The following is a 72089-nucleotide window of genomic DNA, read 5'->3' on the forward strand; positions in this document are numbered from 1 at the left end:
TCCTCCTCCTCTCTTGGTGCACCGCTAACGACACCTCACCCACTTCCGGTGGTCACTGCCTTGGTCTGAGCATTTTGAAATGGTTTAGAATAGGTGGGTTCGGGATTAGGGACGGTGTTACTTGGAAGACTCCCCGAGGTTCATTGATTAATGTTTGCAGATAACTCACCAAACTTAGCCTCAAGATTCTGAAATGCAACATGTTGTCCCTTCATAAACGTCTCATGCTGCAAAAGAGTGGATTTGGTGTTGGCATCATTTTGTAAAAGATGATTTAACAATTGAGATTGGTTAGCCAACATCTCCTCGATCTTGGAAGTACTATTTGGTACAGGAGCAGGTTCGGGGGCGGGTTCTTGGAATAGATTCTGGCGTTGCTGATAACCGGAGTTACATGCCGGCCAACTAGAGTTAGAATTATTGTTTCGCCACCCTGAGTTGAAGGAACGGATTTGATTAGCAAGAAAATCTACCTCCTCCTGAGAATCAACGGGACAATCGGCTGTCAAATGATTTCCACGACATATCTCGCACCTACGAGCTTGCAACTTAAGCTCTTAGAGCTTCCTCTTCAGTGCCTGCACATCTGCCAACACACTCGCATTCTGATCAATATGATGCACTCCATGTGATGCTAAAATGGTTGCGGCCTTGGTAGCTGAGACGGACCTTCTACTCAGTGTATGCGGATCCCCTAATGCTATGCTCTTGAACATTTCATCAGCCTCCTCTATGGTGAGTTTATCGAGCATGTTTCCTCCAGCAGCGATATTAAACCGTTGTTGGGTTTCGAGAGTAAGACCGTTATAGAGTTTCTCAACCACAGCCCAATCGTTTAGGACATGTTGAGGACAACGGTTTATGAGAGTTTGGAAACGCTCCCACGCAGAATAGTAGGACTCATCAGGGTCCATATGAAATGAACGGAGTTGCTCGCGTAGACGCCCGGCTTTCGATGGAGGGAAATACTTCCTAAGGAACTTGGATTGCAAGTCGGCCCATGTGGCGATTGAGGCGTTTGGTAGAGATTCGAACCATGACGCAGCACGACCAGAAAGTGAGAATGGGAATAACTTAAGATGAATGACGTCAGACGAGATATTATTAATATTAAATGTTTCGCAGATCCGCACAAATCAGGACAGGTGTCCCGGAGCATCTTCGTCATCCAAGCCATGGAACTTAGCAGTATTGGTGATAGAATTCATGATGTGAGAGGGAATTTGCCAGTTTTGGGTATTAGTCGCAGCAGGTCGGAAAATTGCAGATCGGGCTCCCACGATGCCATCGTTGGCTCTAGCATGAACGGTTTGTCTCTGCGGTGCAATGGCGTCGCCCATATCTATTCTAGGAGTAGAGACGTGTACCTCGATGTCTGGTGAATCGCTCTCGCTATCAGCAGGCTCTTTAAGTCGCTCGTGAAACTCTCTCTCAGGCTCTTTTGATGCAGAGAATAAAGGTGGGCCTTGAGAACGGGTATTATGCATAAACTAAAAGAAAAAAATTATTTAATTAATTTTTTTAAATTTTTTTTTAGGGAAAACTAAACCTAAAGGCACAAATAGCAAGTAAAGGCACCTAAAGGAAAAAATAACAACTAAAAAGCAAATAAATAAATAAACATATCGGATAATCAACTCGGTCTAAACAAAGAATTTGCCAGTGTCCACGGCAACGGCGCCAAAAACTTGATGTGTGAAAAACGTATATAATATTAATAACCAAGTTTCACCGAATTCACCTAAACAACCACACACAATCGGCAAGTGTACCGGTCGCAATGTAGCTAGCAAGTAAGAACGGATATCGAACCTAGGACAATATGGGTAAACTCTAAATATTAAATCTAATGATTACTAACCTAGACTTTCTTTTGATTTTTAGAATTCTTTTTTTATATTACTTAAATTAATAATATTTAACTAATTATAAATTAAACTAAAAATGAAACTTTATAAAAATCGGGCTGAATCAAATGCGAGAAAACAACTACCTAGGTAATGGAATCCTAATAGTTAAGTTAATAGTTAACGAACTTGACTTGGTTGATGTAAGGCCCCGTCACCGGTGCCCTACATTGGACGTTGGATTTATTCATAAACGCAGTTCTAAATATCATAGTTAATTAAAACTTTCACGGAATTACATTAAAAGTAAACCATTCATTACAAACGTTCATAACTTGTCTATTTAAAACGTAACATAACATGAAATATCAAACATCATAACAGGTCTTCAGATGTCAGCCTCTTCCAATCCTGCCATGTGTCTCCCTCAAGCTAGCTGTTGCAATCTATTCACTTGCGTGCATACTAAAAGTCAGCTACGCTGAGTGAGTTCTAAATAATCAAGCAACATACAATTAGTTCACATACATGTATACATGCCCGAAGGTATGTACACCTTTCATACTTAACCTGATCACATTACCTACATGAATACATTCATACGTTCATTCTTCATACTTTCTTTACCTTCATGGTACATACATAACTATCCTTACATCTTAACAAGCCTTCCGCCCTATAACCTCACAGATATTGTAAGGGTCTGGTCCATAACATCACATATATTATATGGGTCTGGTCCCCAACATCACAGATATTATTAGGGTCTGGTCCCTATCCTCACAGATATTATTAGGGTCTGGTCCCTATCCTCACAGATATTATTAGGGTCTGGTCCCTTTATACCGTGCAACCATACCATACCTTTCTTTATATTATTATATACTTTCAATCTTTCTATAGCATTCATATATCATTCATACATCATACATAAGATAATCACATATCATACACTTACCACTTAAGGTATGTGTATTAACTAATCACATCGAGTATGCACACAGCCCCTAAAACATAACAAGGAAATGAGGCTAGAAACTCACCTGAATGCGATTACGTTCACCGTTTACGGTTATTCCTTTCTTTAGTTGTGCACGACTAACTGTATAACAATTACACGTATCAATTAACTATCACTACCCATGTCGCGTTTCTAGTTTAATTGTAACCCTCGAAGAACAAGGGTCCGGGGGCAGCGCCCCTGGCAACGGGGTCTAGGGGCGGCAGCCCCTAGCAGGGTCCAAGAGGCAGAGCCCCTGGCTGGGGTCGAGCTGCCAGGTCAGCTTGGAATTCTAATTTATTATTTTATTTGCTAATTCATAAAATTCAAGGGCATCTTTGTAATTATTCCATTTTATTCTAAGTCCAGGGACCTTTCTGTCATTCTTTCAAAGTTTAATTCGTTATCCAGTTCCTTAACAAATGGGGCTCATTCGTTACTTCTTGATGAATGGACTTTATAACGAATTGAACCTTTATAACGAACTGGTCTTTATAAGATTGAACCTTTATAACGAACCGGCCCTTATAATGAAATGGGGTTCATTCGACAGTTCTCCATTAACGAATTACTTAGCGAATGGCTTAATGAACTGCTTCTAATTCGTTATCTCTTCTTAACGAATGGACATAACCAATTGCTTGATAATTCATTATATCTCCGCTAGCGAACTAGGGTTAGGTCAGAGAATGTCAGAAACATTCTCTGACATGCGTTAACCTCGTATCCACATTTCCGGCGCCGCCTTTACGGCGTCGGAAAAGCGAGATCTCACTCGTTTTCCACCGTTTTTCACTGCTTTTCGTTCTGTTCGATCCAGATCTGAGCTAGGGTGACCCCTACGCTCATATTTTGATCGGTTTATACTAGATTCCATCCGGATCTCGTGACTTTAACGGTTTAGGGTGTCGACTCGTCGTTTCGCGACTAGATCTAGCGGGTTCGGGTCCATACAATAACATACTATCATTACCTTGGTTCATAATCGATTCTTCTTCTTGGTTTCGGTTTAGAGAAATAGATATGAGAGAGATAGCTTAAGTGTGTGTTTTGGGTGGTGTATGGAATGGATGAGAATGAATGAATCAATAGTTAATTATGGTATTAATATCATGGGTCATGGGCTTAAGCCCATGGTCTTTCTCCTTTCCTTATTAACCCAAGTCCATTACTCATATTACTTAGCCCAACACAAGCCCGACTCATAATAACTCATATATTATTTAATTAACCGAAACAAGAAAACGGGAAGTTACAGTTGAAAAACAATATCTTAAAAATATGACACTAAAGTACGCTAGATCGCCTCTCGGCCTCACCGACGACACCCTAGAACTCTACTGACATGTGATGCTCAATTTATTAAAGGTTGGATCACCTCCCGGTCTCACCTTACCTAATAATACTATGGTACCCCATAATCCAAATCACCTCCCGGTTTCTTCGAATACAATATATATTAATATAATGGGGTATTAATAATTAACTTGAACATGACTTGTATCACGATAATCTAAGGGACCTAGGATAACTCACTCTCGTGCAATTATTATCTAAACCCGCAAAAGACAAAGACGACACAACACTAAATTGCATCCTGGCCTCTCTAGTGAAAGAACAATAAAATCTAATAAACTTTTACAAATTATTCATACGGTTATTTCGACCATAAACCGCAAACAAGTTGAAAACACAAAGTAGACAACCTAATCATGCGTCTAACAATCACCAAAAACTATTAAACACAAGTGAAATAATTATTAAAATAATAAACTAGATTCAATTACTCAACAATACCATGAACAAACCAATTAAAAACTTTACCATAATACCAAATCAACCAACGTCAAATTATAGTTCGTCAAACCGTTAATATAACATAGTACTCAACCAAAACCTAGGTAGTGTAAAGTATTTAGCCACTCATAATAAAGTTTGAAACAAAGATTATATATATATATATATATATATATATATTATTAAAGTTCATCATATTATTAAAAAAATAAAGTTGACATGCCTTCTTTTCTTGTTTTCTTCGGATTCTTCACAGCAGGCACACCTCAAAAGTAAATGTTATAATAATAATAATATTCTTTCTTCCTTCTTGCCTTCACGAGCTATGCACAGGAGCCTCACACCAAGAAACAAAATATATTATATTTTTCTCTTGTCTGTGTGTCTTGTCTCCTCTTATGAGACACCAACAATTATAATATATTCTCCATTTGACTTTCGTGATTTTGTTTTTGTATTCTGCTTCCACACCAGCCGCTCTCTCCCTTTTACTCCTATATTCTTTTCCGCCGTTCTGTTTATTAATATCTTGTACTCCCTCAGTCGCATTTTAAATGTCATGGGACCCAAAACACACAAATTAAAAAATGTTTGATCATTTTATTTTATGAGCTGTAAAATGACAATAATGTCCTTTAAGTTATTATGGCTAAAATTCATATTTCTTCCTTGACAATAATGTCCTGTAAGGGCACAATTGGAAATTGAATTTATATGTATAGAAATGACATTTAAATTGGGACAACCAAAAATGAAAAAATGGACATTTAAAATGGGACGGGGGGAGTATTAGGTTTTTTTTTCTTTCTTTGTATTTTCTTGTGGGTCCACCAATCATCAGCTCATTTGAAATATTTCAATGAGCTCTCCTGCACTTTGTAAAGATTTATCACATATTAATAAAAATCATAAGTAATTTGAGCATGGTTAACATGAAATTGTATCCTTTAATAAGCATGTGAACATGAAACTCCACAAAATATGTGGCAATTTATTCCACCAATTATTACTTTGATGTCATTGTGGTCTCAAGTTTTGCATAAATACTTTAATTTAGCTCGTTTAAAAAAATTAACCTTTAAAATCCAATTATTAGACAAATAGAAATATATTCAATAAAAACCGGGCTCAAAATACTTGAAAATGTAGGAAATATTTATATAATAACATGTATGTTTTAGACCATATCAACATATTTACACGAAGTACTTGCCTTTTCATTTTCAAAAACTTTGTCTTTACTTGAATTATCCTTAGTCTTACAACTTGAAGATGAACAACTTGATATGTTTACATCAACACGCCTTTTCAAATTAACACAATTATCAACAAAAGTTTCATCTTAACAGTTTCACAATCACTATCTGGAATAACATCAACAGTTTCATTCAAAATAACGTGACACTTTCACAAATTACATCATCATCCGAGGATGAACACAATGTATTTTGGTTGGAAATAATATTGTTATTATTACATATAGAGTTAATGATTTTAAATTCACATTAGAAACAAAAGGTGAATTTGACATTCTTTTCTTGTCACAACTCATGTCCTTTTCCACCAAACCACTTTCTTCTACATAACCTGGTGAACAAAATGCATCACCGTTTGAATCAACAGGTACATGCATTGGATCAATTGTTTTTTAGACAGAAGGAACAAATATCTTGGTTTTGGTACATGACCAATTCCATATACCATTCATCCACGTGAGAGGTATTGAAACTAAAGTGAGGTAGTGATGTGTAATTGTCATTAAAAGGTGGTGGAATTGTCACATATTTGTATCTCAAACCTGTTTTTTGTTTCACACCCATCTATGCTCCAATGATGTCATTCAACTTATCATACGCCATCTCAAATTTTTCTACAGTAATTGAAAGACCAGGAATCGGATCATAATACGTCTCATATACGTGTAGATATAATATGATACGGATCGAAAACGTTGTGTTTACTATACTATGCTAAATGGCGGAAACACATAGCAAAGGAACTAAACACATGTCAACTCACTATAATTATCACTATATTCATATAAAAATTTGTGACATTCATGACAAAACGAGGTACACTATATTCATTACGTAACAAGTAAACGATAAATCGGTTAATTCGTAGTGCTTAAACGAGTAACCGACCGATACTAATTATGACCCGTATACATACTGAGGGGTCATATACGAGTTATATATATGTTATAGAGGCTAACATATTGATATTTAGGCCTTAGTACGTTTAAAACTCTTTAAACGAAAAAGGTTTCGTTTATTGATACGCTATAAGCTTAAACGCAATCGTTAATATCAAAACAAGCATTGTAGCATCCGTTAAGCCGAAAAAGATTTATAAAACACTTATATGACATGTTCTAAGCGACCCGTGAAAATATTTTCGATTTTTACAGACATATAGTATGTTTTTATAATTTTACACAAAACTAGCCGAAAAACACTCGTTTTCGCGCTGTTTGACGCACCCGATAAGTTTTTCGCGTCAAAAACTGAACCCGAACTAAATTTGGACTGGGCTTTTCGTGTTTGGGCCTTTAAAATCAGATTAATGGGTCAAATTGGGCCCAAGGGGGGCCAACCTTTCTTGCGGCCGCCAAAGTGGAAAAGCTCCCATGTTTACATTTTTTTTTTATATAAATAAGATAGGAGATATTTGGGAGATATTTACAACAAAAAATCTGGATCCTTCCTTCTTCAATACAGAACTTCAAAGAAACCCTAGGTATGATTTCATAAAAGCTCGATTTGGTTCGTTTATACTCGTTTAATAGCATAAAAACATGTCTTGGCTAGTAAAAATCAAAGTTAACGGTGTAAAACTCTCAAAAATCATCCAAAAATATACTGTGATGTTAATAAAAGTTTCAAACCAGGAACATATACTTTTTTGGTCAAAAACGCGGATTAGAACATGAATACAACGTTTTTACGGTTAGAAAGTTCGGTTTGAACCCAAAACCGAAACCCTAATTATCAAGGCTGCTACATGGATGATTTATGCTTGGTTTGATGTTATATGATATTTAGATATACTGAGTTTGCAACCCGAGACCCGGAGAATCGTTTAAACTAGCAAAATTCATCGAAAACCGACAAGGTAAACCCGTAACACTCGTTTAGGGGCTGTTTAGTATTAGGTTGTGACGTGCTTGTTGTTAGCTTGTGAAAACTTTCAGGGACATTAGGGATCATATAAATGGGTCCCTGTTCAAATTTGGTAATTTTTCGATAAACGGAGAATATTTGGTGAATTTATTTCCGTTTATGAGCGTTTATTTGGGAAAAATAGCTAAACATGTTGAAAAATTCTGAAACTTGGTTTTGGAGTTTAATATGGGATGGTAAGATCACTGGTAAAGTTTGGGAATCATTGGAAATGCCTAAGTATGGTTTGTGCAATCATGGTTAAACCAAATTTTAACAGCCGAAAAACGCACAAAAAGGCATTTTGTCAAAAGAGTTAGGTTCTGGAAATTTTGCAGGGGCTATGTAATAACATTGAGGCCATTGGTAAAAATTATTGGATTTTTCGGAGGTCGTTTGATATAAACGGGCCATTTATTACACGATTATAACCTATTAAATGAATTTTTATAAATAAATAATTAATCATAAAATTTCTGGAAATATTTTTATAAAATTCTCCATGTCTTAATGTATTTTTACAAAAATTTACATAATTTATATATAAGTACATATTTAGTTATGATTAATCAAAGATTTAAATTATAATTGTTTTAACGAAACCGGCAGTTTTGTGTTTAACGGACTGACTGGTATGTCAAAATGTCAAAAGTGGTCAAATATCATATTTTTGAATGATATTGATAAAAACGAACTTGTTACGAAAATTCCGGACAAATCGGGTGGATTGGGCGCGTTTTGTATAATCAAACCCGTGTGAAAACGGAAACGAAACCTGCGATCAAACCAGACACCGAAACCTTAAAATTCTTTCATAAATCAAATCATTTTATCAATCAATATATTTACTTAAGTTTATGTGATCTTACCTAATCCCGAAACGTATAAACGATCAACTGAGCTAGGCTCGGAAAACGGTGAAACTGAGCCAAATCCAGTTTTAAACATTTCATAGTATACAACGTCACAATCTAAGACTATGGTCATATTCTGGACCTAACAGCTATACCCAGATTATCTATACAGCCCGACTTAGCTTGAACACTGTACTAGTATTAACGATACAATACCGTTTATAGGAATCAGGCTATAAACGAGGCATCTGACTTATTGATACGTAATTTCTGTGCGAACTACAATAAGGTGAGTTTCACGACCCCCACTTTCTAAACTGTTTACGAACTTTTGGGGTGGAAAGCATGTTTATACACGTTATCGATCTGAAAACGATTCGGGACATAATATATATCTGAACAATTATATATGAAAAGTCCCTACAAACATAATGATTGACGACGTGCTGATGAAAGATGATTATTATCGTTGACTGATATATTAAGTGGAGATAATACGAATTTGCAAAACATAATGAAATTACACGTGACAGCAGGTTTATACAAACATGTTATGTAATGTTAAACATAACTAATTTTGGAGATAACGTGGTCTGTGATGATTATGGGGCTATTGTGGGCGGAAAGGGGGCCACAATAGTAATAAACTAAAGTTGAGTATGGCCTATGAGCCAAGTTCTGCTGCAACTTATAAACTAAAGTTGAGTATGGCTTATGAGCCAAGTTCTGCTGCAACTTATAAACAAAAGTTGAGTATGGCTTATGAGCCAAGTTCTGCTGCAACTTATAAACAAAAGTTGAGTATGGCCTGTGAGCCAAGTTCTGCTGCAACTTATTAAACGAACTAACTTGATTATGACATGAATGTTAAGAACATAATGTGATTATGCGTATTGTGGGTGGACGGGGAGCCACAGTATTTGGTGATACGTGATAAATACTATATGTGTATATGTGTCTATATACATGCTACGTGATTAGCCGTAGGAAATACTATGTGTAGAATATATTAATTAATTGCGTGTATACTATATAATGTTTGAGTTTACGTGGAATCATCGTGGGTGGAAGGGGGGACCACAGTGGTTGATGTTAACACGGAACCGTTATGGGCGGAAGGGGGGCCACAGAGGTTGGTTAAACACGAAAATTGGAAACAGGTAGTAAGAACAAACAATCACGATTTTCCTGAAATTTCGAATTTATATTATAAACTTACCTGTGTGCATATGCACACACAAGGATATGGCTGTATATATTCATACAAACGTAAATGCATATTTTTACGTACGCGCGTACATACAAACTATGACTGTGTGGTACGCAGAACTGATTTCGTTAAACTTATGAAACTCACCAACTATTCGTAGTTGACCTATTTTAACATGCTTTTCAGGTAATCAGATATGAGAAGTCATTTCCTGTGCGTTACGTGTCTGATTGGTGATTGATGTCATGGGCATTTGAGTTAGAAGTAAAGTAGAAGAACCGGTTTGATTGTATCACCTAGTTTGTAAAAGATGTTAGAACGATATAATATATTGTAAATTAGTTAGTAATGTTTCTTTATGAACAATGTATTTGATACCACTTGTATCTGTTGCATTTCCGTTTTACGCTTCCGCAATTCGCTTAACGGGGTGTGACAGAAGTTGGTATCAGAGCCATTGGTTATAAAGGATTAGGTTATCCCTTAGGATACCTATAATATAACCGTAGGCTCGATTATCACTGGGAAAGTTAATAATGAGTAACGATAGATACTGATGGATGCCGGGATGAACTCGAAGGGCAAGTGAGTTATTATGGTCCGGAACGTAATAACAGACTTGCTTGTACGAGGGAATTCGGGGTGAAGTCGCGGAACATCCAACCTCTCCTATATTTTTCCTATTTCAAGTGGTTACTGTAGGAAAGAAATCTCATGCTCACGAAATGATGACGTGCCCCGACTGGAGTGAAACCTAATTACCTCCAACCAGCAAACTACTACTTTTGTTAAGTCCGACATGCCTACGAATACAGAATGACCTGACGAAAGAATATATTTTACAATATTAGTTAACAACATTTAGAAGTCAGGTGAAATATACACGTGCATTCCTACTATAACATACTGATTAAACTCGTAGCGAGCAAATATCTACCTACGGGAGAGACCGAACAAAAACAGCTTCCCAATAATGGGATCATATCGGAACAATTGTCGTACGAGTTGTGAATTATTTATAATTGTTATAACGCGTACTTTGATAGATAAGGATAGTACGGTATTGTCGTGTATAGTTTCTGATACTCCATACAAGCATATGGTGGTGCGCTATGCTAATATGGAGGACGATTTGGGCATTTTTAATACAAACATTGACCCCTATTGGGTTAAAATTTCTTGTCATGAGATGACAACTTTTAATATATATACAAACTTTGGTGTTTGTTAGGCTAATTTTATATACTATCCTTAGTATTCAGACTCGAGAACAAACCCGTGTGATACATACGTGTTAATTGAAATACCTGATTACTTGTTATTGTAATTCCTTTTTGTGATTAATTGTGAGATAACTGGTTTTTATATTAGAATGGCCCTGAAGAAAGTAAACATGTTGTCTGAGGCAGATATAGCCGAGATGATCGCTCGACAACTACAAACAGTACTTCCGACAATAGCAGCACAATTCGCTGCTGGTATCCATACAACTATGAATACAAATCAAGTGCCGAACACTAACGCGGTTGTAAATACTAATCCCTCGACAAATACTAATACAACCACAAATGCTCCCCCGAAAAATACTGATACTATCACAACTAATACTCCCCCGTTGAATACCAATATTACTTTCAATAATGATAATCTCCTACCGAACTTGAACAATAGTTGTAACAATCAAAATCCCCCGCAACACGGATATCAACTTAAGAACTTCATGCTATGTAAACCTATGGAATTTAGTGGTACTGAAGGACCAAATGGACTGGTAAAGTGGATCGAAAAGACTGAATCCATCATTAATATCACTAACTGTCCACCAGCTTGTATTGTCAAATTTGCTACTTCTACATTTGTAGACCACGCGCTAATGTGGTGGAATACTGTTGTGCAAATTCAAGGACAAGAGGCAACCAATCGTATGTCTTGGACAGAACTTAAAAATCTTATGATGACACGCTTTTGTCCGATAAACGAAATTCAGAAATTAGAGCAAGAACTTTGGAATCTGGAAATGAAGGGTGCAGATCACTTGGAGCATACCCATCGCTTTAACGAACTGGCTCGTCTAGTCCCATGGTTAGTTACCCCATAATCTAAACGTACTGAACGCTACATTTGGGGTTTAGCCCCCAAGGTCAGGAGTTTGGTTAATTCAACTGGCCCTGTAACTTTCGAAAATGCCGTGTTACAAGCCGGCATTGTAACTTCTGATTTGATTAGAAGTGGTTCATTAAGAATGCCCGGGGAATCATCTGGAACAAAACGAACCAATTATGGAGCGGGAATACAAGAAAGACAACGGAATAAATGCGCGCGCCTTGCAATACAAAATTACGCTATGATCAGTTCCGATGTGAAGCAAAATAAGTATAACGGGCTTTTGCCTAGATGTGGAAAATGTGGTTATCATCATGTTGGTGAATGTCGGACCAATGTGTGTCACAAATGTGGGAAGGTGGGACACTATGCCCGAAATTGTAGAACCGTCATGAATACTATAAATCCACCAACCCAACTCCAGGACTCACAACTACCCCAGCCGCAACCAACACGACAACAACCAGTCTACCAAAACCAACCCATAATAAACCGTAATGCCTGTTATGAGTGTGGTAGTATGGAGCACATCAAGAAAGACTGCCCTAGATTGAACCCAATTGCGATGGAAAGACAAAGGCAAGGACCGACATCGACGTCCAACTCGACTAGGGGTCTAGTATTGTAAATAAACCGGATAGAACAAATGTAGTAACAGGTACGTTCTTAGTAATGCCTAATATACTTTAGTTTATTGATTATGGACACTGATAGACGTTTCGTTCCTACAAGTTATTACCTTGGAAAATATACTGTCTAGTAAAATAACAATTATGTATACTATAGAAACCACCAAAAGTAAGACTATAAATACTAACCATATTACTCGAAAAACTACCCTCTTAACCTAAATAACTAGCTATTCCCTATCAATGCACTCCCGGTGAAAGTGAGGAGTCATTGTGTAATAGTCAGTATGGACTGGTTAATTGAGTTCAAATGAAGGTTATATATAAAAATAAAACTGTTATACTACCTCTTCTAGATAAAGAAGTGATCCGGTACACGGAACAAAACCTAGTACCTCAATGACGAAACACGGATGAGGAAATCTACACTATCCGTACCGAAACTTGAACTTTAAACTTTTATAGTAAACTGAGTGATGAACAAGGAAAAGCCAGGCCAGATGTGCGGATAAACTGAGTAATAGTATATAGATGCAAGCGAAATATATGAAGGAATCATAGGCACATATGTTGTAAAGTGTGCATTATTATAAGTTAACGGGGAATACAAAAGATCCTCGGAGATGCTACAACAATTCGAGATACCCCATTGGAAGTGGGAAACAAACTACAATGGATCTCTTAACACATATTCCAAAAACATCCTGAGAAAGCAATGCCAGCTAAATGATAGTTTCTTGACTAATCCACTCCGAATACTTTCTTCCGAATGGTAACAACTATCCAACTGAAAAAGCCTTAACAAAATTTTACTCTTGGTGAATTGGGTATGAAATTTTAAATCCCTAATTGAACTAAGTACAATCTATAATCCTCTATAAGACAATCAAATCAAATAAACTATTCAAACATTAGAGGAGAGTAAGACCGGTAATTTCAATCCTCGTACATTAACAATCATCGTAATTTTATGCAAACGCCTATATACTATATTATACGAGCAAGAATGTAACTCGCCATTTTTTTTGGAAATTGAAAAATTGGCGACATCCAAAATACAAAATCTGATTCGATTTCGATAACCATAAATAAAGCTCGTAATATTAATAACAAACTGAAGGCCGCCTAAGGCTAATAAGAGGGCTATACTGAGAAATACGAGAAGTTATCAAATTTTGAAAGTTGTTAGTTGAGTTGAGGAAAACGATGAGTTGATTCTAAAATACATGGAACTGTACAGAATTGCCTCGAACCGTAACGTATTAAGCAAAATTATCTCATTCCCATTGTATATATATATATATCGAACCAAAATGAGTGCCTTACTGACCTGGCGGAATTAGTATTATTTGAAAACTTTTATACAGCTAAACTCTATAAAGAGACTCATGGAAATACTGAGTGGGGAAAAATCAAACAGTTGTGACACAATAAAATCTTATTGAATAAAATCCAGTAGAATCCACAACGGGGAATCAAACGTGTTCGGAAACAGAAAAACGAATCCCAAAACAAATGATTATAAAATTTTCCCCAAAAAGAGCATATTTGACACATTAAATTTCGGGGACGAAATTTCTTAACGGGGGGAGAATGTGACATTCATGACAAAACGAGGTACACTATATTCATTACGTAACAAGTAAACGATAAATCGATTAATTCGTAGTGCTTAAACGAGTAACCGACCGATACTAATTATGACCCGTATACATACTGAGGGGTCATATACGAGTTATATATATGTTATAGAGGCTAACATATTGATATTTAGGCCTTAGTACGTTTAAAACTCTTTAAACGAAAAAGGTTTCGTTTATCGATACGCTATAAGCTTAAACGCAATCGTTAATATCAAAACAAGCATTGTAGCATCCGTTAAGCCGAAAAAGATTTATAAAACACTTATATGACATGTTCTAAGCGACCCGTGAAAATATTTTCGATTTTTACAGACATATAGTATGTTTTTATAATTTTACACAAAACTAGCCGAAAAACACTCGTTTTCGCGCTGTTTGACGCACCCGATAAGTTTTTCGCGTCAAAAACTGAACCCGAACTAAATTTGGACTGGGCTTTTCGTGTTTGGGCCTTTAAAATCAGATTAATGGGTCAAATTGGGCCCAAGGGGGGCCAACCTTTCTTGCGGCCGCCAAAGTGGAAAAGCTCCCATGTTTACATTTTTTTTTATATAAATAAGATAGGAGATATTTGGGAGATATTTACAACAAAAAATCTGGATCCTTCCTTCCTCAATACAGAACTTCAAAGAAACCCTAGGTATGATTTCATAAAAGCTCGATTTTGTTTCGTTTATACTCGTTTAATAGCATAAAAACATTTCTTGGCTAGTAAAAATCAAAGTTAACGGTGTAAAACTCTCAAAAATCATCCAAAAATATACTTTGATGTTAATAAAAGTTTCAAACCAGGAACATATACTTTTTTGGTCAAAAACGCGGATTAGAACATGAATACAACGTTTTTACGGTTAGAAAGTTCGGTTTGAACCCAAAACCGAAACCCTAATTATCAAGGCTGCTACATGGATGATTTATGCTTGGTTTGATGTTATATGATATGTAGATATACTGAGTTTGCAACCCGAGACCCGGAGAATCGTTTAAACTAGCAAAATTCATCGAAAACTGACAAGGTAAACCCGTAACACTCGTTTAGGGGCTGTTTAGTATTAGGTTGTGACGTGCTTGTTGTTAGCTTGTGAAAACTTGCAGGGACATTAGGGATCATATAAATGGGTCCCTGTTCAAATTTGGTAATTTTTCGATAAACGGAGAATATTTGGTGAATTTATTTCCGTTTATGAGCGTTTATTTGGGAAAAATAGCTAAACATGTTGAAAAATTCTGAAACTTGGTTTTGGAGTTTAATATGGGATGGTAAGATCATTGGTAAAGTTTGGGAATCATTGGAAATGCCTAAGTATGGTTTGTGCAATCATGGTTAAACCAAATTTTAACAGCCGAAAAATGCACAAAAAGGCATTTTGTCAAAAGAGTTAGGTTCTGGAAATTTTGCAGGGGCTATGTAATAACATTGAGGCCATTGGTAAAAATTATTGGATTTTTCGGAGGTCGTTTGATATAAACGGGCCATTTATTACACGATTATAACCTATTAAATGAATTTTTATAAATAAATAATTAATCATAAAATTTCTGGAAATATTTTTATAAAATTCTCCATGTCTTAATGTATTTTTACAAAAATTTACATAATTTATATATAAGTACATATTTAGTTATGATTAATCAAAGATTTAAATTATAATTGTTTTAACGAAACCGGCAGTTTTGTGTTTAACGGACTGACTGGTATGTCAAAATGTCAAAAGTGGTCAAATATCATATTTTTGAATGATATTGATAAAAACGAACTTGTTACGAAAATTCCGGACAAATCGGGTGGATTGGGCGCGTTTTGTATAATCAAACCCGTGTGAAAACGGAAACGAAACCTGCGATCAAACCAGACACCGACACCTTAAAATTCTTTCATAAATCAAATCATTTTATCAATCAATATATTTACTTAAGTTTATGTGATCTTACCTAATCCCGAAACGTATAAACGATCAACTGAGCTAGGCTCGGAAAACGGTGAAACTGAGCCAAATCCAGTTTTAAACATTTCATAGTATACAACGTCACAATCTAAGACTATGGTCATATTCTGGACCTAACAGCTATACCCAGATTATCTATACAGCCCGACTTAGCTTGAACACTGTACTAGTATTAACGATACAATACCGTTTATAGGAATCAGGCTATAAACGAGGCATCTGACTTATTGATACGTAATTTCTGTGCGAACTACAATAAGGTGAGTTTCACGACCCCCACTTTCTAAACTGTTTTACGAACTTTTGGGGTGGAAAGCATGTTTATACACGTTATCGATCTGAAAACGATTCGGGACATAATATATATCTGAACAATTATATATGAAAAGTCCCTACAAACATAATGATTGACTACGTGCTGATGAAAGATGATTATTATCGTTGACTGATATATTAAGTGGAGATAATACGAATTTGCAAAACATAATGAAATTACACGTGACAGCAGGTTTATACAAACATGTTATGTAATGTTAAACATAACTAATTTTGGAGATAACGTGGTCTGTGATGATTATGGGGCTATTGTGGGCGGAAAGGGGGCCACAATAGTAATAAACTAAAGTTGAGTATGGCCTATGAGCCAAGTTCTGCTGCAACTTATAAACTAAAGTTGAGTATGGCTTATGAGCCAAGTTCTGCTGCAACTTATAAACAAAAGTTGAGTATGGCTTATGAGCCAAGTTCTGCTGCAACTTATAAACAAAAGTTGAGTATGGCCTGTGAGCCAAGTTCTGCTGCAACTTATTAAACGAACTAACTTGATTATGACATGAATGTTAAGAACATAATGTGATTATGCGTATTGTGGGTGGACGGGGAGCCACAGTATTTGGTGATACGTGATAAATACTATATGTGTATATGTGTCTATATACATGCTACGTGATTAGCCGTAGGAAATACTATGTGTATAATATATTAATTAATTGCGTGTATACTATATAATGTTTGAGTTTACGTGGAATCATCGTGGGTGGAAGGGGGGACCACGGTGGTTGATGTTAACACGGAACCGTTATGGGCGGAAGGGGGGCCACAGAGGTTGGTTAAACACGAAAATTGGAAACAGGTAGTAAGAACAAACAATCACGATTTTCCTGAAATTTCGAATTTATATTATAAACTTACATGTGTGCATATGCACACACAAGGATATGGCTGTATATATTCATACAAACGTAAATGCATATTTTTACGTACGCGCGTACATACAAACTATGACTGTGTGGTACGCAGAACTGATTTCGTTAAACTTATGAAACTCACCAACTATTCGTAGTTGACCTATTTTAACATGCTTTTCAGGTAATCAGATATGAGAAGTCATTTCCTGTGCGTTACGTGTCTGATTGGTGATTGATGTCATGGACATTTGAGTTAGAAGTAAAGTAGAAGAACCGGTTTGATTGTATCACCTAGTTTGTAAAAGATGTTAGAACGATATAATATATTGTAAATTAGTTAGTAATGTTTCTTTATGAACAATGTATTTGATACCAGTTGTATCTGTTGCATTTCCGTTTTACGATTCCGCAATTCGCTTAACGGGGTGTGACACAATTTCAGTGCAAGTGATAAGCAATTATGCCAATGATTACAAAGTATTACTAAAATATGACATGTTTAAGCTATTTATACAACCACATATGGCCCATATAAGTTTGTGCAGCGTATAAGACTTATACGATATATAATTCTTATACGTTGGTTTACCAACTTATTCACTCCTTAACATATAGATCTAACAATTTCAGCTTGTTTATAACTACAAGACCTATCATTAGACATTTTGCACTAACAAACTCCCCCTTGGATAATGTTAGGTCCTTGTACCTTCAATCAATACCAATATATATACATATATATGTGTGTGTGTGTGTGTGTGTGTGTTTGTCAAGTTACAACGAGAAGTGCGAGAAATCAATTTAGACCACCCATTTAAATTTTAATCATACATCATTAAAATATGTGAAAAGGGTATTAAAATAATATAAATATATTCCCCCTCCAATTAATATATATATATATATATATATATATATATATATTTAACTAGGTTATAACCCGTGTAATACACGGGTTTGTAATAAAATAAAAGCAAAAAAGAATAGTATAAATAATTACAAAATGTGAAACATTGAAAAAAATACTATTCATAAGTCGCTTAACTTCTTTATTTTTTCTTCTTATTTGTTGCAATTGAAATTTTGGAGTCATTTTAACCATTGATTTAATCATTCTAACTTATGCAAAGACTTTTAACATCAAAATTTGGAAAGAGATCTTCTTGTTTTTCTTATTTTTTGTTGCAATTGAAATTTTGAATGCATTTTAACTTTTAATTTAACCATTCTACATTGAGGCAAAAACTCTTTTATCATTCAAATTTGAAAAGTTCTTTGTTAAGAATTTGTCTAATTCTAAATTTTGACTTTTAACCAATCAACCTTGTGTCTTAATAAACTTCAACATAAGTATTGACTTTATAAAACTAAACATCAATATTTTGTAGTAGTTAACAAACGCTTTAACAAAACTTTTTTTAATCTGAAAACACCAACAAAAATCATGTAAAAAAGACCCAGTTTTACAAAATCATATAATAAAAAATGGAAATCAATAAAAGATCATATTTAAAAATGTCATATATTTAAGTTAATTGCCAAAATGTAAACATTCTAAAAAGTTGTCTAAATGTTCATTGCCAATTGAAATAGTTAGATAAAAAAATAATGTTAATTGCCAATTGAAATAGTTAGAAAAAAAAATATTTAACAACTATAAAACAATTGTTGTATTGATCAAAATTGCATAAAAATCCTAAATGGTACCCTTTGTTAATGAAAGACATGATTATCAGCTCATATTTAGCATTCAAACATCCAAAAATCTAAAGAAAACATGAACAAAGAATTATGAAAAGAGAAGCAAGCATAGTACCACTTGACACCTCAATATAGTTAAGCAAAATAAAGGTCATAGCCCATATCACCACTCATGATGCAACCAAAATTAATAAGATACAACCAAAATACAGTATGCACAGGCCAAATTATAACTCATTGTCTATCATAAAAATGACAGAGTATATATAAGTTTTTTACATATTCTGTTGCCCTTGTAACAATCCAAGAAGCATGTCCGCACACAATAAACAACAAAAATTAATGACAACGGAAAATATAATATGTATGCGAGAAAGCTTAAATCTTTAATTTATGTAGCTATAAATTCATATTCAAATATAATGGAAAGGATTTTAAAAATGGGAACCGAATTTTAAATCCTTAATTGTTGTAACTATGTTATGGTAAATAAATATTAGATTGACTATATTTTGAAATACCGGTAATATGGGTATAATCAATACACATGACATTAGTTACGTATGAATATATAAGACACCATAAATCTCGATATGTTACATAAATCGGAGAATTATGTACGTTAGGTTATGTTTACTGCTAAGTAATTATAAAACCATGGGATATAATAAAAAAATATTACTTATCATTTTTAAGTTCCCAAAACAATCTTTCGTTTTGTAAACAATACTTACCCCAAATGCCCATTTAGGTTTTTCTGATAATGCTTGTTAAAGGGAATGAATGTTTATGTTATAAGTGTGATTTTTTAAAATAATTACAAAAATAAAGTTAGAAAATGCCATGTGGCGATTTGAAGAATTTTGGTGAAAACTAAATGGAGGATTTTGTAAAAAGTCCACTCTTTTATTATATAGGTAAATTCACACAAATTACATTTCCAAGTGATATAATTAATTAAATCACAATAACTAAATTTTTTTTTAAATAAATAATAAATCTATAAAACAATAAATTTATCTTTATATTATTTTCCCTAACTCTTGAGTTAACCATACACAACTATAATTTCTTCCTACAGATCTTTAATTTTCTCCTACATATCTTTAATTTTTAATACACCTCTTTATTTCATTTCCTACACATTTTCGATTTTCCGTACGCATGTTTTTCGTCCTACACATCTTCAAATGTGTCCTACGCATATTCAATTTTTTCCTACATATCTTTAGTTTTCCCATATACATCTTAATTGTTTTACACATATTTCATTTTCTGATGTACAACATATTCTTTCCAACACTCTACAATTTCCGTACACTTTTTTTTCGTCCTACACGTCTTCAATTTTTACCTATGCATATAATTTCTTCCTACACATCTTCAAAATTTTCCTACATATCTTTAATTTTTCATACACATCTTAATTTGTTTTCCTACACATTTTCAATTTTTTCGTACGCATGTTTTTCATCATACACATCTTCAAATGTTTCTTACGAATATTCAATTTCTTCCTACACATCTTTATTTTTTACATACACGTCTTAATTTTTTCCTACACGTTTTATTTTCTCATGCACACCATATTTTTTTTCCTACACGTCTACACTTTTTTTTGTCCTACATATTTCAATTTTTTTCTTACGCATATTATTTTCCACATCTTTAATTTTCCGATACACGCTTTAACTTTTTTTTCCTACACATCTTATATTTTTCATACACATTTTCAATTTCTTCGTACACCAAGAAAAACTATAAATTAAAAAACTTTTTTTTGCGAAAAAAACTTGTTATCTTTCTATTTAAAAGAGCAATCGATGATAAAGATGTCATACTTTAGCTTAAATACCATAGATTTAAAAACTTTTTTATCTAAAAAGATGGTCAAATGTAACTCTTACAACATAATTACAATAAATAATAATTTGTAACACATAAATCTACCTAAACTACCATTTTTATTTATTTAAATAACTCTCAAAATATCATTAGTTACAGTAAATGTTATTATTGTTTCAACCATTGATTAATAAATATAATGGTCCAGATTAATTCTCACACTTCTCACACTAAAAATACTTATGAAATGAATCTAATTATATATATATATATATATATATATATTTGTGTGTGTGTAATATATAACTATCTATATAATTGTCTACCATGAAATCCTACATGTCGCTCCCAGGTCATCCCCACATTCTCTATAGCCACCAGATTGCTTGATTTTTTTAAATGGAGCATTCTCATGCATTTGACCCGAAATCACGGGTATGGGTCTTACCAAACCCAAATAGTATTTAAATGGGTTATAACATCTCATTTATCTGTGAAATCTTTCATAATCAAAAAATATAATTTTCGCGGGTTATGGGTCTCACCAAACCCGGATAACCCTTAAACGGGTTATAACATCTCATTTATTTGTGAAATAACCCCTTAATCATCAAAGAATAATTTCACGGGTTATGGGTCTTACCAAACCCTAATAGCTCTCAAATGGGTTATAAGATCTTATTTATTGGTAAATACTTTCATCCTCAAACCCTAATTTAATTTATCTTCTTTACATGTTCTTCATTGTTGGTCTATCATCTCCATCGCATGTTAACTTTCGATACTACATGTCATCATCAAATACACCAACGTCCCTTTTTTCATTAGACAAATATTTGTGTTCATGTTTATTAATTTAAAAAAATCAATATGTTCGTGTTCGTGTATTTTTTGTTCATTAAAAAACTAAAAATCCTACACATCTCAATTGAAAATAGCTAAACGCAATAAAATATAATAGCAAACTAATATATATGTATTAAATTAAAACAAACTACGTTAAAAAAATAAAATAAATCATCATAAAATAGCAAAACAATTAAAAACAAAAACTTAAATAAACCCCCGTAACACGTGATGATCAAACTAGTAATATAATAATGTGCTTAGAGCATTCCCATTCAATTCACAATCTCTAAATTCAAAATTACACTAAAAAACCTCTATATTTTCTCTCTATTTTTCAATTAAATAATATTTTTATATCTTTATCATTACTTCTCTCTCTCTCTCACACACACACAGACATACACACACACACAATCACTTTCAACAAATATTAAAAAATTATATGGGATGAACATAAGTTTCTCAAATATACAGAAATATCAATGTATTCTATCTCTCATTTACTCATGACACCTTAAACTAGAGGTGCACACAGAACCCGATTAACCGACTTGTACTCGAATATGTAACCGGTTATTAACTGGTCCAGTTATAATCGGATACTACCTGATCCTAACAGCCGGTTAGTAATCGGTTTATATTATTGATTTATAAAACCGGTTAACCGATTTTTTTATTATTTTATTAAAAACCGGGTTTTCTCCGGTTATGTACCGGTTAACCGGTTCGGCCTAACCGATCAAAACCGGTTACTTCCCGACCTGAAAAAACTAGTCTAAAGGGTTAATTCCCGGCAAAAAAAAAACATGTTAACATATTAACCGGTTAATGATTAACCAATTTGTGCACCTCTACTCTAAACCACTATCTAAATTATAAAACCCTCACTCTATCAAATTTGTGATTTGAATGTGAATGCGCTTATGCCCATACACTAATGAGAGCCTGTTAACGCTAATATGAAAGGCCCAATATGACTTTCAGAAGGCCGTGTGCTCCCACAACACAATATATATTTTTTGAGCAAACTAGGGTTTATTGTAACTTCGGCTGCCGTAGGGTAGGATTCTTCAAAAATGGTATTTGCTCTTAACCCTTCTCGTAATTCATTGCACTGTTCTTCATTTAAACTAGATTCACTCTAATTTAATCTTTTTATGCAATTTTATTGTATTCATGATTGAGTTGCTTGAAATCTGTAAATCTGCTGAAAGTCAACAAATTTACTCTTGAATTTTGGTTAGTTTTATTTAGGGATTACATGGGTTTTGAGCTGTAGATCTTGCACAGAGTGTTTTAAGTCAATGATTGCTCGTCTGTATGTTTATTTTTTTTATATGTTTTGTTGTGTGATCTTCACTCATGAGTTATGACACTTGAATATAACATGTATGATTCGGAGTATGAATAAGTATCTTAGTATCTATGCAGTTATACATTGGGGTGTAAATGAGCCAAGCCGAAGCTCTACTAGGATTGATCTTGGCTTCTTTCGAGCTGTTTTTCTGAAGCTTGAGTTTGGCTTGTCTTGATTTTAAACAAGCCTTTTTCTCGGCTCGAGTGTGGTTGTGCATTGTGAAATTAGTACATTAACACTTCAAATAATACACAAGGAGCGACAGGCCTAAACGAGCTTTCGAAACAAAGCTCAAGCTCGGGCTGATACCAAAATGAGCTGTTTTTTTGGGGCCTAGCTCAAGCTCGAAAAAGCTCTCAAACTGTTTGTCTCATTTGCACCTTTAGTTATACAGTGGACCGTTTATTGTAATTTTGAAATCATTTAATAAAACAATGTGCGTGCCCTTTTGATTTTGCATTTGCAGCTTCATTCATTGTTTATAGTGGAGTTTGCATAAGTTACTTCTGATTTTCAACTCAATGTAATTCAAAGTTTTACTCTTGATCAAATGTATACAATCTCTCGAAATAAAGAAAACATGGGGGGCTGCAGTGATAGTTACAATCTTTAATCTATGCACTAAGAAGTATATGCCAATTGTTACATATTGTATGCCAATTGTTAGTTTATCTTATGCTACATGATAATTAGTTTTGATTCTAATCTTTCAGTTTCTTTTTATTCAATATCACAGCCGAAGCAAATTCACGAGATTAAGGACTTTCTTCTTACTGCAAGAAGAAAGGATGCACGATCCGTGAAGATCAAAAGGAGCAAGGATGTTGTCAAATTCAAGGTCCGCTGCTCAAAGTACCTCTACACCCTATGTGTCTTTGACAAAGAGAAAGCCGATAAGTTGAAACAATCTCTTCCTCCAGGTTTGTATGCTTTTTCTGTTTCTTTTGTTAAATTTTAAAAGTCAAAGCAGATTTGATATTATTTGTGGTTACAACTATATTTGAAATTGATTTGATGCTTAGTATTTTCCAAATATTGTTTTGCTGCAGGTTTGAGTGTGCAAGACCTTTAAGTTGTATCTTTCAGAGGTTGCACGACCTTTTAAGTTATCATTGTGTCTTTTTGTGGTTACTTGATATGGTTGTTTTGTTTGGTATAAGGGACTTGGTAGTGTTTAATTTTGATTTTACTTGGTTGATGTTACTTTTGATTTATGACTCTCCTTTGTTAGTCAACTTAACTCTAAACCATTGGAACACTATTACTTACATATTTTGAACTTGTTCAAGACTAAATAATATCTACTTAAATATGTTTTAGGGGAAAACATTAAAGAATAGTAATCAAGTTTCAAGTATGTTCTAATCAAGTCACTTATATTTTGTTTTGTCTCAATGAGATCACTCAACTTTCAATTTGTCTCAATTAGGTCACTTAAATTTTAATTTGTGTTCTAAAACGAGTAGAACAACTACTATATTATCGTAAGTGATATATTTATTGATAAAAAATGAAAAATGTTAGTTTTAATGACGTTTTAATTATTTATTCGCATATAATATGAAGGTAAAAAAGATAATGTTAGAACATTAATTGAAAGTTGAGTGATCTAATTGAGCTAAAATTGAAAATTGAGTGACATAATTGAGATACATCGAAAGTTGAGTGTTCTAATTGAGGCAAAATTCAAAATTGAGTGAACTAATTGAGACAAACTAAAATATGAGTAACTTAATTGAAACAAACTTAAAACTTAATTACTATTCTAGTGTCTCATATTTTATTTGATAGTTTTCTTTAGTAGTAAGTGACGTTGAAAAGTTTGTTCTATTTAGTAGTTTAAAGTGTAATCTAATTGGTTCAAGTTGTGTAATTCAAGCAATTAAAATAATCAAACCAATCTATTCAAACAATTGACCTCGTTAGAGGTGATTAGTGCTTGGTATCTTTAAGATTTTTGGTTTGAAACTTGACTCAAAATTCGTTCATTTTTTTGAAGTGCAGGTTTCCTTTTTTGTGGTGTTACTGAGTTAGTCATAACTCAACTAAAATGTCAAAATTATTATAAACGGTTTATATCTCTTCTTAGAGAGGCTTACTTAGATCTTGGAGTAGTGTCAAACGATGTTAGAAAGAAAAATACAAGCTAAATATTGTAAGAGTTACAATTTGTTCAAAAGATTTAAAAAATCTTAATAGTGATCAAGTTTTAATAAAATTTTGGTTTTCAATAATAATGTGTTAGCTGCTGCCCACCATTATTCTGCATCTAAACTAAAAATTTATATAGCCTTCTAGTTTAGTTTATATAGAATATAGACTAACATAAGCCAACAAATTGTCGGGTGGTAGGTTTTAGCGATAATATTTTATTATTTGAATTTACATCTTATGTATTTTCTATTCCTTTAATAATTAAACTTGCAGGTCTACAACCGATTTGATCATCAAAGTGTCAAAACACAAAATGATTAAAATATACATGTCAAATTGTGGTTATTCTTAAAAGAATAAAATTAAAGGTGCCATGTCTTATTGGATGAATGGACACTCACATTCAACTACAAACGTAAAATTCTGGACAAGGCACATTAAACGTAGAGCATCTTATAAGTATAAAGTGTATTTTTATAAATACTATAATATCTTATTAATTTAATAATTCATATACCATGATCGTTATTCTATAATTAAGTACACGAATTATTGGAGAGGGACAGGGCATGTATTTCTAAAAAGCAGAACATGTGGAGCATGATATTCTTCAATGAGCGTATATATTATATGCGAATCAATCTTAATACTTTTTTGTTATTTTCCGTATCTTAAATCCTCTTTGATTATTCACTTATTAGTTTATTGCTTTGCTGATGACTTTTTTCTTTTCTTGTTTTTTATTTTTGGTTATTTTATTTGAATAGCAAAGCCGATCTTATTGAAAACGAAACTTTGGGTCTTAAGGGCTGAAGAATTACCATACACAACTCACTGAAACCTGGTCATAAATTCCACAACCTTCAGGGCTAGGAAGCTAAAGATATCAAAGCAAAGGGGAGAACCATGGTCATAAGTTCCACGTGTTCAATCTCTGAATAAGCTTGCTCGTGTTTAGTCACTTTGTCTGATTCTTCCTTCAAAGCAGCTTGACCCAACACAAATTTCTTGCCCTCAAGCCCAACAAGAAATGACAATCCTGAAATATTCGAAACCTAAACCATAAAATACATAAAATACTTTACAAATATATCTAAAATGTGGTCAAAGACGTGTAGTTTGGTTATTTTCTCTTTCAAAATGCATCTACTATGTTTCCAAAACGGTAGCACCTTCAATATAAAATCATTAACCACTAGCAACTATAATTATTTGGTTTATTGAATTTTAATAATCCATACTAAATAATATGAGCGGTAAAAATCCCTATTCATTTTATCGTCACTGACGATTCCAAATTAAAAAAGTTGGCTCCCGATGCCCCCCCTAAAAGGACAAACACTGTTATATTTGTTTTCCGAATTTCAAACTAATGTTTTAGGACCTCTAATTGAAAGGAAGATACGAATTGATTGATGTAAACTTATCTCGAAAACGATGATTTAAACGGCTTGATATTTGTTAAATGTAAGTTCAAACACTTGAATTGAAGCATTGTTTTATCGTTTTGGAGCACCGTTTCGAACTAAGTTTCATATAAATCAACTCGTATCCTCCTTCCTATAAAAAAACCTAAAACATTATTTTGAAATTCGGAGAAAAGTATAACGTCATTGTCCTTTTTAACGGGGGACTGTTGAGGGCCAACTTTTTCTAAATTTGAGACCACATTGGCGATAAAATAAATAATGATTATTATCTGTCAATATCATTCAATAAAGATTATTAAAATCCAATAACCCTAATTATATCTAACCTGATTGCACAAATTACTCTAAATTCAATCTTAGTCTAACATTTTGTGATAGTGTCAGAATTCAAATTTGAAAGGAGCCAATTTTCAGTTCTTAGATCATCAGTAGTTATAATTCTCCATCCCAGGCGCCAATCTTAGTCTAACATTATGCGTCACGTGGCGCCCAATCAGAGTTATGGTTTTTACAAAAACAGGGTGTAGTCATAACTCTCCACCCCCAGGCGTTATGCGTCACGTGGCGCCCAGTCACTATTAATTTTATTTGTTTTTTTAAATAATAATTCATTTAAATAATTAAAAATAAATTAAAAAACAATATTTAAATTAAAAAAATGCAATAAACTTACAAATAAAAACTAAATTAAAATAAAAAAATACATTAAATTAAAAAAATGCATAAATAATACTAATAACACTACATGTTGTATTTTTCTAAAATTTTCGCTTGTCGAGCGGCTTTTAGAGATTGGACTCTCGGGTCGTCTTCAGATAGCTCGCTTGATAAAATCTCGATGTCTTTGTCCATTTCATTCCTTCTAAGTAGTTCAACAACGTTCAAATTTACTTTAAGACGTTGGGTTCCAAGTTCGTGTAAATCTTGGAGTCGAGTGTTCATTTCTTTGAATTGACTTTCCATTTCGGCATGCGAACCCGTTGCCGATGACGAAGCGACCCCTTTCCCCATTCCCTTGTCCTTGCTTCTTCTACCCCCGGCCGAGGCATCTCGGTAGTATTCACGGCTTCATTATCGCTTAGGTTGAAGTTTCAAGCATCGGGACGGGACGTGTCTAGATCAACCGAAGACGATGTTTTAGATTTTTTTTACGCGGACCACCTTTGGCGTTGGCATCCAAAACCTGGCTCCATTTTGGGTGAAACCTCAAGTACTCTTTCCAAATGCCAAAGTAATTGAAGGTCCCCGAGACCTTATGTTGATACTCCGTCAACACGTTTTCCATGACATCCGCGTCCGAGACACCACTACTCCTCGTTCGATTTATCCGAGAGAAAACCGTATGGAAACCCATGCATTTGGTGTTTATGTCGCCCCATTTCGACAGTAACGAATCTTTTTCTCGACGCGAGTCCCCGCCAAGTTCGTGGAACAACTCTTTAATTTTGTGCCAAAATATCCCCGTTTTTTGATAGTTCGCTCAAAAAATAAGAACATTACAAGTTCAATGTTTGTTCTAAGAAATTTTAAAAAATATATATGGATTTTAAAAACATGCCGCACTTGGCATCTTCCGATATCGTGAACCAAGCACGAGCACATAGTACGCGCTCATCGTTACTCCACGGTATCACCGTCTTTTTAACCCGAGGTTCGCCGGCGGGCTTCTTTGCGTGTTTTCTCGGACGTCCGCGTTGGCTCGAACAGCCTATGGTCTCCGGGACGGCTTGTGTCTCCGGCACGAACTCGTCGTCGAGTTGGGTCTCCGGGATGGGTTGGGAACCCGAACCGGAAAAAATGTTTGTGGTTGGGTTTTGGAAATCGGGCACCGCATTTGGCATAGAGTTTTGTAGAAATGCAATGTACGCGGCCATTTGCGCGTCGAACGGATGCGGGGGTTGAGGGACGGGTACGGTTGGCATCGGGATGGTAGATGGGTTCGGTTGTGGATTTTGGTTGCCTTGACGGGCAAATTGACCGAAAACAAGAACATTTTGGTTGTTATTCGGAAACATTTTGGTAGTATTGTAGTAGAAATATTTGTGTAAAAATATATTTGGTATAAAAGTGGGAGAAAGGAATGTGTTAAAAAAAATGAGGTTTGGTTTGTTTTTATAGTATAGATTTAGTTAATGGCCATTTTCGTCCATGTGGTTTGCTACTTTCGCCACTTCAGTCCAAAATTTTTAATTTTGTCAATTTAGTCCTCATGGTTTTAAATATTAGCCAATTACGTCCCATCCGTCTAACGGCATCCAGCTATGCCGTTAGTTTAAGGGTATTTTTGTCTTTCTCCTTTTAATTTTGAGTTAATGGTCATTTTAGTCTCTGTGGTTTGATATCTTTGCCAATTCAGTCAAAAGTTTGAAAATTTGTCAATTTAATGTTCAGTTTAATTCAGTTTTTTTTTTATTTTTTATGTTTTTTGTTTATAACCCTAAAGAGCATAATTCAAGCCAAAAACCATCGAGCAACCTCAAATACTGGTATGCATTTACTCTGTTGACAACAGTAATCATACCCCCCCCCTTATGTTTAGTGTCTAGACATTTCCTAAAATCTTCTCCATTGTGGAATTCAATGGTAAAGTGGTTAAGGTAATTCCCTGAAACCGAATTATACAAAAAAAACTAAAAATTGTTTTGTTGATTAATGTATAATAGTTGATTACGACCCAGATTTTCGTTATAATGTGTTAATCTCTAAACCCTAAATTTTATGTATTCATCAAAGAAACTATTTTTAGTTTTTTCGGTACAATTCAGTTTCACGGAATTGCTTTGACCACTTTACCATTGAATTCCACCATGGGAGAGAGTTTAGGAACCGTCTAGAAACTAAATGCGAGAGGAGGGGGTATGATTACTGTTGTCGACAGAGTAAATGCAGACTTGTTTTGGGCTTGAATAATGCTCTCTAGGGTTATAGAAAAAAAACTGATTTTAATTGACAAAATTTCAAACTTTGGACTGAATTGGCAAAAGTATCAAACCACAGGGACGAAATGACCAATAACTCAAAATAAAAGGGAGAAAGACAAAAATACCCTTAAACTAACGGCATATCTGGATGCCGTTAGACGGATATGACGTAATTGGCTAATATTTAAAACTATGAGGACTAAATTGACAAAAATATAAATTTTGGACTGAAGTGGCGAAAGTAGCAAACCACAGGAATGAAAATGGCCATTAACTCTTTTCTTTTAAATACCAACGGTAACATGCCCAACGGTAATTTTTTTTGATTTTTGTGCCTTTTCAAGCGTTTTACTTAAAACGCTTTAAAAAAAACCTCAAAACGCCCGGGGGGGGGGGGGGGAGGTGTGCCCCGGCGTTATACTTCAAAACGTGTCGATAACGTTCCGACTACGGTTGGTCTTATATCATACATGGTTCCCCCCCCCTCCTCCCAACAAACTTTCGCCACAAGGCCCACAACACAATGTTTTGTTGTATGCTAGTTTGTTGCTAGCCTAGGACGGACGAACACCCACAAACCTTACGTTATGAATGCCATCACTCTTTCCACCCATCAAACATTACGCATTATAATTTCATGTAATAGATGGCCGACTGTCACACTCTATTATTGTCGCTGTCACTAACACGTCCGTTGTCGTCTCAACCAACCATTGCCATGCACCACTGCAAGATCACCACCAACGCCTCTGCCACAACTCCCACCTCTGTCTCCACCATCATACCACAGTCGTTGCAGCCACTAGCCACCATAAATAGAGTTGGTAAATCAATTTCGGTACTTTTTAAAAACGACTTATTTCAACCCAGCTATGTCTTTGTCAAAACCAAATGAATATATTCTTTTAAAATGACATGGCTTAATTCCAAAGTTGTTTTCTCCCGTAACCGAACCCGCCCAATAAAAATCAATTATTTGATACCTTTAAAAAAGGAAAAACATCAATTCATGAGTATTAACATACTGAATAAACAATTCTTTTTTTATCTAATCCCATAACGAAAAAAATATCTTCCAGCTAATCAAATAAATTAATATCAAGTCTTTAAAACCAAAAATAAATTCAGCTTCGTGCCACCCATTCTGTACACAAAAAAACCCTAATGGAGCACTAAAACCCATATCGCCAATGGAAGCCGAAAAGCAAGTGCTTCTAGGCGGCAAATACGAGAAAGGCAGACTGATCGGCAAAGGCACTTTCGCTAAAGTCTACCACGGGAGAGATGTTTGCACAGGCGAAAGCGTGGCCATTAAAGTCATCAACAAGGATGACGTCAGAGACCAAGCCATGGAGGACCAGATCCAACGCGAGATCTCCGCCACTCGCCTCGTTCGCCATCCCAACATCGTCGAGCTTCGCGAGGTCTTAGCCACTAAATCCAAAATATACTACGTTATGGAGTACGTATCAGGTGGTGAACTGTTTGCTAAGGTGGCAAATAACGGCCGCCTGAAAGAGGATGTCGCTAGGAAGTATTTCCAGCAGCTGATTAGTGCTGTTGACTTTTGTCATAGCCGCGGTGTGTCTCACCGTGATATTAAACCGGAAAACTTGCTTCTTAATGAGAATGATGATTTAAAGATAACTGATTTTGGGTTTTCCGCTCTGTCGGAACAGAAGCGGTACGATGGACTGCTCCATACGCAGTGTGGGACGCCTGCTTATGTCGCACCCGAGGTGTTGAGGAAGAAAGGATATGACGGTGCCAAGGCGGATATCTGGTCGTGCGGCGTCGTTTTGTATGTTTTGTTAGCGGGGTATTTGCCGTTTCTTGATGAGAATTTGACGAATTTGTTTAGGAAGATATTTAAAGCGGAGTATGAGTTTCCGGCATGGTTCACGCCGGAAGCTCGGAAGCTGATTTCGAAGATTTTGATGGCGGACCCGCAAAGGCGGATCTCGATTGAAGGGATAATGCGTGTGCCGTGGTACCGCAAAGGCTTATCCCGACCGAATTCGTTTCGGTTGAGGAAAGAAAAAGAGAAAAGTCAATCTCCGGATTTGAAAAAGTCAACGTCTTCGCCCGCGTTTTTCAACGCGTTTGAGCTGATTTCAACTATGTCGTCTGGGTTTGATTTGTCGACTTTGTTCGAGAAGAAGAAGGTGGCGTCGGTTTTCACGTCGAAGTTTTCGGCTGCGGCGATTGTGGAACGGATTGAATCGGCTGCGCGTGGGTTGAGGTTTCGGGTTGAGAAGGAGGATGATTTCAAGGTGAGGATGGAAGGGACGGAGGAAGGGCGGAAAGGAGTGTTGGCGGTGACGGCTGAGGTGTTTGAGATGGTGAGTGAGATGACGGTGGTCGAGTTTACGAAGGATTCCGGTGACACATTGGAGTATGAGAAGTTTTGTGAGGAGGATGTTAGACCGGCGTTGAAGGATATCGTGTGGACATGGCAAGGCGATGACTGTAGTTCTAGCGGTGATGGTACCGGTAACATGTCCGACGCTAGTGACGTGTATTTGTAAAAGATGATATTTTGGTGGTTGGTGATTTACAAAACAAAAGAAAAGAAAAATAAATTTTCGTGTGACTTTTAAATTGTTTTATAAATAATCGAAGTTTTATATAATTTACTATAAAACGATTACAATAAAGTGGCAGGCAAACGGGGATGACAAGACAGATTGGTTTAGAGTCACACAGAAAAATTATACCATATGGTGGTCGACTAAGATGGCCTGGATTTGGATATTAACAAGAAGATAAGGGGTTTTTAATTTTTTATAAACTATTAAAAGCTACCGAATCATCTAAACCAAACACATGGTTTGTTTTACTTTTACAGTTGGTTTTGCCGGTTTATGGTTGGTTCGATTTGGAATTTAGAACCAATTGTGTTAACCGAATCTGCTATCTAGCTTTCATTGTTCAATTTTATTTTTAATTATGGGCCATATATGTAGTTAAATATATGTGCTATAGACATGAGTATTTCTATTGGTTTAGCTTTCTATAAAAACAATGATTTTGAATGAGTAATTAAACAAAATCCATCTTGATGATAGAACTCGGTATCGGTACTAAGAATCTCAAAAATGGGTACTGGTATCGAAAATAATCGGTATCTTTTCAATCTCGAAACCTCAAAAATCAGTACTGACTACCTGATTCGGTACCTTACACATCCCTATATATTGTGATATTAATTTGTTACAAATATTGTGATATTAAATTTCGATGCAAATATGTTGTAGATTAAAGCATTTGCTCATCCCATGTGAAATTAAAAATCACAATACAGATTAAAGCATTTCCGTACAACGTTATCAAAATGTTTTAATTAGTAATAAATATTTTGATAAAGCTTTAACCATCACCATATTGCCATTAGATCCTTAATCGAGTTGTTCATATTAACCGTGGGTCAAGTAATACTTGTCTTGAGGAACCAACTCACTAAGAATTTAATACATTTTCTTATCTAATCCTTTAAATATTCCTTTTGTCTAACTTGCTTTTAAGATTATTGAGATCTTTGGTTGGCATGTTTCGAACATTATTCCTCACAAAAAGCTATGATATTAGTGTCAATGGAATACATCACGCAACTTTAAGAAAAAACATTTGAGATTGCTTTATATTAAAACATTCAATATATTTATTGGGACTAAATTTAGCTCACCGTTGAACCAAGTAGCTTTATGCTTTCATTAGTTAATGCATTACGACCCATACAAACAATGACCAATTTTCAATCCAAACATGTCCAACCCGGCCATCTTAAAAGTTTTCGGTTTCATAGTTAAAGTTAAAGAGAACTAACGTACCAGATAATAATACATAATGTGATTTTGTACATGATGTTCTTCACAGATTTATTATTATCTTATTTTTATTTCTCTCTCTCTCTCAAAACATATTTTATTATTTTTAGATGATTAAGAGATGATATTTGATGCATACAAATCAAAATCATAATTTAATTAACATCAAATAGTGAAACAGTTGACCAAGAGTATGCCAAGAAATGGTATTCAATCACTTTATTTTAAGATTTCAATTCAAGAACGTGTATTGTTTTAAGTGGGAGGCCATTTACACTCACCCTATATTATATTACATAAATGAACTATTTAAAAATATAAAAAAAGACGATCAACAAAGGAAAGTAAAAAATGATGTGAAAGATTACAAAAATTTGAGTAAAAATCACACATAAAAAAACATCAAGTTGCCGATATAAACAACATAAATGTCACAATCTCTTGGATATACATATTAGTCATGAGTACGTGTAATTGAGATATTTAGTCACGTCGAAAATATTTGTTTTTTTACATTAGTAAACTGTAGCTAATAACCAAGTCAAATTATCTGATAGATATATTCTTTTTATTAATATATATTAATCTTTCTCTCAATCTTAGTTTTCGTTAGATATTTATAAATCTTTGTCTCAGTGTTGATGGAGTTGGTTGATGGTGTAAGGATAAACAATAAGAAGAAAAGGCTTATTGAGGTAATCGTTTACTCTCGATATAGCGGGTGCTTTGGAGATTTAGGAACACATCCAATTTTTAACCATCCAGGCCAAGTAAAGTAGAGATTTTTTACTCTATTTTACATTATTCATATTTATGGTATTCTTATAGAACCATAAAGTTTTATTTTCTTGGGATGAGTGATCAAAAGACCATCTCTTCTTAATGTAAGTTGTTTGTTTTGTTTTTGGCTTCTTGCTGAATACAACCTTTTTTAATATAACTTCTGCCGTTCAAAAAAAGATTAAGAAATATTTATACACACACATGACGTCCAAAGTGATCAAAGTTTTTTTTTAGCATTTTGCAATGACGAGTCACAAATCAACAAAAGCAACATTACGTGGATTCTTTTTCAACAACAAATTTTTCGACATAAAATCTCTCAAAGCTTACACTTCCAAAGATTTAAACCCACCACCTCACATTTGTGAAGGGGACACCGTACGACTAGACTAATATGTCATGGGTCATTACGTGGATATATATAATTTTTCTTTTCTTTTTCAAGAAAAAAAAAACTTATAAACGGTTTGGTTTTATTTATTTTTTAAAACGAACTTTCCATTCAACATTTGATTTTGCATGTAATTAAAACCCAAAAACGAACCACACATAATTTATAGATTTTTATTTTTTATTTTGTATTTTAAATAACTTGATAAAAATGTAGTCTATTTCTATTTGCCCTAAATTAAGTATCATTTAACAAAAAATACGGAAGCGTAAATTAATTATTTTGGGCCCACTGTCTTTCAGGTCCAAATAACTACGTCGACTACCGAATAGGGCCGAACCAATCCTAAAATCCAAACAACTTTCATAGACATAAAACTGAAATTTCTGTATGGCGTTTGAACCCAAAACCAGATGGATATATATATTAGGTGACATAACAACATATTAAAGTGAGCGTTGGGATCAGATACACACCGTGTTGAAGTCAACAAAGTGTCAGGGGGACCCGTCCATATTATAATTAGCACTTGAATTAATGCATGCTTTTCCTTTTGTGTCTTCTTCTTGTTCTTCTTCCGTCACTCTGTTCATAACTAATCTAATCTTGGTATGTTTTTCTACTACTATCCTTCTGCTAGCTAGCTCCAAGTTATCTATCTATTTACAGGTGTTTATCATGAAACTAAACTCGATATAAAAACGTTGTTTAGTAGAAAGCATGTTATTAGGTACTATGAACTTTTGGTTTAGTTAGTGATAGTTGCAATACCGTCTTGTAAATTATGTGTTTGTAATTTCCATCATAATAGGCTCGTCACGTGGAGGGAGGTGACATGGTTGGACTTATTTGGGCATGTGGGATTCATTGATGATGTAATGGTTTATGGGATGCATCTAAGGGTTATAGTATAATTAGGTATTACTTGTTGGCCAAGTTATATTCACCTTGTAAATATAGCCATGTTAAGGTTATTGTATTACGGATTATTTTAATCAAGTTTTTGAGTTAGTTTCTTGATTATAATAATAGGAGAGCTCATCCTAAATATCGTGTGCTCGTTTGTTTATCAATGCGTTCTTGATTATGTGCATAAATATGTATTTCAGGGAAAAGCTAAAGTGAACGAGTTTGATCCGTATTTGCAAGTATCGATTCAAAATGATGTTAAATGCAATCACCAAAGACGAGCAACCTGCATGCCGCTGCTTTTCAATGTCCGAGCTCAGTTCAGCGACCGATAAGTTCGATGAAAAATGGTGCATTGGCCACAGGGGGTTTGGTAAGGTGTACAAAGGAAAGGTTTGCAATGGACCAACTAATTTTCTCTATGCCATTAAGAGGTTGCATTTTGATTCTCATCAAGGAGCGACGGAGTTTTGGGTTGAAGTAAAGATGCTTTCGAGGCTGCGCCATTGTAACATTGTGCCTTTGTTTGGTTATTGCAACGAGGGGAATGAGATGGCTCTTGTTTATGAGTACATGCCTAACGGAACCCTTTATGATCATCTTCACAAGAAAGGTACAAATCTGACTTGGTCTCAGCGGCTCAAGATTTGCATAGGAGCTGCACGTGGTTTGGATTACCTGCACACGGGTACTGGCACACGACAAGGAGTCATACACCGTGACGTGAAAAGCTCCAACATTTTATTGGATCAGAATTATGATGCCAAGATTGCAGACTTCGGATCGGCTAAAATAGGACCTACAAATCAGGCATGTACATATGTTAGCACCACAGTCAAAGGCACCTTTGGGTATATGGATCCAAATTATTTCTACACAGGTAGACTGACAAGAAAATCTGATGTTTATTCCTTTGGGGTCGTATTGGTTGAAGTGTTGTCTGGAAGGCCCGCTGTGGACGAGAGTCTGGAAGAGGGTTTAGCAATATGGGCTCAAGACCTGATCGAACGAGGAAGACTCACTCAGATTATTAGTTCTAGTTTTAGGGACCACATTTCAAAGAGTTCTTTGAAGGAATTCTCTAGTATTGCAGCTCGATGTTTGCTTAGTCTTCCAAATCAGCGACCAACAATGACTGTGGTCATAGGAAGTCTTGTCCGGGCATTGTCATTTCAAGAAACAAAGGGCTCTTCAACGCAAGGATCAGGAATCAACATCATGCAAGTATGGTCATTCATTAATTCACTTAAAGGCCATTTTGAACATGGAAGCCCAGGTTGGGGAGACATACTTGCCTTGACATCAGTAAATGATGATGTTGATTTAGGAACAGGACTAAGAAGATTTACTCTCAGAGATCTTGCCCGGGCAACCAACAACTTCTATAATGACCAGAAGTTATGCGACGGAGAATTCAGATGCGTCTATAAGGGCTGCTTACCCGCCGGTGAACGAAATATTATGGTAGTTGCTGAGAAAATTTCACAGGGTTTTAAACTAAGAAAGCAAGAGTGCATGACTGTAATGAAGATCATCTGTAGATTAAGGCACCGAAACTTGGTGAAAATCATTGGTTGGTGCCATGATAAAACTCAGTTATTGCTAGTGTATGAGTTTATGCCAAATGGCAGCCTTGATCATTATCTATTCTACAAATATAGTTTCCTTCTATGGGATATGAGGTACAGAATCATTACAGGTTTAGCCTCGGCGTTGCTATATCTCCATGAACAATGCACGCTGCATGGGAATATCAAAGCAAGCAACATCATGCTTGATTCAAACTTCATTGCAAAGCTTGGACACTTTGGATTGGCTGGACTCATGGACAACGAAAGGGATCTAAAAACCACTGGTTTAGCCGGAACTCTAGGCTATATGGCTCTGAGTATGCAATGACCGGGAGAGCTAGCAGAGAGTCAGATGTGTATAGCTTTGGGGTGGTTGCATTAGAGATAGCTTGCGGAAAAAAGGCAACAGATAAAGTTGACCCAAACTCAGACTTTGGGTTGGTCGAGTGGGTTTGGGGTTTACATGGAAAATCTGAGCTGCTTTCTGGTGTGGATCAGAAGTTGAACAATGAATTCAACGCAAAAGAAGTCGAGTGTTTGATGATTGTGGGGTTATGGTGTTCACACCCTGACCCTGGTTGGAGGCCGTCTATCTGTCAAGCGGTCAGGGTGCTCACGTTCGAAGCTGAGCTCCCAATTCTTCCAATGAATATGCCGGTGCCCAGCTATCTCTGAATCAGATGACTGACTGTACAGGGAGCATCAGTACAGTCGATTAATGGTGCCTTAAACAATCATAATTGTTGAACATTGTATACTCTAGGTTCTTATCTTATTCTTGTGTATTATGTTAAAGATTGCTTGATTTGTGGCCTACTGTATTTATGCGTACAGAAGATGAAAAACCGACTGATAAACTGATTAGCATCTCATTGAATTAAATCAAATGATTATGGAGCTTTGATATAAAGAGGGGGGAGGGGGTACAAAGATAAAGAGTTAACATCATATCTATCTAACTAAAACATGCCCCTGTGTGCTGAGTGGGTCTTCGAAAAGAAGCTTGGGGTGAAGATAATCGAACTTGCTGTGGATAATCCCTTGGTAAATAAGGCATTGGCACGTCAAACCAACTCGACCTATTTCAACCCGTGCTACAAAATTACTCATTTTGACTCGGCCTCGTTCTTAAAAGATATAAGAAAAGTGTGCAGGTCAATCGGCCAGTTTGCTTTGACATGAATAAAACAGTTGCACATTTTGACCGATTACCGGATCCTCCCACTTTCCACCTCTACTAGTGAAGGACAGTACTTAAGTTAAAATGATAAGAATATATATGCATAACATGGTCTTAAAACTAACCTTTCCAGCACAAATGACACAGGTTGAGTTCTAGAAGGTACTTCATATAGTATGTGATCACCATGAATGAAAAACTCTGTTCCACCATACCATTTACGCTATATGCCCGCAGCCCGTTTGAATCGTAAGAAGAACACGTAACGGGCCTCGGATGCTGCAACAACCGTCAGTAGCAGATATTCAGAACCAGAAGGTTGTGAAATTGTGATCCCAACAAAAATATAAAATCATTTTATAGACATACGAATACCAAAAAGTTATCGAGAAGTTACTCGTTCCACCACCAGAAAAAACGCATTTTGGTTGATGTTGTTAACTGATTAAGCAATTTAGTCATTGTAGTTTTAACTTTAAATAGCTTGATTATAGGGTTTTGATTAGGGGTGTCAATCCTGGCGGGTTACAGGTTGAACTGTTCAACCCGAACATGACCCATATTTTTATTCGGGTAAAAAACATCAGCTCTAACCCGCACACTTAAAATCATTTAACCGAGCATGACCCACTTAACCATCGATTAGGGTTGATGGCGGTGGTCGTTCTTGTGGCTTAATTACTACAATACTACTACCACTGGTGGCCCACTGGCATTTCTTAAAACACTTTCTTTTCATTGGGGGCATTGATAAAATATTTATCAACTTATCTGCCGATTTTTCGGTTTTGCTCTGTTAAAACTTATAACTCGATTTATAGTTTTTTTTGGTTTGATTTGGTTATAGCTAAAGTTAAAACCTAGCCCATATAACCTTAAAAATCAATATCAATATATCCAAGATGTTCATAGGCTAGTTTGTAGCTTCTTACGCGTACAAAACCTATCCTAGTAACTGAACCATTGTGTTCACCTCTAGATGTCGTTTGATTTTCATATCTGCCCTTATATTTATTGTTAAACTTATAGTTATATAATCATCTCCACATCCATGTCACAATGTTATGCCAAACTTACACGAAAGATTGTCTCAGCGTGATCGCATGTCTTTGCTAGTTAACTAGTTTGCTGTATACACTATAAACAATTCAAAAATATGATTTCACATGCTTATATTCCAGGTAGAAGGTTCCTAGTTTGACCACAAAAGTCAAAAGTCAAACTGTATACCAATTCCACTTTCATACTTGTTTCTGGAATCCAATAGACACTCATTTCAACAACCACAAGCTACAAATCATCCAAATAATAGATGTTATTAATCATGAACATTGTTTACAAATTTCCTGCAGCAATCATTCAAATCCTAAATCATACAACATGAATAATATGATTTCAAACACGTATTTATATATGTTTACTGCTTGTGGGAAACATCCCTTAAAAGCATAACTTGCTACTAACAAAAGTCAAAATTGCATAGGTTACACGAGTACCTTAACAATAAATCATCTCAACTAACTTGAACCCATATACTGCATTGTTAAACTTCTTTGTTTAACAAGCCCGTGAAGATCTTGAACGATTTTGAAAACGGAATCGGGCCTTGCGAGACTCAATGCATTTTGTGACATGGCTTTAAGCTCATGTGCTTTTGGACCAAACCATTGACCAACAATATTTGCAATCTCTTTCGGTGACTTTGAAAATTTTCCACACCCATTTTCTACCACATATGGCACATTCCCAACTTCCTGCAAAATCAATAAAATAATGATTAGAAAATAGTTGTGTAAATAATTAAAAATATATATTTACTACAAAAATAATCTGCTTTGGTTTTTCATAAAATGATTTAAAAGGTTATACACAATGAATACATTCTTGTTCTACCATTATTAACACCAGATGACTAAAGATAGTAACACTAGCAGAATTCCAAAAAAAAAAAAGTCAACTTTTGATAACAAAATTACCTGCCCAGCAATGCAACCGTTTAGAATTATGGGGAGTCCTTGGATCATAGCTTCTGCAATGGTTCCCGGACCAGCCTACAAGACACAAACAAATAATATTAAATAAGTATTCATTAGACAATGTGGGATTTGACTTTTGAGATTCAAGTAAGTCATATTTTAACTTCAAAATTAGCAAGAATCTATCTTTTGTCTACAAAGAACTGAATACTGTATTATTGGACACATGGATTCTTTCAATTGACTATTTTAGAGATTTAAAAACTACTAAAAATCGATATGAAATTATAATTCTTAAATTACCAAGTTGAAATCTTGCAATAGTCAAAGGTGTCTAATTACCTTGGTAATAATACAATCACAAGCGCCCATGCATTCTTCCATCTTAGTAACAAACCCCTTCACCTGAAATTAATTAATAATATTTAAACTATAATCACTCATTTTCTAACGCAATCCAAATAAATTTATGACAAAAAAAAACAATTTTAAAATTAATAAATAACCCATAAGGAGTTAAATAATAGGTAACCCATGCTATATATGAGGATAATGATGATATGATGAATATTATTATTATGAAGATGATGATGATGAGATATTCACCTGAACAGGAATCTTCCACTCGGCTGAAAGCAACTTATTGACAAGATTTTTGTTGCGTCCACAAATTACAAGAATCTGACCGATCGGCTCGCCAAGATTCTCATCATATAATGCGTTTCCAAGTGCCTTGGCGGTAGCCTCGATGGGCCCCATCCCCTCCCCACCACCCATCAGTAACACGGTAGGTAGATCCTCATCCATACCAAGCTCCTTCCTCAATTCAACCTATGTAACACACAATCATTAGTTTGACCTAAAAAGTCAAAGCATGCACTATTCCCATCCTTGTCTCGGTTAAGCTCAAATTGCAGTTAATTTTTTGTTTGGTTAGTTGTTAACTTTGTAAGATATAGAGATTTTGTATGTGTATTGACGCCTGATTCCATAATAATCAATAATTTTCATTTTTCACTGATAATCTTGATCGTCAAAATTGTTGATGTTATGTTTGAACTTTGAACCAACCAAAAAGAGCTAAAATTTCAAGACTATAATGAAAGATATACAAATCTAAACGCAAGTTGTGAATTAAGGTTGAGACTTGTGATTTAACTAACTAGGAATTTGACTTTTGAGATAAAGAGAAATTGAAATATTCAAAAACAAATTGCAGAAAATAAACGGGTTGACTTGAGTTATCTTTTATCTGTAACAAGTCAAACAGGTAAAACAAAAAGAAAAATTCTAAAAAGGGAACGGTTCAAATGGGTCAAACATGTCGAAAGTCACTCAAAGTGCATTTTCTGGATAAAACCTCCTAATTCACTTTATTCAAATAATATCATTCTGTAATCACATCTGAGACTCATTATATATACAAAGTTTAAACTTTAGAACAGAAAGTGTTTTGGTCAACCCACCCCATGTCGACCAAAACCCTTTTAGAGTCATTACCAACCTTGGGCCGAACAGGCTTAACGAAAGAAGGTCGAACAGGAAGCCCATAAACTTTAATCTGAGGAGATTGGAGGCCCGCTTTTGAGGCCCGTGTTGCCACCTCTTCTGTAGGGCAATAGCATCTTGTCACAAGTTTATGAAACCTATCACACACACAACTAAAATCAGCACAATCTCAACACTCAAAACAGCATGTTAACTTAAAATTTGGGATGTTAAACACACCATGTAGGATGGCACGTGCTTAGATCTGTAACGACTGTAGTAAACACAATCTTGTCCAGAAGACCCCTTGACCTCAAGATACGAAGAGGTACATGTTGCATTAAAGGATGTACACTGATGATAATATCGGGCTGGTACTTCATTAGACCTCTTGCAACCTCTCTGCCACCATACATATGAATGATAACCAGTTAGGAATGACGGTTAAATCAGTTATGATGATAATAATCAAACATCTAGACAATAAAGTGTTATTCGGTTTGGACCCAATTACTTGAAGACATGTGTTATGAGGTTAATAAAGATTGATAACATGGGAAGTTTTGGACCGGCCGTGTATCTCTTTATGAAAGCCCATTTATGTTTTCCTGTAGGCTTTGTTTGTAAGCCTAGTTAGGTTCTATTTAAACACATCTTGTACATATAATTCTCTCATCACGAGAGCAATAATAAAATAACATGGTTGCAGCTCGTGTGGACGTAGGCCAGCTTAGAGTGAACCACGTGAATCCTCGTATTCTTACTTTTCTGCAGTTTGTTTGTGTGTGTTTGCAACCCGTTCCAAATATAACAACAAAAAGCTAAGTAATTTAGAATCTTTACCGTGCTATAAACGTAGACGTTGCTGTAAAATTTGATTGGTGAACCACGCGAGGCGCAGACGCATAATACATCATCCTCCATAACGAACCATGTTTAACCAAAAAGTTATAACTTCTTGGCAACTGATTAAACGGCCACGGAGTATGATCGGTCCATAAATCAGTCACAGACACCTACAAACACAAATTTAATCAAATCCCAAATTCCCAATACAATCACATCAATCCAAACATCAAAATTCAATAACCAACCTCATATTCATCACCAAACTTCTCATTAAAAGCCCACTTAATCGCTTCAGCCGAAGCCCTATGACCACCACCAGTATCACTCATCAAAATCAAAACTTTCTTCTTCTTATTATTACCCACTAAACCATCATTCAATCCCAATGTTCCATCCTCCAAACCGCCTCCGTTTCGCTCTCCGAACCCACACTCACTCTCCGAATAAACCCGCCCCGAATCGAACCCAAGCGGAATCCTATCACAATGGAAGCTAACAAACCTATTAAACTCGTTAAACAGCTTATTCAAACTAGACCCACTTCCGGTTCCTGAATAACTCAAAGAACCCACAATCTTTAACGACTTCTTTCTCCCGGAAGCCGAAAAAGGCCCAATTTTTTTATCTGATTTGACAAAATTAGGGAGAATTGAAGGATACCCATCTGAATTGAATCGATCGGTGTTGTAATTGAAAGTGAAGGTGGCTAATTTGGATAGTAAATTGATGGTATTAGTGGTTTCTAAGGTGACAGACGACGATGAAGAAGATGACTGCATCGTTGGTTTCGACAAATTGGTGTAATTGTTAGCATTAATTAAGTCATCGACAGGAGAATTGAGAAATGTGAAGATGGGTTTGCAGCCACATAGATGGAGTGAATTGGAATTGGAATATGGAAATAATATTCGAGGGATTTTGGAAGTTATATAGTGTGTTGGAATGCAGCCGGGAAGGAAAGAAAGTGAAAGTGAAAGTGAAAGTGAAATGAAATTATATGTGTTAATAATTAGCCACAAGAAATTGGTGGCGGTTTATTATTATGGGTTTGTTTGGTTAATTAAGGTGTTTGTATTTTGGTTTAAGTAACAAGTTTGAGTATTAAGAAAAAAAATACTAATATGTTTTAAGTTTTGTGCTTTCAATTTTATAACGAGTTTGGGTATAAAGGTTGATTTAGTTAACTTCATATCACTTTCTAAACAGAAGTTAGCCTTAAGCCTTTAATACCCAAAGTCATTACAAAATGAAAGTACAAAACCAAAATTTGTTACTTTGTCAGTTTAGGAGGATAGATAGAATAGACGACAATGTAGAGGGACATACACTCTTGTGTAAATATGTTTAAAAAAATAGATTATGTGAGAGGAAAAAATTGAGAGAGGCGTGTTTTGAGGAGGTTTTTGAAGCTAGTTTAACTGTTATAGAGAAGAGTCCTTTCAATATAAGCATGTGCTAATGTGTCCACAATCTTAGACTCACTATTGTGGGTGCTCTTTAGAGCACTAACAATAATGATTATTGGTCTCAAAACCGAGTTTAGGATAGAATGTGTCCAAGCTGACCCTTTCACAACCTAAAATCAACCAAAAATAATCCCTCCTCTTTATTTCCTCGTTTCATTCACATAAACCTATTTAAAGGCATTCTTCCAAATAAAAACCAACCATCTTTCCTCTCTTCTTCACGTCATGCCCCTTCTTTTTTTGAAAGGAAAAACAACACAAAACTAACTACTTAAGTTGCTATAAATAAGTATAACGTTTAATAAAAACAAAGTTCAAAATTATGAAAAGGAATAAGCATGTTTACTTTTTTACTTTTAATGCGACAACAGACATTTATGTAACTATTTAGCTCGCTCTCATTAACTTCTGTTATACCTATCAACCACTTTTAAAAGTCCATTATATTTCTATACTTGAAAACACACATGTTTTTTACGCGCCACCGGTAAGTAATCTGTCACACCCCAGACCACGGCCTAGGCGTGCGACGCTTATGTTGGTACCGCATTTGTAAATAAATTAAAGTTACGTATTAAAAGCGGAAGTCTTTAACACATATGGATTTAAAATATAATATTTACATTAACAAAAGACGGGATTAAAAGTTTCCGTTTTAGTGTTTGAGTAAGATTACTTGTTATTTACAAAACCACCATTTATAATTAAAGTTTAACAAAAAGATCCGAGCCATCGGATATCTTATGCACTTCGTCATCCCAAGCTTCTATTCTTGGTTACCTGCAAAATGTTTAGAAAATACGTCAGCAACACATGATGGTGAATATGCTGACACTAAAATATTTTCTTTAACTTGATTACCCCTCGAGACATAGTTATGTCCGGCCCTTCGTGGCTTAGGAATAGTCAAGCTTTAAAACAAATACAATTATAAACTCAAGTCTCTACACTAAATACCCCTAGGGGTGTGCAGATTCGAGTCTGACCCGAAATTACCCGAAGAAGCGGACCGAAAAATGACTTAACCGACCCGACCCTAAAGTACAGCAGAGAATTTCGGTCCTGGTCTTTTTCATTTTCGGTTATCGGGTCGGTCTTTGGGTCTGAACAAAGGGTAACCGAATTTTTCAAGACCGGACCGAATCAGGTTGAACCAACAATCAGTTTGCAACCCAAGATATGATATTTACAAAACAGGTTCAAGGAAATTCTAAACTTGTGAAACATAGTCGTGCGATAGCTTCCTCTTCCATGGAGATTAGATACCATGTTCAAAGAGACGAAGAAAGTAACCAAAAGAAGACAAAAGAGTATGAAGTTGATATTTATTATATATTAAAATATATATATATTAGTCCAGAAATTTTAGCTTTTCTATGCGTCAGTAAACCATGGTGTTTACCCATGGTTTTTTTTTACCAAAATTCTGGCTTATAAAACTTAATAATACCTAAACATGTTACTCAACTTATTTGAATTACTATAACACTATAACTTTATAACTTTCTACCAAATAAAATTATGCATGCTATTAAAATGGCTCTGTTAGTACCTTTTCTTAATTATACATATATTTATGTACTTCAAAAAAATAACATTATTTAAAAATATACTTTTTATTATTTTTATTTTCTAAATCATTAGTTAGATTAAATATAATTATAATTAGTCAATATATTTTAAATGTTTTAAAGTTTACATACAAATAGAAATAGAAAAGTTTAAATAGACATGGAAAAGTTTGATTTAATAGCCGTTCAAAATTAAAAAAAAACAATTAAATAACTTTTTATAGATCTTTAAATTGGAAAGGTAAAATAATAAACCATTAACTTGGAAAGATAAAACAAAATTATTTAAATGGGGTGACCTTTTGTCTTCATTCTCAACCTTCTCATCCTCAATGTCTTCTAATTTCATTATTTCAACTCTGCAAAAAAACATGGCAGCCGCAAATGGATGGAATTCAAGTAAAACGTGCTTCATAGTCTGCATATGTTTCACCCTCAAGTTCACCTTCAAAGCAGGTCTCGGTTAGACACCAAAACCGAAGAACCGAACTCGAAAAAGATCGACATCCGAAATACAAACACAGGTCCGGTCCTCGGTCCTGGATTTTGTTATAATCTCGGTCTCGGGTCGGGTCGGGTTTAACCCGGTTCAGTCCGGCCTGTCTTGTTTGTGCAGCCCTAAATACCCCAGCAAACAGCGCAACGTTCGACATTAGTTAGGTACCATACGTATACACATGGTCATGCGCTCCTCATGGAAAGCGTCATATGACCAGGCGTGGTGCGGTGTGCCCACCACATTTACCACATATGTAAGGATCCAGACAAAGGTACACGACAGCCTGAGGGCAAGTGCTTACTTTTGTTTATGATGTTTTAGAGACACGTAGTCCCATGTAAACCTTATCATTTAATTCATTTGACTCGTTTTAAACAAGTTTGTAAAGTTTGGGGCGTATTCACCTTTTTCGATTTGGATCAGCTTCAATACACTGTCCGAGGCTCTTTCCCTTGCTATCTCGCACCTATAGTACGAGCATAACTTTTTGTTAGTCGGATATACAATCCGGCTTAAGACTTTTAGTCTTTTTATAATCTTTACCTCGATTATATTTTCTTTACTTTAAAACCTCGGTTAAAAAGTATTCTTTCTTTCTTTTCTTTTATAAATTAAAAGTCTTTCTTTTAACTTATTTTCTTTTCTTTTTCTTTATAAAATAAACTTTTAGTTAATCTTATTTTACTTTCCTTTAAAACCCTACGTTTCTTTTTCTCTAAGAAACATATTTTTTCTTTTATTTATTATTTAAGAATATTCATAATTACTTAAATAATAATCTATAACAAAGAATTATATAATAGACACACACACACACACATATATATTCATATTCCTTTCTTTTCTTTTCTTTGTTATATTTCCTTTTATTTATCGATGTATCGAGTATATATTCGACTTAGGGTTTTAAGCCTTTTATTTTTATTTTATTTGGGCTTCATGCCTAGCTTTGTTGGCTTATAAGGAACCCTACACAATTGAGCAGCACTTCAACGCCGCTTCGTCTTCTTTATCTTTTTTATCAGACACTCTTCCTCAACACATTTTCCTTTGCACGTGAAATGATGCACACCAATACTTCTCCACACGTCGGCATGCTTTACGAGGCGGGTCGTCGGGACGTCGAGATGGCAACACCTTCTTTGTTGGAACGTCATCGGTGTGTGGCACGGAAATCGAGGAAACGTCGATATTTGGGTGAGGAATTTGACACGTTTTATGAGGTAATCGAGGTTACACTTTTACGAGGCTTTAGAGAGAAGTTAAAGAGAGAGAGAGAGAGAGAGGTATGCAGATTTGGTGTGAGAAATGGTTGAACCCGTACTTGCTATTTATAGGCAAAATCAGAAGGCCCATCGTGATACGCGATGGCCTTTGATCAACCCGTCGCGTATCGCGACGTAGGCCGTCCTCGTCACAAGTAGCTCTGCCACGTGGCGGACACAGTGCCACGTGGCGACACATAGTGCCACTGTTTGACACGTGGCAATACGTGTCACGCTTGTCAGAACACGTCATCGCGATACACGATGACGTTGGCTCCACGACGATCGCGTATCGCCGTGTGGCCTCTTTCTGAGGTTCATAACCAAGCCCTTCTTGATACGCGATGGGCTTTCCCTTTGTCCCGTCACATATCGCCATGGAACAAGAAACAGATATTTCATTTAAACCATTAAGTTTAGAATTTGACAATTTTGCTCCTTTAACTTTTAAACTTGGTATTTTAAACCCGGAACTTTCACGATGTTACATCCTCCCCACCTTGGAATAAATCTCGTCCTCGAGATTGCCTTTTTAGACAAGTGGGGGTATTTCTTTTTCATTTCGGATTCGAGTTCCCAAGTGTCTTCGGGGCCTCTTCGTGAGTCCCACTTTACTTTCACGATTTTCAAAGTCCGTCTCTTTAATTTCTTTGTTTTTAAATCTTCGATTTGAATTGGTCTTTCAACAAATTTTAAGTTCTCATTTATTTCAACATCTTTTAATGGCATCGACAAAGATTCGTCGGTTAAACATTTACACAGACTTGAGACATGGAATACGTCGTGTATCCCTTGCATTTCCTCGGGTAGTTGCAAACGGTATGCAATGGTACCTATTCGTTCGAGTATTTCAAATGGTCCTACAAATCGAGGACTAAGTTTTCCTTTCTTACCGAAGCGAACCATGCCTTTCCATGGCGATACTTTCAAAAGAACTTTGTCACCAACATTGAATTCCAACGGCTTTCGACGGACATCGCCAAAACTCTTTTGGCGATCACGTGCCGTCTTAAGTCGTTCTCGGATTTGTAAGATCTTTTCGGTCGTTTCTTGGACTATCTCGGGTCCAGATAATTGATTATCTATAGTTTCAGACCGGAACACGGGCGTTCTACATATTCGACCATACAATGCCTCGAACGGTGCGGCTTGAATACTCGTGTAATAGCTATTGTTATACGAGAATTCCATTAGGAGTAAGTGGCTATCCCAACTTCCACCTAAGTATATCACACAAGTGCGGAGCATGTCTTCAAACATTTGAATTGTCCTTTCACTTTGCCCATCAGTTTGTGGATGATAGGCGGTGCTAAGGTTTAACTTTGTACCTAACGCTTGTTGGAAGCTTTTCCAGAAGTGAGACGTAAAATGACTGTCTCAATCAGAAATAATAGACAACAATACTCCATGCAAGGCAATAATGTTGTTCACATAGATACACGCTAATATATCCATTGAGTATGATTCATTGATGGGTATAAAGTGAGCAGATTTAGTTAGTCTATCCACAATGACCCAAATAGCATTTTGTTAAAGAGTCGTTTTCGGGAGTTTTGTGATGAAATCCATGGTTATTAAGTCCCACTTCCAAACGGGAAGTTCGGGTTGCTGAAGCAATCTTGATGGATTTTGATGTTCAGCCTTGACTTTCAAACATGTTAGACATTTCGCCACGTGCGAAGCGATGTCATTTTCATTCCATTCCACCAGTAGTTCGGTTTGAGATTTTGGTACATTTTGTCACTACCGGGGTGCATCATGTATTTGGACTTGTGAGCTTCATTCGTAATTTTCTCACGCAAGTCTCCAACAATCGGTACCCAAATTTGGTTTCCCATTCTAAGTACACCATCGTCACCCTTGACTAGCGAGTCAATGGTGCCGTTACGTTTTTCGTCGGAGATTTTGTTTTCATTGATTGCTTGGAGTTGAGCAGATTTGATTTATTCGATGAGACCTACTTGAATTTCTAGTCTTAAAGCTCGGACTCTTATTGGTTTCTTATGTTCCTTACGACTCAAGGTGACAGCCACAACGTTGGCCTTACCTTTGTGATATACGATCTCATAGTCATAGTCATTCAGAGTTTCCATCCAGCGTCGTTGATGCATGTTAAGTTCTTTTTGATCAAATATGTGATTCAAACTCTTGTGATCAGTATACACGATAAATCTTACTTCATAGAGATAGTGCATCTATATCTTTAATGCCAAGATTATGGCGCCTAACTCTAGATCGTGAGTTGCGTAGTTCTTTTCGTGCACCTTGAGCTGACGAGAGGCATAAGCGATCACTTTCTTTCGTTGCATCAGTACGCATCCCAAACCGGAATGAGATGCGTCACTAAAGACAACAAAGTTCTCGGTACCTTCCGGCAAGGCCAGTATAGGTGCTTGGGTGAGTTTTTGTTTAAGTATATCGAATGCCTTTTATTGTTTAGTTCCCCAGTCATACTTGATATTTTTGCGAGTTAAAAAAGTTAGGGGAATGGCTATACGAGAAAAATTTTCGACGAACCTACGATAGTAGCCGGCCAAACCTAAGAAACTTCAGATCTCGGTTGGCGATTTTTGGTTCTCCCACTTAGAGATAGCTTCAATTTTAGCGGGGTCCACTTGAATACCATTGACGTCTATGATGTGACCAAGAAATTGCACTTCGTGCAACCAGAACTCGCAAAATCGAGAACTTGGCATACAACTTCTCGGTTCTTAGTATTTCAAGTAAAGTTCGAAGATAAGTTTCATGATCATCTTTAGACTTAGAATAAATAAGTATGTCGTCGATAAATACGATAACAAATTTATCCAAGTAAGGCTTACAAATTTAATTCATCATATCCATGAACGCGGCTGTCGCATTAGTGAGACCAAACGGCATAACCGTAAACTCATAATGTCCATACCTTGTTCGGAACGTTGTTTTCAGAATATCTTCGGATTGAACTTTGAGTTGATGATAACCAGAACGCAATCGATTTTTGAAAAATAGCTTTCATCTTGGAATTGGTCGAAAAGATCGTCGATTCGAGGGAGTGGATATCGATTCTTGATGGTGACTTTGTTTAGAGCCCGGTAGTCGATACACATGCGCATTGATACATCTTTCTTTTTGAGAAATAAGATTGGCGCTCCCACGGGGATGAACTTGTTGGATGAAACCCTTCTCAAGTAGTTCGTCTAATTGTTTCTTCAACTCCTTCACTTCAGTCGGTGCTAAATGATACAAGGCCTTAGCGATCGGAGCAGTACCAGGCATAAGATCAATCCTAAACTCTATTTCACGATCGGGAGAGATTCCAGGAAGTTCTTCGCGAAAGACATAGGCAAATTCGGAGAAAATAGACACGTCATTTATCTCCTTCAGTTTGGATTCTTCGGTGACGTAGGCCATGAATGCTAAGCATCCTTGATTCAAAGATTTGTTAGCCCTAATCATGGAAATTATGCTAACTTGGCCAACGTCTTTGTCCCCTTCAATTCGAATGGTTCGTTTATCAGGGGCTCGAAGTTCAACGATTTTGCTATTGTAAATGATACGAGCATGGTTGTCGGATAACCTATCCATACCAAGTATAATAGCAAACCAGCAAGAGTCATTGGTAGCAATTGAATAGGCAGAATATAACTAGCTAACAAGATTTATCCGTTTTCTAGTGCTTCTGAGATTTTAACGATTTCACCACTAGCGGTCTCGACGCTTAGAGTTTTATTTAGTTTTGTTAAGGGTTTGTTTAATAGACTATAAAAACTATAATCTATCAAACTTAAGTTGGCACCAGAATCAAATAAAACCCTAGCATACGTGTCGTTAACTAGGAACGTACCGGTGATGGTTTCCGGTATGTCGGCCGCTTTTCGGGCATCGAGCATAAAGACCCTTGCATTGCCCTTCTTGGCTTGACCACTTCCACCCGTACCACCAGTTGTGGGTTTGTTTTTAGGACATTCAAAGCTTAGATGTCCCATCTCCTTGCAATTAAAGCAAGTCATCGTCTTTTTCCAGCAATCGGTCGCTACGTGACCGGGTTTGTGACAGGAATCATAAACAGTTGTGGTTGAAGACGGAGCAAAACGGCATTGACCTTTGTGGTACTTTTTGAATGTCTTGAATGACGTGGAATTAGAATTGAATCCAATTCGATGTTGGTTTACGCCTTTGCCCTTGAATCGGGTGCTTCCTCCAGTTCTTCTTTGGTCGTTGGTAGACACGACCTTCTTGTCTTCCTCCTTGTCGCGGACAAGGCCGCCCATCAGATATCCAGCTAACTCCAGCGCGGAGTCGGAAGTTTTTGGGATGTGTGACCTCACCATGTCGTGGATTTCCCGTGGGAGTCCACATATGTAGCGTGTTACTTTGCTGGACTTAGGGTTAACTAGCTGGGGAATGAGGCGACAGTATTCGTGGAACTTGGTATTATACTCGCGGAGATTAGTTCCTACGACCTTATGATTAAGAAATTTCGTTTGAATTTGGTCGGTTTCATGCATAGGACAAAATTTTGCCATCATCATCCCTTGAACTCTTCCCATGACAGATTGTATAGCACTTATCTTCCTTTGCTCATTATCAGTGTGTTCCACCATTCTAACGCTTCGCTTTTGAACATTTGGGTAGATTATTGAATCTTTTCTTGCTCGGAGCACTTGCTTATGATCACGATTGACTCCATTTCCTCGAACCATCTTACAGTCGTAATGGCACCCTTGTCGCCATAAAACTCCTTGGGTCCAAAGTATTTAAATTCCTTGAACGAGCAACTATCGATTTTCATTTTCTTGAACTTTTGCTTGACATCAGCAACAGCATTGGATTCGTGAACACTCTCTTCTACGTGAGACGGTTTAGAACAGGATTTGACCGATTTACGAGAGGGTTCAATAGATTGAGATTGCCTAGAATGAGTTCTAGCTTGAGATTCAGCCCTAACGGCTTCTTTTATCATTTGTTCGATTTGTTTAATGTATTTGTCGGCAATTTGTTCTTCTTGTTCTCTCTCTTGTTCTTTTTCTTTATCTTTATTTGCCTGATTATTTACTTCCTTTCGGGAATCCTCAACATTTCTTTGATGTGACATTTTTCTTTTTTTTTCAACTGAAATTTAAACGATATTCTTTTCTTAAAATATTCGTTTTATTCATTACACACACACACACACACATATATATACATCATAAATGATATATATATATATATATATATATATAATTACAAACACTTATATATATCGTTACTCGATATATATAATCCTATCTTTATATAAAGAACGTTTCAACGTTTATTACAAGATTACAACCCAACACACATTTCAACAGCATAACACACATCCTTATTCGATTCATCACGGGTTCAGAGTCCTTCAGGTACTTCTTCACCATCTTTGTCATTTTGTTACACTTTCGAAGAAGCTTATCTCATATCTTCTCCTTCTTAACTTCACCAATGGCTACCTTCTTCCTCAAATCATTAGTTTCGTGCAACAACCTATCGAGATATTCTTCTTGCGATTGCGGAATCTTGTTCGGATATCTGTAGCGTGATGGTAGATCACGGTACCCCATCATGACTATATCGTAGTGGTTCTTTGGGTTTGGGTACGGCGATGATGACACGTCAGGCGGATAGTTGAAGAATGCCTCAGCAGCTTCATTTTGCTCGCGGATCTCATTTGCTTGTTCCTTGATGGACGGGATCTCGCCTTGGTATGGTAGGAAACTTGATTTTGAATTGTTCTTTAATTCTTCAAGGTATTGCACTTAGGGATCAACGGAGCCATAACTCAGGTTCTTGTGGAAGAGCGGTTGCACACATCCTTGTCCAGGCGGGCAGTCACAGTCGGACGGTTCTTCCATTGGTGTTGTCACTTCATTGGGGTTCTCCACCTCAGGGCCCTCTTCTTCCTCCAGGTCTTCCTCTTCTTCAGGATCCTCCTCCTCCATTATTGGGCAGTCTCTTTCACTATCGGGGGCATGCGGAAACTCTCATACGGCACCATGACCCTCATTCTCGGCTTTCGGGGAGGTCCTTCATAGTTGTTGGGTTGAGAGTCAACAGAGTCAAAAGCAGAGGTTTCGGTGTGCCATCTTCGTTGGTCAAAGTGGCATTGCATCCAATCAGATGATTCGGAATCCAGTTCCTCTTTGATCTATTTGTTGGAGAGGAAGACGTACGATGGATGGGGATTTGGCGGTTGATATGTTGGAACCTCGAATGGTTGGTATGTCGGAATCTCGGAAGGGTGATATGTTGGGATCTCGGATGGGTGGTACATTGGTATTATTGATGGGTGATAGCTTGAGTGTCTTGGAGGATTGTTCCTTTGCTTTTGTGGACTATCAGGTAAGTTGATCGGACATTTCTCGGTTCCAGGGAAGTATATTGGTTTGGTTCGGTCAATGAATTAGTCTTGGTTGAAGAAAGACTCATAGTAATCCTCACTCATGTTATCCTTTGGTAGGGGTTCGGGAATTCCAGCTCTTCGTGCGTCTCTCATGAATCCATCCATGATCTTCTTGAACGACATCTATAGGTTGGGTGGTTTAGATTGAGGAGGGATAGAAAAGGTTTACCAGCCTATCTTATCCCTATTTTAAATTTAAACAAGTAATAAAACATTTTTCTTATACTTGGATCAAAGCTTAGGTTTTATCTTTTTAATACCTAATTCGCTAAAATCGATGGCTCTGATACCAACACTTGTCACACCCCAGACCACGGCCTAGGCGTGCGAAGCTTATGTTGGTACCGCATTTGTAAATAAATCAGAGTTACGTATTAAAAGCGGAAGTCTTTAAACATATGGATTTAAAATATAATATTTACATTAACAAAAGACGGGATTAAAAGTTCCCGTTTTAGTGTTTGAGTAAGATTACTTGTTATTAAAAAACCACCATTTATAATTAAAGTTTAACAAAAAGATCCGAGCCAATCAGATATATTATGCACTTCGTCATCCCAAGCTTCTATTCTTGGTTACCTGTAAAATGTTTAGAAAATACGTCAGCAACACATGCTGGTGAATATGCTGACGCTAAAATATTTTTTTTAACTTGATTACCCCTCGAGACATAGTTATGTCCGGCCCATCGTGGCTTAGGAATAGTCAAGCTTTAAAACAAATACAATTATAAACTCAAGTCTCTACACTAAATACCCCAGCAAACACTGCAATGTTCGACACTAGCTAGGTACCATACGTATAGACATGGCCATGCTCTCCTCATGGAAAGCGTCATATGACCACGTGTGGTGCGGTGTGCCCACCGCATTTACCACATATGTAAGGATCCAGACAAAAACGTACACGACAGCCAGAAGCTAGCGCTTACTTTTGTTTATAATGTTTTAGATACACGTAGTCCCATGTAAATCTTTTCTTGTAATTCATTTGACTCGTTTTAAACAAGTTTGTAAAATTTGGGGCGTATTCACCTTTTTCGATTTGGATCAGCTTCAATACACTGTCCGAGGCTCTTTCCCTTGCTATCTCGCACCTATAGTACGAGTGTAACTTTTTGTTAGTCGGATATACAATCCGACTTAAGACCTTTAGTCTTTTTATAATCTTTACCTCGATTATATTTTCTTTACTTTAAAACATTGGTTATTTTTTTTTTCTTTTCTTTTATAAATTAAAAGTCTTTTTTTAACTTATTTTATTTTCTTTTTCTTTTATAAGATAAACCTTTAGTTAATCTTATTTTACTTTCCTTTAAAACCGTATTTTCCTTTTTCTCAAAGAAACGGATTCTTTTCTTTATTATTTAAGAATATTCATAATTACTTAAATAATAATCTACAACAAAGAATTATATTTATTGGAAAATTCAAGGTCACGTCGGTATTTATAGGAATAATCTACAATGGGACGTCGAGATGGCAACACCTTCTTTGTTGGACGTCGTCGGTGTGTGGCACGGAAATCGAGGTCACATCGGTATTTGGGTGAGGAATTTGGACACGTTTTACGAGGTAATCGAGGGTACACTTTTACGAGGCTTTAGGGAGAAGTTAGAGAAAGAGGTATGCAGATTTGGTGTGAGAAATAGTTGAACCCGAACTTGCTATTTATAGGAAAAATCAGAAGGCCCATCGCGATACACGATAGCCTTTGATCAAAAAATCGCGTATCGCGACGTAGGCCGTCCTCGTGACAAGTAGCTCTGCAACGTGGCGCCGCGTGACGGACGCGGTGCCACATGGTGACACGTAGTGTCACCATTTGACACTTGACAATACGTGTCACGCTTGTCAAAACACGTCATCGCGATACGCGATGACGTTGGCTCCACGTCGATCGCGTATCGCCATGTGGCCTCTTTATGAGGTTCATAACCAAGCCCTTCGCAATATGCGATGCGCTTTCCCTTTGTCCTGTCACGTATCGCCATGGAACAAGAGATAGATTTTTCATTTAAACCTTTAAGTTTAGAATTTGACAATTTTGGTCCTTTAACTTTTAAACCTGGTATTTTAAAACCGAAACTTTCACGATGTTACATAATCATATATAAATAAAATTTTCTAAAACTGATTAAAAAACTTAACTTTTGTTTATCAATGATATAAATTCGAACTATGGTGAATTGTTTTGATAAATTATGTTTGGGCAACATTAGTGCATATATATTCAAGGGTGGGATCATATGTGATAAGAAATAAATATGTAAATATGAATAGTCTGGCACACGTATTTTAACTTGAGAATGTATAAATGTCCATATATATTTACATAACACGTTTCACAACCACGTACCAAATTATATAATCACGTAACATAGATTTTGTAATTGCATATCACGTATAAATAATCTCGTAGCATATTTTATAGGCGTAAAACGTCCATATATTATTGCGTACCGGTTTATATAATCACGTAACGAATTACACAATCATGAATTATTACTCACCAATTATATAATCACGCAGTGGTTTAAAAAACCGTTAATAAATATACATACATGCTAGCAATAGTTATATTATTAGTCTAGTTGAACTAGTTTAGCATTGCACAAAAGAGACTGTATTGCTACGTCTATGGGTATGTTTGGCAAAACTAGCTGGTAGCTATAGCTGGTGGCTGCTAGCTGGTGGCTGGAAGCTGTAGCCGTTAGCTGTTAGCTGTAGCTTTTTAGAAATATTCAGGCGTTTGGTAGAGTAGCTGGAGCTTTTAATAAAACTAGCTGGGTGCTCATGCGGTGTATCGTTCTAATTTGAAACCTATTCTGACTTGACCCCTTTCGACTCAAAACTGTACCAACGTGAACTGAACTAAATTAACCCTTTTTGCATTGACTCGTTTTGACCCTAATTTGGTCTTCCACATGACCCAGGTTTTCCTGACTCGACTTATTGCCGATCCTGACCAATAATCACATAATATGCTAATTTTTTAAAGTTATAGAAGTATAACAATATGATACTTAAATTAAAGAGAATAAAATGCTCGTTTTTATGATGTAATTTTTTAAAAAAATATTAACGTGTGAAAAAATTATGGCATTTTAAAAGTCATGAGGGGTAGTTGGTTTTGAATAAGGGTTAAATATGTAATTATTATATGAATTAACAAAAAGTGTTGGAAGTTCAAGTACCGAAATTGTATAATATGATATACCAAAAGCTTGTAGCTTTTCTTAAACGCTACTAGTTGGAGCTTTTAGCTTCAAGCTTTTTCTCCTATCCTAGAAGCTTAAAGCTACTCTAACCAAACAAGACTTTTCAATAAATATGAGCTTTTTCTTAAAAACTTGTAGCTTAAAGCTCCTAAAAGCTTCTAAAAGCTCTTTGCCAAACATACCCTATATCACACTTACTTGCAACAAATGTAATCGACACACTTATTTGCGACACAAATGTACAATTGACTATGGTTTTTGGTTTCTGTCAGGGTATGGTCCATTTTTTTCTATAAGAAAACAAACCCATTGACATAATAAGATGACACAACTATCATAATATTTTTTTATAGAGGTAGCGTGCCAAAAAGATCCAAATACCCTTAAGTATCACCCGTGGGCCAGAGGGCCCCTCATAAGCTACCCGCGAGACATATAAATCACCCGCATAACTCAAGAGAAAGGAAGTACAACATTATATCCTAGCGACTATGTGCGGGAGGATCTAGACGCCCTCAGAAGTTATCCGCAGGGTACTGTTTACACCCGCAAGGATGGCCAGAATGCAACGTCATAGGAAAGCTGTGACTACCCAATTTCATTCTAGAAGATTTACCAAGATCCTTTCTTGGAAAGCACGTGACCCTTCAGCCAATAGAAGAAGGACAGTTGGCCAGGTTGTTACAACCATGCATATGGCCAGGTTTATCTCATCCAATCATATACAGACACGTGTCCAGGTTGTTACAACCATGCACATGGGCCGTATAGCTCAACCTATCACAAGAGGACACATGTCTAGGAGGTTACAAAAGCATCTTCTAAAAAGGGACAGCTGGGCCAATTATATTCCCACACTCTTCGGCTATAAATACTCCACAATCTCTATGAGGTAACACATTCACATTCCACCATCTACTCTAAATACTTAAGTACTTTATCTTCACCGGAATTGTACTTATTCTTACGCCATAGGGTGGTTACGGGAAGACCTCCCTCTTGTCCTTTCCGTAACGAGCTCACGGTGGTTGTTTTGCAGGTTTCCATCATTGGACTTTGGGAGATCGGATTTGTATCGATGTTAGTAGTATTTGACCTGTACCCTGTGGACTCATTGGATCTAAACCCTTAGGGGATTAGGTCTGTGTTTCTTCATTGGCGCCATACGTGCTTGTGTTAGAACTGTGAAATTGTTTTGTTGTTTGTTAGTTCGAACGATATGAGTCAATCTCTCGAAGGGTGGATGGAAATTCCAACAATTGTTAGACGTGTTGTCAATGTTGAAGCACCTGGAGGCCCTACTCCGGGTGATTTAGGACGTGTTACGGCAGAAACTCGCCGGGCTCGTACGGAATTGGGCCTGGAAGACGGATATGATAATTCCGAGCTGGCGAGATACCACCGTCGTCACTCAAGAGCTAGAGGTATTCAATCTCCCGAGGATTGGTTACGAATTCAGCAAGAAAATGTCCTAGATGATTACGAGCGCATGGTTCGTGAAGAGCGACTCCGTGCCCGTAGTCTGGCTTATGATGAGAGTCCCAGGAGATCTCTATCTCCTCCCACAACGGTGTGGAGGTGTCATATGCATGATAGCCTCCAGACGGAGAGGTTTCATGAGGATGATTTTGATAGGATTAGGCGTGACCGTCCTCGCATGGGCATACGCGAGCGCTCCTACAGAGATGAGTATGAAAGTTATGATCCAACATACCGTCCAAATGCTGTAAGTTATTTCAGGGGAGATAGCAGACTTCATGGACGAGAGGGAACTAGTCGCCCGCGAGCGGTAGTTCGTCGAACTGAGTACCACAGTGATGCGGAAGAAGACTTCACCAAACCGCACCGTCCCGCAGCTTTTGCTGAGTAGTTAAAATTCATAGCGTGCATTGCAACGACTCTATTCCCAGTTAATGCAAAAATTCCTACATCTTTGGGAAAGTATGATGGGATGACCGATCCTAGTGATCACCTGTTGAACTTTGTGGTAGTGGGAGGAGTCAGTGGTTGGACCCTCCCCTACTGGTGTCACATGTTTGCATTGACGTTAACTGGGGCAGCGCATGAATGGTTTGAGAAATTGGCGGATGGGAAAATTCAGAGTTGGGACGACTTGGTGGCTAAATTCTCCCAACACTTCAGTCAACAAAAGAAGCACACCCGTGATCCTTCTGAGATATTGGACGCCGTTAGACGGGACAATGAGTCTATCGAAGACTTTGTTTCTCGTTTTAACGATGAGAGTCTCAATATTGGTGGAATCAGTGAAGACATATTGAGGGGAGCCTTCCGCAAGAATGTGCGGAGTAATGCACTGATCCGCACATTAACTGGCAGAGATGAAATGCCTAATACCTGGGATGAAATAATGTTCACGGCAAAACTGTTTGCAAGAACTGAGAGCTTTAGGTTCTGATAGCCCAAAACAAACTCCAAAAGTGGAATTTCAGAATCCGCGGCCGAATAGACAGGCCAAGGGAACAATTTGGTCAAGGCTTCAGCCTTCCGTGGATACATCAAAGCAGTTTGATGCAAGGTCTTTTATAGGCAACAAGAACAAGGCAAGTGCCTCAACACAAGTTACCAACAATTTTACTCCATTAACAAAGACTCCCTCGGAGATTCTCACCACTGAGAACGTAAAATTCAAGAAGCGCCAGCCCATCATGAAAAGAACATTCCTCAACCCCAAGAAACATTGCACGTTCCATGATGACATCGGTCATAACACAGATGAATGTTTGGCTTTGAAGGGTGAAATCGAAGCAGTAGTCAAGTCCGGAAAGCTTGGATACTTAGTAAAAAAATGTGAGACAAGGGTCTGGCAAAGCTTCCTCACAAGACAACCAGGGCCCGCTTAAAAAGCAGGTCAGAGACTTGAATGTTCACATGATTCAAGGAGGGCGTATAATCAGAGGAAAGAGGCGAGAATTCGATGAGGAAGAATGGAAGAAGGAACCCGTAATTTTCCCGCGGGTCAAAGGAGGTCCTTGCAACAAAAACCCACTGATAATCACTGCCCTCATAGGTCATTACCATTCACATTATGTCTTCTTTGATACTGGAAGTACTTCGGACATAATGTATGAACAGTGCTTTGGGCAGCTTGAAGAGGACGACAAGGTGAGGCTGAAGCCAATTCACGCACATGTGTCCAGTTTTGGGGGTGAAGTGATGCACCCGCGAGGGGTAATTTCTTTTCTTGTCACGCTCAGTGATGGAACATATTCAAGAACCAAAGACGTCGAATTATTGGTCCTACCGGCGACTTCAAAGCATGATATTATCTTCGGGCATGAGGTGATTGGTGATTTCAATGCTCACCCCTCTACAGCTCAAGGTGCAGTAGGGATTCCGACCCGTACTGGAGTAACAATCATCCACATAAACCGTCATTGTTTTACAACGGAAAGTTCAAAGCCTAGCAAGGTGCCAAAACAGATTGAGAGAACTGAACCTGAAAAGTGGGTGTTGAACAAAAAGTTTCTGGACCAAACTATAACAATTGGGCCTGCCATTTCCGAGATAGTAAGGACATTTTTGAAGAAATTGCTAACAAAAACATGGACATCTTCGCTTGGCAACCCGCGGACATGGTTGGTGTCCCGCGGAGGATTGCATAACACAAGCTGTGGGTAAATCCAGCATTCACACCGATTGTCCAAAAGAAACGCAAGATGGGTCCAGAACAGACCAAAGGTATGAATGAACAAGTTCAAGACTTGTTAAACGCTGGAATCATCCGTGAAATCCAGTATCAAACTTGGGTGGCTAATCCGGTCATCGTTCCCAAGAGCAACGAAACATGGCGCATGTGTATAGATTTTAAAGATCTAAACATAGCATGTCCAAATGATTGTTACCCATTACCGGAGATTAATCTCAAGGTTGATGCAGTAGCCCCGTTCAAGTTTAAATGCTTCCTTGATGCCTACAAAGGTTATCACCAGATCCGCATGGTAGCAGGTGACGAGGACAAAGCAACATTTCAAACAGACCAATGCACATTCTGTTGCAAGATGATGCCCTTTGGATTGAAAAACGCGGGTGCTACATATCAGCGTTTGATGGATGAAGCCTTTAAAGACCACATCGGGCGAAATCTAGAAGTTTATATGGACGATTAGGTGATAAAGAGTGTAGAGGAAGATCAAATGTTACGAGACATAGATGAAACGTTTGATACTCTAAGAAGGATTAACATGAAGCTTAATCCTAGTAAGTGTTCCTTTGGGATGGTGGAAGGGAAGTTTTTAGGCGTAATCGTCACGGGTGCGGGCTTTAAGGCAAACCCAGACAAGGTTCAAGCAGTGGCCCGCATGCCTTCAATTTCTTCCCTCAAAGAGGTACAAACACTCAATGGAAGGCTTGTTGCTTTAAATAGATTCTTGGCCAATCACGCGGCTAAATCTTACCTATTTATGTCAACTCTGAGGAACTGTCTAAAGAAAGCACACTTCAAGTGGACTGCGGAAGCAGAAAAAGCGTTCTTAGAAGTTAAAAAATGTTTGATGGAACTGCCTACCCTAACAGCACCACATGCGGGAGAGCCTCTGACAATATACTTGTCAGCATCTGATATCGCCATTGGGGTCGTGCTACTGACAGATAGGAAAAACCGACAAACGCCAATTTGTTATGTCAGTAGAACGTTGACGGGTCCATAAACCAGATATTCAATGCTTGAGAAGCTGGTTCTGGCACTGATCTATGTTGCCAGGCGCCTCCGCAGATATTTTCAGGGCCACCCCATCAACGTGCTAACATGGTACAAGTTGAAAAATGTGTTGAGTAAGCCAGAACTGTCCGGATGATTGGCAAAGTGGGATATAGAATTAGGAGAACATGCGATTGAGTATAGACCCATAATCGCGATCAAAGGCCATGTGCTAGCAGACTTTGTGAAAAAAGTCCCGCAGAGCAAAGAAGAAGAGTGCCTAATCGAACAGAAAACTCCGGTTCATCCTGAGCGAGACCAGGTCTGGTCACTGTTTCTGGATGGAGCTTCAAGCAACAAAGGATCAGGCGCATGCCTCAGACTAGTTAATCCCGAAGGCCATGAATTTACTTATGCCATAAAGTTGGACTTCAAAAGTACCAATAACGAGGTAGAGTATGAAGCTTTCTTAGCAGGCCTGCGGATAGCCAAGAAACTTGGGGTGAATAATTTAGAAGTACGCGTGGACTCTATGTTGATCACAAGATAGATCAATGAGACATAGGAGGCAAAAAATGATGTGATGGCTTTATATTTATCACAAGCAAAGGACTTGATCCTTCAATTTCATCTTGCAAAGTCATCCATATCAAGAGAAGTGAGAAAAAGTCAGCGGATGCTCTTAGCAAGTTTGTTTCAACAAATTTTGAACATTTTGCAAAAGACATTCATGTGGAAGTCCTCGATCAACCATCCGTCCCGCGACGTCAAGTGTTGGTCATACAAACTGGTGTTGAATCATGGATGACACCGATTCTAGCATACCTTACATCGGGAATACTCCCAAAAAAAACTTGTGGCCCGGAAGATCATATAAAAACCCCTGAATTACCAATTACAAGACGGTATCTTATACCAAAGATCCTGCCTCGGTCCACTCCTGAGATGTGTGGAAGACAAGGATGCAAATTACTTGATAAGAGAAGTTCATGAGGGTATTTGTGGTCTTCACGCGGGTCCAAGAATGGTTATGGCCAAACTCATGAATGCAGGGTACTATTGGCCGGGAATGCACATGGAAGCAGTGCAAGAAATCAGAAAGTGTGATTCATGCCAGCACCATGCCCCCAATACCATGCGTCCAAAAAATGAGTTAATGCCGGTAACATATGCATGGCCGTTCCAAAAATGGGCAATTGATATCACGGGTCCATTCCCAGAAGCCCCGGGACGTGTCAAATTTCTGATTGTGGCTATTGACTATTTTACAAAGTGGGTAGAGGCCAAACTGGTTGCCTCCATCAATGCATCCAGCATCAAGAAATTTTTGTGGGAGTTTATCATCAGCCGTTTCGGCCTCCCGCATGAATTGGTCAGTGATAATGGAACTCAGTTCACGGACAGTGGGCTACAAGCGTGGCTGATAGAACTTCAGGTCACCCAAGTGTTTACTTCTGTAGCCCACCCGCAGGCCAACGGTCAGGTCGAAAGAGCTAAAAGGTCCATTAAAGATGAAATCAAGGCACAGTTGGGAACCAAACAAACTGGATGGGTGGACGAATTTCCCCGTGTACTTTGGGCATTTCGTACCCAAAAGAAGTCAAGCAACTCTGAGACGCCGTTTAGCCTAACTTATGGCACTGAAGCCACGATCCCACCTAAAATTGGAGTTCCATCCGCACGAACGTTGATGAATAATGATAAGGAAAAAGAGCTGCGGATGAACTTATACCACCTTGAGTAAAGGAGAGAACTGGATTCAATCCGCGAACATAATTACAAACGTCAGTTACAAAAATATTATGACTCAAGGGTTAAAAAATGAAACTTTGATGCGGGAGACTTTGTCTGCCGCAACAATGAAGCATCAGGTCAAAACCTCTGGATAAATTGGCCCCAACTTGGGAAGGCCCTTACAAAGTGAAAGAAGTATTATCAAAGGGTGCATACAAGTTGGAAAAATTAGACGAGACAGAAATTCCCGGAACTTGGAACGTTGCACAACTGAAAAAAATGTTACATATGAACAAGATTTGTTATCATTTATTTTTTTTGTTTGGCCTGCGTGCCCTGGTAGACTAGCAAAAAGACATCTTATGTCAGCATTTGTAATATATTTAGGCATGCGTGCCTCTCTTATTAAGGAACTTGATTAAACCTACGAGCAAGTCTTGTGTAAAAAATTATTTCTTGGCCTGCGTGCCAGAAAGGACCTGCGTGTCCTTAAAGAAAATTTCCTAGCCTGCGTGCCAGAAGGGACCCGCGTGTTATTAAAGAAAATTTCCTGGCCTGCGTGCCAAAAGGACCCACGTGTCCTTAAGGAAAATTTTCTGGCCTACGCGCCAAAAGCGACCCGCGTGTTCTTAAAGAAAATTTCCTGGCCTGCGTGCCAGAAGGGACCCGCGTGTCCTTAAAGAAAATTTCCTGGCCTGCGTGCCAGAAGGGACCCGAGTGTCCTTAAAGAAAATTTCCTGGCTTGCGTGTCAGAAGGGACCCGCGTGTCCTTAAAGAAAACTTCCTGGCATGCGTGTCAGAAGGGACCCGCGTGTACTTAAAGTAAATTTCACGTAATCTTTTATTGATGATTAAGAAGATCCTACAATCTAACACTTATATTATACAATAAACAAAGTGTATAGGATAATAAACTTCTTATATTCATGAGTCAAAGGAGATTACAAGTTTAAAACAACAGTTACATAAGATGAAATACACGCGTTTACAAATAGCTATAACTACTGAGGAGGATCCTCATCATCACCATCGTCATTGGGGTCCACTTGGTCTTCCTTATCTTCTTCACGACCAATGGCAAAAAAATGCCTTCAACTAATCAACCCTGTCATCTTTTTCATCAAGCTCTACTACTGCTTCCTCAACAAGAAACGTCAGGTTGTCAAAAGCCTCCGTCTTCTCGGCCTAAATTTTGGCAGTATCTTGGCCATGCAAGTCAAATTCCTCAAGAGGTCGCTTCTCCTCAGCAAACTTTAGACCCTCTTGGAAACCTGCTTGGCGACCAGCCTGAGATGAGGCAACTAGCAGCTCCGCAACACAATCCCCAAGCTCAGCACCATCCTAGATGTGCTCAATAACCTACAAACAAGAAGTGTAAGAAACAATCCAGATGCATGTATTCTACACAAGTAAACTTGAAGAAGAAAAGTTACAGGGGAATTCCCTCTGCCATTAACCACTTCTTGACCGCCTGAGCCCGGATAAGGGTCATCTTGTGCTCCGCACAATCCAGGGCTTGTTCTCGGTTCTTCTCGGCGAGCTTGGTGATCCGGTCATCTTTCGCAGATGCCTCGGCCTTCAAAGTCTTTATCTCTTCCAGATAGTAAGAGATAAGATCATTTTGATCATCAAGTTGCTTCTGCAAAGTTGCTTTGGCCTCCTCAGAATACGCCAGCTCGCTCTCCCTAGCACGAATTTGCTCGCGGGAAGCTTCTAGGGTTGCATTCTGGCATTTGCAAGCCTCTTTGCAGCCCTTAGCAGCAGTATCTTGACGGGCCTTCTCCTCTTCCAATGCCTTCTTGGCATCCGATAGCTCCCATTTAGCGGTGTTGGAAGCTATGCGCTAGCCTTCAGCTTCCTTCTTGGCATCCTCAGCACTCTTCTCCAACTCATCCCATGTTTGGCTCATAGCTAACCAGTCCCGATATATCTCTTGACATGTGAAGACAGCGTTAGCTAAGTTGTAGGAGAAGAAGTTGGCCAACTCATAACGAGGGCGCCCGCGTTGGCGTTTCCTCTCCGCAGGAGGAATACCCTGCTGTAAATATTCGTGACAGACGTCGTTGCCAGTAAACAACGACCCCTGACGCACGGACCAGTGCGGGCGGTGCACTAGGGAATCCTCATACGGGTTGGTGTAACCGTAGTACCCCGCATGCCCTTTATCCTCGTGTGAACGTGAGGAAGATGGCTGAAGACCAGTGGTGGCAACGTTTGGTCCCCCTGATCTGCAAAGTGTAGAGGAGAGTCGGGAGGCGAAGGAATGGCAGCTTCCTTGAAACTCTGAGAAACACCCCCTGCTTACCTTTTCCAAGAGGGGTATCCTTCAATACAATTGGGTCTGGAACACCCTTTGGTGGCGAGTTGGGTGCAGGCTCAAACACCGACTTGGGCTGTGATTCGGGTAGAGAGGCAGGTGGAGTTGTTTTTCCTTGATCCAGTGGGTCCATGGGGTGCTCCTTTGTAGAATCCGCAAACACTTCACCTCATTAAAAGATATTTTACTCAAGAAAAATAATCAAGAGTATAAAAATATCAAAAAATACCTGGAATAACCTTTGATGATGAAACAAGGTTGATGCGGTCCCCCCAACTTCTCCTTCTTGTGTTTCTTGGGAACAGCAGGTTTGGACAGATGTGACTTGCCCTTCCCAGCTGGCTTTGGGGCATCCGGATCAGCAGCATCACGCTCGTCTTCGCAAGTTGCACCCTCAGCAGTGTCTTTTCCCGCATCCGCATCTTTGCTAGTAGATGGGTTCTGTTTTCTTTTGCGGTTCAGACCTGCAATGGCATTCATGATACTCTCAGCGTCAGTACTATCAACTAAGGATACTTCCTCTTCATAAGGTGATGACTCATCACCAGAAGTGAAGAGTACAATCACCCCACTAGAAGTGAATGCGGATAGAGGACGAGGGTTTATAGCTCCCTCACATTTGGCAAGCATCTTCTCACATTTTGCGAACATAGCCTCGGACACCACAGGCTCCAGCGTAAAGCAGCGGGGAACAAAAAGTTATCGCGGGTGCGATCAAGTAATGGTAAGTCCTTCAGATCTCGAGGGCGACATGCCATAAGTCCCTGCACACGATCCAGCAATGTGCAAAAGATCGACCCCTCACCTACAAAAGCAAACAGTTAGCATTTTTAAAGAAGAGAAAGAAAAATCCTTAGGAAATAAAGATAGACGTACTCTTGTCAGGCTTCTCATAGATAGATTCCAGGTCTAGAAAAGGCCACAGACGGCTCATGCCGGCACGTACCAACGCACCCTCGGATATCGCACTCATGGGCGTCTCATCGTTTTAAACCACAGAAGGTTCGCATATGTTGCAGCGCGTATCTCCGGCAGCTTCTCATTGGCAGAGCGGCGGACCATCGGGAAGAGAACAACGTCTTCCCGGATCCAAAAGAACTTTGGACGCCATTCATATGCATTGCGTGACAATTCAGTTCCTATGATGTTATTTTTGTGGCGGACCAACTGTACCATCCACCGCGGCTCGCCATCTTGTAGAAAATGACAAATATATCGACAGAAGACACTAAGTTGTTGGCCCGGCAACAAAACTCAAAGTGCCGGATCCTCATCAGTCTAAATGGATGTACTTGTGATAAGTGTACGCCGTATTCCGTCAGGACAGCCCCAACAAACTTTGTCATGGTAAATCGAAGATTCCCGGTGGTGAAATCCTCAACATACAATGCCATTTTCCCCTTTGGAGGCCTGCTGGTGACAGACCCGGCAGCTGGGAACTCCAGTTCCCACTCCGGTGCCAGGCCGTAGACATTCAAAATTTCTTCATAATCTCACCTCTTCCAACTAACAACGATGTTGTCGATGGAAGGACTACTCTTCTTTTCTCTAGCCATTGTCTTAGTAAGTAATGGGAAACGACGAGCAATCGTGAAATCTTTGCAAAGTGTAGATCTGGAATTCGAGAGAGAACTCAGAAAGAAAGAAATTTAAAGGCGACAAGAATGAAAATGGGGAAGGAACCGTCTTATTTATACTCATCGCAATTAATGCGATGGGAGCGCTGCCAGAGGAGAGAGAAAAATTTGGTCCAATCAGACAGCGACACGTCAGGCGGGATTGAAAAAACGGAAAAGTGAAAAAGGACAGTAGTTAGCTGGCATACACGTCGCTTCAACTGTCTCGTCAACTCTTTTTTCCATACTTATCCACACAAAATAAAATATCTTCACAACAACTTGCAAGTTCAAAAATCCTCAAAAATTACTTAAGTCCAAAATTTCACCCGCATAAAAACTTCATACGGAAGAAACAATGGACTGGGGGGACTTATACAGGTAGGGTACCAAAAAGACTCAAATACCCTTAAGTACCACCCGTGGGTCAGAGGGGACCCCCTCATAAGCCACCCGCGGGACATATAAATCACCCGCATAACTCAAGACAAAGGAAGAACAACATTATTTCCTAGAGACTATGTGCGGGAAGAACTAGACGCCCTCAGAAGTCAGCCACAGGGTACTGTTTATACCCGCAAGGATGGCCAGAAGACAACGTCATAGGGCAGTGGTGACTACCCAACTTCATTCTAGAAGATTTACCAATTTCTTGGAAAGCACGTGATCCTTCAGCTAATAGAATAAGGACAGCTAGCCAGGTTGTTACAACCATGCACATGGCCAGGTTTATCTCGTCCAATCATATACAGACACGTGTCCAGGTTGTTACAACCATGCACATGGGTTGTATAGCTCAACCTATCACAAGTAGGCACGTGTCTTGGCGGTTACAAGGACATTTTATAGAAAGGGACAGTTGGGCCAATTATATTCCCACACTCTTCGGCTATAAATTACGGTGATTGTTTTGCAGGTTTCCATCATTGGACTTTGGGAGATCGGACGTGTATCATTGTTAATAGTATTTGACCCGTACCATGTGAACTCATTGAATCTAAACCCTTAGAGGATTAGGTTCGTATTTCTTCATTTTTAAAAAATAATAATAATAACTAGAATAGTTAGGTCTTAGGTTAATGAAACCATAACTAAAAAAATCAAAAAAATCACATGTTGACACGTTTACCTGTTATTCATTAAGCGTGTTGTGGCAAATACCCATTGACCATCTTATAAAAAATATAATAATTTGAAATAAAATTGAATGAATAAAGAAGGTCAACTTAGAAGAATAAAAGAAACGTGTTTTAAAGGAAGAACTTTAGACACTACAAAGTACAAAAGAAGCGGCTTGACATTAAAAAGAATTGTGCATTATCAAAAGGACCACGAAGAAAAGTTTGACTGAAATATTATTAGTTAATCAATTCATAATGAAAGAAAAGAAAAAAAAACATGTTTTTGTTTACAACCCACCGTCCTAGTAAGATGTTAAAGAAAGGGGTAACTGTAATAATGTAAATAAGGGTCAAAGTATTCTACAAAGGGTAATAAAAATGAGAAGTGTAAGAAGTCATAAACAATTTATATGTATCAAGTGGGGACCAAAGGAAAAATGGTATAAAGGTAATTGTACACATTTTCTCTCTCCACATGCAAGACACATGTTAATACCCTCATCATTTTAGAACGTTTATAACTTTTTCGTATGATATTTTTTTTAAAAAAAAAATCATTATAATAACAAGCGTTTTTTTATCTTTAATATGAGTATGATTTTTGTCATATAAAAGTTAAACAAAAATCACGTCATTGTGTCTTTTCGCACACCATTGTGTCTTTTCGCTTATCACTGTGTCTTTTTTCGTCATTGTGTTTTTTCGCACACCATTGTGTCTTTTCGCTTATCATTGTGTCTTTTTTATTCATTGTGTCTTTTCGCACACCATTGTGTCTTTTCGCTTATCATTGTGTTTTTTTCGTCATTGTGTCTTTTCGCACACCATTGTGTCTTTTCGCTTATAATTGTGTCTTTTTTCGTCATTGTGTCTTTTCACACACCATTGTGTCTTTTCGCACACCATTATGTCTTTTCTCTTATCATTGTGTCTTTTTTTGTCATTGTGTCTTTTCACACACCTTTGTGTCTTTTTTTTGCCATTGTGTCTTTTCGCACATTATTGTGTCTTTTTTCGCACACCATTGTGTCTTTTCGCTTATCATTGTGTCTTTTCTCTTATCATTGTGTCTTTTTTCGTCATTGTATTTTTTCGTCATTGTGTTTTTTCGTCATTGTGTCTTTCAACTTAAATACTAATAACACCATTGTGTAATAATAATATGTAAAAATAATGATAAAAAAACAACAAATTATCTAATACATAAAACGCAATGTTAATACATGTTACACAATAACTTGAAACGTAAAACACAATGGTGAATACGTATAACACAATGACCTAAAACGTAAGACATAATGGTGAATACGTATAACACAATGGCCTAAAACGTAAGACACAATGGCCTAAAACGTAAGACACAATGGTGAATATATATAACACAATGACTTGAAACGTAAAACACAATGGAAACAACATATTACACAATGACACAATAAACAACAAAAAAACACAATTAAAAAACCCATTGATTTTTTTTTTATTTTTATATAACAATATGATACTCATATTAAAGATAAAAAACGCTTATTATTATGGTGAACTTTTTTTAAAAAAATAATGTCGTATGAAAAAGTTATGGACATTTTAAAATGATGGGGAATTGACATGTGTCATGCATGTGGAGAAAGAAAGTCAACAAAGGTGGGTTATTACCTTTATGCCCTTTACATCAATTTTTATTTATAAAATTAATCTCAGTCATTCAAATATAAGATCAATGGACTGGATTTCTTCCCACTCTTCTCATTTTTGTTGTCCTTTGTATTTTAACTTTACCCTGTAAATAAAACTTGTAACCAATTATAATTATGTGTAACCAACTTTAGAGTATTTCTTTTTACATATTTAACTTTAAAATTTGTTATTTAATGCTGGGGTAAATTTACATTGAAGTTAGGGGGTGTACGAGAACCTCTGAGTTTCAAATTTATAATATAATGCTATGTATAAAATCTAGAGTGCACCCTAACATAATTAAATAAATGGTGGAGTGGCTAAGACATTGGTTGTTGATACAGATGTCCCGTGTTTGATTCTTGTTATTGAACAGATTTTTTAAACATGGTCTAAGCATGGTTTTAATGTTTTTAGAATTGCAAACATTAATACGCAATCGCTGCTATCCTTTCCTTTCAGACGTTAGACAACCTGAGACCAAACTTCCACAACCGTTGTCCCCTTCGAGCTCCGATGCCGCCTCCTCTGTGACTAGACCGCCGCTACCACCTCCTTCTCTTCTCCAAGGTCCAGTCCACAGTTTATTCATGCCAGAGATTGTTAGAAAACATTGGCGTCGTTGTTTGAGCCTGGTATACCAAAGTACGCATGCCAAACCAAAAAATCATTTGAAGCCACCACATCAAGCTTGATTGTTGGCTATTAATGATAATCTTTCATAGGCTGTCTTTGAAAACCCCTTAAAATTTTGGGGTCTGGGACAAGTAAAAAAACGGGCCCCTAAAATTGTCTCTCAGTTATGTAATAGATAATTTGATAATTTTACCAATAAGTTTGTTTTAAAAGCCAAAAACAAACAAATAATAATAAACATGTTATTAAGATGACTCATATAAATCACAAATGAAAGTTTTTTTCTTTAAAAAGAACACTAATTATGGGGATTGAAAACATGACCTTTGTTTCCATAGTTTAGAATAAAGTGCCAAAACCGTCCAATTATGATAACATCGGTTTGGACTGGTTGCAAATAGGCAACAATGTACCCACAATATACCCACAATACCCATCCAAACCGATGTCACTACCCACATGCACCCCTTCATCGCCGTATTGGCCGTATTGGCATATGCATAAGACGGAGAGGGTCCCCATTGATTTAATGCATAGGTTCATAATGTCCCACTGATTGGTCAATTACAAATTTCAAGTCATGGCCGGCAATGAATATGCTAGATAAAGTTAAATGACTATGAACCAAAAGTGGAAGCACAACACGAGGGTCAATGTAACAAGCACGTGATAATTAGCTTTTTAGAAGTGGCGTATTTCAAATGAAACATTAATCATGACAAACGTGTTAGGTCAACAATTTACTCCATTTTAACATTTTGTAACCTAACTTTTAATTATCAATTTAGAACACACTTCTTTGGACGGTGCATCATCAAACTTACAATTTGGACTGTTCGAAATTTATATAGTTACCGTTGTATAGCGGCTGGCAACAATACTCTTCAAGAATATATGTTGTCTTTTAAAATTATATTATTAACGCATGGAAACATTCTAACAATAAGATATATGACACTTGACGAAAGCATATGAAGTATCGGGTCTTAGAAAAAGAAAAATATATTATTTTAGAATAATCACTTTTTAAGCTTATGATTTTATGTTGGGAAGTGCCCCATTAAAAACCACAAGTATAAAAAGTAATGCAAATTAAAAGTATATGAACATCAAAAAGACATTTGAATTTTATCGACTTAATTGATTAGATGGGCTATGTTTACAATTAAGGTAGATAACTTTTATAATTTTAGAACTTGATACAACATAGCTTATAAATACAATGATTTTTTAATTTATAATAGTCACATTAAGGTTACAACTTGTTCCCCAGGTTTTGCATAACATACTAGGGCCTAAAAC

General features: G+C 37.0%; 3 protein-coding genes and 2 pseudogenes across 3 annotated transcripts; 4 read left to right on the top strand and 1 right to left on the bottom strand.

Annotated features, from left to right (window-relative positions):
• Positions 1-22838: 22838 nt before the first annotated feature.
• On the top strand, positions 22839-24335 carry LOC143624018 (large ribosomal subunit protein eL38z/eL38y). The gene is made up of 3 exons (XM_077094779.1): positions 22839-22851; positions 23866-24049; positions 24179-24335. Exons 1-3 carry the CDS (start codon positions 22849-22851, stop codon positions 24199-24201), a joined length of 210 nt encoding a protein of 69 aa, XP_076950894.1. The 5' UTR covers positions 22839-22848; the 3' UTR covers positions 24202-24335.
• A 6460-nt stretch (positions 24336-30795) lies between these two features.
• On the top strand, positions 30796-32166 carry LOC143624482 (CBL-interacting serine/threonine-protein kinase 5 pseudogene; annotated as a pseudogene).
• Positions 32167-35796: 3630 nt separating this feature from the next.
• Positions 35797-37443, top strand: LOC143623245 (putative serine/threonine-protein kinase PBL7). The gene has a single exon (XM_077094197.1). It carries the CDS (start codon positions 35797-35799, stop codon positions 37441-37443), a length of 1647 nt encoding a protein of 548 aa, XP_076950312.1.
• Positions 37440-37790, top strand: LOC143623256 (L-type lectin-domain containing receptor kinase IX.1 pseudogene; annotated as a pseudogene).
• Positions 37791-39766: 1976 nt separating this feature from the next.
• Positions 39767-43488, bottom strand: LOC143624494 (monogalactosyldiacylglycerol synthase, chloroplastic-like). The gene is made up of 8 exons (XM_077095129.1): positions 42854-43488; positions 42603-42775; positions 42000-42161; positions 41776-41917; positions 40878-41102; positions 40614-40676; positions 40272-40346; positions 39767-40049 (listed from the first exon to the last, which is right to left on the bottom strand). Exons 1-8 carry the CDS (start codon positions 43385-43387, stop codon positions 39813-39815), a joined length of 1611 nt encoding a protein of 536 aa, XP_076951244.1. The 5' UTR covers positions 43388-43488; the 3' UTR covers positions 39767-39812.
• Between the last annotated feature and the right edge of the window lie 28601 nt (positions 43489-72089).

The sequence above is a fragment of the Bidens hawaiensis genome, unplaced genomic scaffold, assembly GCF_021521415.1.
Source record: "Bidens hawaiensis isolate Kalapana, Puna unplaced genomic scaffold, B.hawaiensis_p1.1 tig00000369_1, whole genome shotgun sequence".
Classification (NCBI taxonomy): Eukaryota; Viridiplantae; Streptophyta; class Magnoliopsida; order Asterales; family Asteraceae; genus Bidens; species Bidens hawaiensis.

What these genes read in the sequence shown, in the direction of transcription:
- LOC143624494 (XM_077095129.1), bottom strand. Translation starts at nt 43,387, where the DNA reads ATGCAGTCATCTTCTTCATCGTCGTCTGTCACCTTAGAAACCACTAAT. An exon ending in AGTGGAAGATTCCTGTTCAG is followed by an intron (nt 40,677 to 40,877) that starts GTGAATATCTCA and finishes AATTAATTTCAG; the next exon opens with GTGAAGGGGTTTGTTACTAA. An exon ending in ACGGTTGCATTGCTGGGCAG is followed by an intron (nt 40,050 to 40,271) that starts GTAATTTTGTTA and finishes TTGATTTTGCAG; the next exon opens with GAAGTTGGGAATGTGCCATA.
- LOC143624018 (XM_077094779.1), top strand. An exon ending in GAAACAATCTCTTCCTCCAG is followed by an intron (nt 24,050 to 24,178) that starts GTTTGTATGCTT and finishes GTTTTGCTGCAG; the next exon opens with GTTTGAGTGTGCAAGACCTT.
- LOC143623245 (XM_077094197.1), top strand. Translation starts at nt 35,797, where the DNA reads ATGATGTTAAATGCAATCACCAAAGACGAGCAACCTGCATGCCGCTGC.